The 72,089-nt window shown below is 33.9% G+C and overlaps 3 protein-coding genes and 1 long non-coding RNA gene across 5 annotated transcripts; 2 read left to right on the forward strand and 2 right to left on the reverse strand.

The window, feature by feature from the left end:
• The first annotated feature begins 18,054 nt into the window (after positions 1–18,054).
• Positions 18,055–20,943, forward strand: LOC107858734. Its single transcript, XM_016703511.2, has 5 exons — positions 18,055–18,391; positions 18,634–18,720; positions 19,992–20,141; positions 20,238–20,435; positions 20,645–20,943. Exons 1-5 carry the CDS (start codon positions 18,191–18,193, stop codon positions 20,747–20,749), a joined length of 741 nt encoding a protein of 246 aa, XP_016558997.1. The 5' UTR covers positions 18,055–18,190; the 3' UTR covers positions 20,750–20,943.
• Positions 20,944–22,554: 1,611 nt separating this feature from the next.
• On the reverse strand, positions 22,555–26,553 carry LOC107858733 (protein WVD2-like 4). Of its 2 annotated transcripts, none has more exons than XM_016703510.2 (8): positions 25,471–26,553; positions 25,273–25,321; positions 25,090–25,182; positions 23,844–23,963; positions 23,478–23,576; positions 23,164–23,223; positions 22,981–23,075; positions 22,555–22,895 (listed from the first exon to the last, which is right to left on the reverse strand). In XM_016703510.2, exons 1-8 carry the CDS (start codon positions 26,292–26,294, stop codon positions 22,757–22,759), a joined length of 1,479 nt encoding a protein of 492 aa, XP_016558996.1. In that variant the 5' UTR covers positions 26,295–26,553; the 3' UTR covers positions 22,555–22,756. The 2 variants fall into 2 exon arrangements, with proteins under 2 accessions (XP_016558996.1, XP_016558995.1); XM_016703509.2 differs by having other exon boundaries at positions 25,273–25,327; positions 25,471–26,548.
• A 2,134-nt stretch (positions 26,554–28,687) lies between these two features.
• LOC107858732 (coilin) lies at positions 28,688–43,123 on the reverse strand. The gene is made up of 12 exons (XM_016703508.2): positions 42,738–43,123; positions 41,549–41,613; positions 41,144–41,425; positions 40,855–41,046; positions 38,850–38,919; positions 38,358–38,456; positions 38,135–38,215; positions 37,955–38,053; positions 37,752–37,878; positions 37,538–37,569; positions 29,574–29,730; positions 28,688–29,317 (listed from the first exon to the last, which is right to left on the reverse strand). Exons 1-12 carry the CDS (start codon positions 42,927–42,929, stop codon positions 29,037–29,039), a joined length of 1,677 nt encoding a protein of 558 aa, XP_016558994.1. The 5' UTR covers positions 42,930–43,123; the 3' UTR covers positions 28,688–29,036.
• An 8,672-nt stretch (positions 43,124–51,795) lies between these two features.
• LOC124895910 lies at positions 51,796–52,225 on the forward strand. The gene is made up of 2 exons (XR_007052074.1): positions 51,796–51,883; positions 51,966–52,225. It is a non-coding gene; the product is annotated as an uncharacterized LOC124895910 (long non-coding RNA).
• The last annotated feature ends 19,864 nt before the right edge of the window (positions 52,226–72,089 follow it).

Consider the following 72,089-nt stretch of genomic DNA (forward strand, 5'->3'; position numbering starts at 1 on the left):
TCTATTGCTTTGGTTCTCTGAACTGATTCTTAATAGATTAACTATCTACTGCAAATTATGCAACAGATGGATAATCTAATGCAACATATTGTTAATCTGTTGCGACATACAGATCATCTGTTGTGACATACAGATCATTTGTTGCATAAGTTATCTGTGTTAACATGTAACCCTACTATGAAAATTATTATATTTTATGATTTAAATGCATCTGTATTTTTCTTTTATAGGTTGTGCATCTATGGATCGTGCCTACTGAGCAGGAGTTGGGGATGACTTCTTTTATTACTCTAGGTCATGTTGATACTATAGCATACCTAACGATGGATTTAATATGGAAGGAATTGGCTGGAGCAACTGCCATAAGAAGAGCAGTTAGGCAAGGTCAACCTAGTGTTAAGGCTCTTCGTGACCAAACTACTGCAATAGATCTAGGTGCTTCTTCTGGAGGTGTTGCTGGTGGAGTTGATGTTGGTGACAGGCATGCTAATGCTACACCCAGTCGTGATGTTGATGCTCGAGAAAAAATAAATATGTTTGAAAACACACCTCTGACAGGTCCCTCTCACCCTTACACCAGTCTTTCTCACCTCTTTTCACCCTCATGTTCTTGTTTCCAATGCAAAGAGTGCAAGGACAGCCAGGATAAACTCTTTGAAAAAGTAGAGGCTGTCGCTAAATCTATTGAGGAATTGAAATCCAAGAGGGGTGTCATACCATCCAAGAAGAAGAGGGAGTCATACACTTCTACATCGGAGATTAGGAAGAAGAAAAGAGCAATTAGTTAAGTACTTTCCAATCGAAAATCCAAAACAATTGCAATTCCTCCCTTTCCAAAAGCTGTTAAAGTTTAGGGACCATTCAATAAGGTATACATATACGCGGAACTTGGCGCCAAAGATAAGAGGGATCTGCGACGGGCCAAGCAAGGCGCAAAAGATTCCCCATCCATACCTTTTCCACCGAAAACTTTAGAAGTATGATAGATATGCGTACGCAGTACGTGGACAGGGTAAGATTACTTTTCCTAACCTATCCTTCTAATCTACTTGTCATTTGTTACAATATATGTGTAATATGATGCAACTTGTGGTGGTTCTGTTGCAACATATTATCTATCTCTTGCATAAGTTGGGTTAGATGGGTAATATGTGAATGGATTCAGAGAACCCTCTGCAATAGATGGACCATCCGTTGTTTTTTTCACTATGTTTTTCTTCTTTACAATTACTAACCTATTTAAAAATTGACTTCTTATATCACAGTATGTTGAAGAAATTCTCTGCCTTATGAGGGGCAGGCAATTAGCCTACCCGAAAGCTTATGATATTGTCGATAGGATAATGGACCTCGACTTCTATAGAAATCTCAAGGATAGGTACGATTATCTCAGTAACCTAGCATCAACTCCCTGTGGCGAGGGATTTTATTTGTTACTTTTTGGGTTCCAATGCAATGAAGAAATAATAAAATATGTTAGAGGAGAGAGGCCAAATCCACACGACAAGAGCTGGACCGAGGAAAAGAGAATTCTTGGAGTCATAAACGTGGATGGTGTACATTATCGGGCCATTGAGATACTTCTCGATGAGGGAAAGATCAATGTTTATGACTGCAACTTACTTTCCTTGGATGAGGTCAATTTGTTTTACCTACGTGCAGCCACTGTTGGATTTGTTCCCCATCTTGGTGAGGTAGAGTAAACTGATGGATCATTTGCCAATGGAAGTGTTGATGAAGCAGCCATGGGATTTTGAAAGTTGAAACAAGGGCATGAACCTTCCAAAAAATAAAACTGCTGCCGCGTGCGGGTCGTACGCTCTTGCACACATCGAATGTTTGCTGGCCGGCACAAAAATGGATTAGCCAATGACCGTTTTGTGCAACAACGTTGTGGCAAACATGCAAGAGGTCTGGGCTTATGGGGTACTAACTGGACGCTTGGAGCCTGTGTATAAAGAAGAGCCTGTGAAATAATAATTTTTTTATTTCAAGTCACTTCACTTTACATACTTTACATTACATTACATACATACATACATGTAGGGGAAAAAAAATTTTATCTAACGATAGTTGAATTTTTCATAATGCAACAGATTGTCCATCTGTTGTAAAACATATTCTATCTATCCTGATAGATAGTTTATCTGTTGCAATAGGTTAAAGACCTGTTCGATAATTTCCAATAGATAACTTATATGTTGCAACATATGTCTAAATCTGTTTGATGTTTTTCAACAATTACACTTGAGCATCCATGTGCTCAACAACACGAAACCGGTAGCAAATACAAATACACCACCATGAAAATTTCAGTAATTAGGCTTGAATATTGATAACACTCAACTTACACCTCAAATAAGTGCAAGGTGGTCGTCGTCAATATATTTACCCAACTTCGGAGTCGGGGTCGAATCCACGAGGAACAATGTGACTGGCGATCAAACTAATTTGAAACTACAACTACAAGTTGAATTTAAACAAATGATAGAAAAAGATAAAATTTAGGGGTTTTAAATGGTTAAACAAAAGTTGATAAACACTTCGATTTAACAATGTTATGGGACACTAGAGTTATGGTTACCAAGATGCTTACATAGGTTGGGTTGCAAATCACTTTAGAGTTCCAATTGACACTTCAATTGCAAGAAGAGTTGAATCCTATTATTTACCCATCCGTCTCTCGACCTCAGTAGGTAGTGTATCCGTTAATTCTCTCAAACTTAAAGGATGTGTTTGCTATTCAACTATGTTCTCATGTAGGCAAATCCGATTAAGGCATTGCCATTAAACTAAAGATTAAAATCTTTCGAGTCCATGTAAACTCTTTCTTTTCCCACATACACTTTCCTCTCGGACAAGTGATGTTCTTGGGCTCACCTTTCAAGTTGCAACTAAGAGAGATCGTTACATTGCTCAACAAGCACTTTCCTCTCAGACAAGTAATTATTTCACTGAAGTAACCTAACAAACACTTTCCTCTCAGACAAGTGATGTTTATAGTGCTGACTCTATTAAGTTGCAGCCAACAAAGATCATTAAAATAAAGAAAGGTTTATGCAACATCAATTTCTTATGGACATACATTAGATTCACAACCCAAATTAGTATTCACATCAAGGTTCCCATAACTCAAGTAAAGAAAATTAGTTATTCATGATACAAAGATCAACAATATGTATTGAATTCATAATCAAGAATAAGTAATAAATCAATCTTCAAATGACAGATGTTTACAAGAACATTAGGAACCCTCAATGAGAGGTTTCTCTCCTTTTTCGCCCCCAGTAAAATTGTTCAGATAGATGAATTATGAATGAATCAAAAACCCTAAAAGATGTTATTTATACTAAAGCCTAATTAAGGAAATAAAATAACAAAATTAATAAAATTGTTCGAAATAGGTGACGCCAGGCTGACGCCGCGTCAAGAAGTTGACGCCCTATCACGGATGGCGTCAGAGAGGCTTCAGTTGCCTTCAGGTTCTGTCTTAGGCTAACAATGTGGCTAACGTTGCATCAGGGATCTGGCGGCATATCACCAACGTCTTCAGATATCTTCTTCTCATGCTAACTTTCTACTTAAGGCTGACACCATTCTTGATGCCTTATCACGACTTTGATGCCATGTCACTGGCGTCGTCAGAAATGCTCCTCAAACTGCAACTCCCTAGTTAAGGTTGACGTCAATGCTAATAGGCTATCACGAGGCTGACGACTTATCACGGAGGTCGTCAGCCATTTTTTCTTCTATTTTGCTCAGATTTTCAACTCTTTTGCTCCATTATTGTTTATTCTCATTTCTTCAGCCTTTTTCTGCAATACCGTGAGCAAACATATCAAAACAACAAGAGTTGCTTCAGAATTCACAATTATTTTGAGCTAATAAGCATTAAATGTGTTAGCTTTTGCTCACACATCAACACCCTCAACTTAAAACAATTACTTGTCCTCAAGCAACTACATAACACCATACTGCGATGCTTAACCAAGAGACACATAAGTTACCTATCACAGTTAATTATCAAGTTTAGCTCAAAACTCATGCCACTCTCCACGTTCAATTACTTATAAATCCAATTGTGCATATCCATGAAGATTAACAATGTGACCCAAAGGAATCAAGCTATGGCATCAATTCAGCAACAATAACCATGCATATGTACAAGTTACACTACCCAAACAAGTAAACAGCTAGCAATGCAACCGATGTGCCTTTACAACAAAGAAGTCCCTTCTCACTCATATATGAACTCAAGCATGTCAATGCGGGGACGGTCAAGAGACACTCACTCTAAGAAAGAAATTCCAATGCATATCAAATACCATATGCTTGCCCTTATTTTTATTACCAAGGTGTCCAAACAGATAAGTTAGGATCACTATAGGTCTTTTCTTTGGCTTGTAATGTAGGCTAAGGTCTGTTATGATATTCAATGGAATTTAGAGTGACTAAGCCTCCTTGGCAGTACCTTAACTTTTGGAGTTCACTTATTAACCTTTTTCTTTTTTCTTCCTTTTCTTGATCACACATTATTCAGGATGGATGTGGCTTTTCTTTTTCATCTTTTTTCTTTTCTTATTCTTCTTCCACACTACCCAGCTTTTTATTCTTTTTCACTTATTTTTTCCTTTTATTCTACCTTTCTTCATACCCAGTTTACATCACGCACCCCTATGTAGCCACCTTCAACTTAGGTTGTTTACCTAAGTTTAGGTGCACAGTGTCCAAGGAGGACCAGGGCCAAAATAGGTTTATTATGATCTAAACGGGAAGGTGATAGATGTCATAGAAAGAAATGGTCAATTCAGGCTCAAAATAGGGATCAAGAGATATCATGCATACATGAAAGGTTATTTAGGCAAAAAAATGACTTAAAAATTAAAACGGCCTATAATCCTTTCCTAACCCTTATCTTTCAACCAAAGTAAGACTAACCGGGCAAGTTCTGGATTTAACACTCAAAGGGAACTAAGTAGTATCTCACACACACATGGCACAAAGGTGCATCACAAGTTACTACCTATCCGGTTCATGAGATTGTTTAGCAGTGGATATTATGTCACTAGTACTAATGCCATAACAAGATGCACAGTGGTCACATATAAATGTATATCACACAGTTATAAAACAGACCAACGGAGAGGTGTTTATCAGTCTCAAAAATCAACAAAAATATGTCAAATATCCTAGATACTTATTTTTCTCCCAATTAACCACAACACATCACAAAACAAAATACAATACGCCTAAACATACCGGCTCTACTAGGAACAAGACTCCGGGGAAAAGAGGCACGGCAACAAAAACCCCAGGAGGACATCAACACCCATAAGTAGCCCCACCCTCAACTTAATATCATGCATTGTTCCCAACACGTCAAATCAAAACAAGAGAGTTAGAAACATACCTGTAGCACCATGGGTATGACGATCTGATGTCAATCACATAATACGAATACAAACAACAAATTACCTTGGGTTGCCTCCCAAGAAGTGCCTAGTTTAACGTTGCGGCACGACCCAACTCAATTTTTTCCTCCACCTTGAGGATATGAATTTCACCCCCAACTTAGAGTCCATCTTCTTGGCTCGCTCATAGGGAGGTAGTACAAAGATTAAGAAGCCTAGTAATGAATGATGCATGGTAAACAACTCGACCTTAAAGTAATATGTGTTTTTATGTTATTTATTAAGTGTAAAATAAAGAATATAGGATTCTTGTTCCTCATCTTCACAGTCTTCCACTAGTTAGTTGATTCCACAGACAAGATATTATCTAAACATAATATGGAAAAATACTTCGAGTGTGGCCCAACAAATCCTACGTCAAAATTTACACTATCCTCTATACACTCACTTTTATTCATCTTCTCAACATTTTCACTTTGAATTGGGCTAGAGTCTTCCTAAGAGATTGGGTTGTTTTCTTCTTTTGCCTCTAGCACCATTTCCTCAATCTTGGAATCATCCCTTATGGTTGGTTCGGTTGGTTGGGAAATTTCCAAGGTCTGCTCAACATCAAACACAACATCGATATAGGGTTCTTGCTCCTCATCTTCATACTCATCCATTATGTTAAATGATTCCACAGACAAGATATCATCTAACCACAATGTAGAAAAGTGTTTTGAATGATTGACCTCGATATCCATCTCTTCTATCTTTTCTCTTCCCTCGTTAAATGCCCTAATATCTTGACGTCTGTGACATATGGTATCATTCATTATATCTGTACGATCCAACATTAGTTGAAGCATAACTTCAATGTCACTCTTTCCAGTGCTTCGTTCTTCCTTTTCTTGACCATAAGACTTGTCATACTCATAAGAAGAACTAGAACCTGGGTTAGCGCAATAAGGGGAAGGGGTATTTGGTCAATCACTCCAATGTCCCTCTTGACCACCACATAAAGAACAATTATACTCCCAGTAGGCTGGAGATGGTGCACACATACACACATCTCTCTCCGAGGAGCATACTTACAATCTTGCCAAAAGTGAGGTCCATCACAATATGAACATGGATCATCAAGATACGATTTCCAACCACCAAAGTCATGTTCATTCCAAGATGCCATAGTAATAAGTAAATTAGAATAAAAATCTACCTAACACAAAAAATAAAAGAAAACTAAAAATAAATATTTACAAGTTTGAATTCAAGCTAGTAGGCTAAAATTTCAAACCAACTCAATACGCCAAATTGTTCCCCGACAACGGCACCATTTTTTATAACGCTCAACTTACACCTCAAATAAGTGCAAGGCGGTCGTCGTCAATATATTTATCCAACTTTAGAGTCGGGTTCGAATTCACGAGGAACAATGTGATTGGCGATCAAACGAATTTGAAACTACAGCTACAAGTTGAATTTAAACAAATGATAGAAAAAGATAAAATTTAGGGGTTTTAAATGGTTAAATAAAAGTTGATAAACACTTCGATTTAACAATGTTATGGGACACTAGAGTTATGGTTACCAAGATGCTTACATAGGTTGGGTTGCAAATCACTTTAGAGTTCCAATTGACACTTCAATTGTAAGAAGAGTTGAATCCTATTATTTACCCATTCGTCTCTCGACCTCAGTAGGTAGTGTATCCGTTAATTCTCTCGAACTTAAAGGATGTGTTTGCTATTCAACTATGTTCTTATGTAGGCAAATCCGCTTAAGGCATTTGCCATTAAACTAAAGATTAAAATCTTTCGAGTCCATGTAAACTCTTTCTTTTCCCACATATACTTTCCTCTCGGACAAGTGATATTCATGGGCTCACCTTTTAATTTGCAACTAAGAGAGATCGTTACATTGCTCGACAAGCACTTTTCTCTCAGACAAGTGATTGTTTCATTGAAGTAACCTAACAAACACTTTCCTCTCAGACAAGTGATGTTTGTACTGCTGACTCTATTAAGTTGCAGCCAAGAAAGTCATTAAAATAAATAAAGGTTTATGCAACATCAATTTCTTATGGACATACATTAGATTCACAACCCAAATTAGTATTCACATCAAGGTTCCCATAACTCAAGTAAAGAAAATTAGCTATTCATGATACAAAGATCAACAATATGTATTGAATTCATAATCAAGAATAAGTAATAAATCATACCCACAATCAATCTTCAAATGGAAGATGTTTACAAGAATGTTAGGAACCCTCAATGAGATGTTTCTCTCCTTTTCCGCCCCCAGTAAAATTGTTCAGATAGATGAATTATGAATGAATCAAAAATCCTAAAAGATGTTATTTATACTAAAGCCTAATTAAGGAAATAAAATAACAAAATTAATAAAATTGTTTGGAATAGGTGACGCCCAGGCTGACACCGCGTCAAGAAGTTGACGCCCTATCACGGATGACGTCAGAGAGGCTTCAGTTGCCTTCAGGTTCTTCTTAGGCTGACGATGTGGCTGACGCCATGTTAGGGATCTGACGGCGTATCACCAACGTCGTCAGATATCTTCTTTCCATGCTAACTTTCTGCTTAAGGCTGACGCCATTCTTGACGCCTTATCACGACTTTGATGCCATGTCACCGGCATCGTCAGAACTGCTCCTCAAACTGCAACTCCCTGGTTAAGGCTAACTCCAATGCAGATAGGCTATCATGAGGCTGACAACTTATCACGAAAGTCGTCAGCCATGTTTTCTTCTATTTTGCTCAGATTTTCAACTCTTTTGCTCCATTATTGTTTATTCTCATTTCTTCAGCCTTTTTCTACAATATCATGAGCAAACACATCAAAACAACAAGAGTTGCTTCAAAATTCACAATTATTTGAGCTAAAAATCATTAAATGTGTTAGATTTTGCTCACACATCAAATATCCATGTGGCCAACACCACCAAACTAGTAGCAATAACGCCAAAAATGTAGTATCTTCCTGCTCGATTTTGTTTCTCTTCTAAAGCCTTGACTTTCTTCAACAAACAGATTACACGATTTGCTTGTGAAGGGTGTCGTTCTTTATACTAATCAAAGTAATCACATCTACCCAACTTCTACAAAAATAAGACCACAATTATAATTCAATAAGTAATCAACTAATTAGATAAGAAAAATATTATCTTTGAAATCTTACAAGTAAAAACTCTATGACCTGGATTTTGTTGAGTCCAATAAGTCTTCAATAGAGCTTCATGACCACACTTACAATATCGAAAATCTTTGTCACAAAAAACAGTGGAAGATGAGCTCGACATCGTCACGCTCAATTGGAAAAAATAAAAAAATATGTAGAAAAAATATAAATAATCGAGATGAATTTGGATAGAGAAAAAAAGATGAAGAAGAAAGAGAAGATTTGGGAATTTAGGATTAAATTTTAGGAAGAAGATGAATATATAAGACAATAGGAGAAAAATAGTCGTTAGGGGCCAAATCAGCAAAAATAGGGGTTCAACGAGCCTTGGCTGCGTGACTTACATGTGAGTAGCCAACAGAACAAAAAGTGACAAAGTAAAACATTTGATGCCTATTTTATTTTACGTGTTTAAAATGAACACTATCTACTTGATGTTTATTTTATTTTATGTGTTTAAACTAAACATTGTCGATGGGTTCCACCTTTTTTATTTTAAGAATCTTTTTCACTTTTTGATATATAGTGGCAATTTTTTATGTCTAATGAAAGTTGAATTTTTATATTGCAATAGATTGTCCATCTTTGTAACAGATATTCTACCTGTTCTGACATATAGTTTATCTATTGTAATAGGCTGGTCATCTGTTGCATTATGTCGATGTTTCTATCTAAGTATATCTGTTGCAACAGTGGGAAAACTTGTTTGATAATTTCCAATAGATTACCTACCTATTGCAACATATGTCTGAATCTGTTTAATATTTTTCAACAGATGTGTCGTCTGTTGCAATAGATACATTATCTGTTGCAATATTTGAATCTAGTATTCCATTTCAATTAATAAGTTCAAATCTAAGAAAAAAATAAAATTTATAGACAAAATAAAATAAATCGAAGCCTTCAAAAATTAGCTGAAATAAATCAACAAATAAATAAAATATAAAAAAAATTATTATGGGTACAAATCTCAATAAATACATCAACAATTTAAGTATTGATGGCAAGAGTTCTAAAGGAGGGGTGAGATTATTACTTTGACAGACTCAGGCTATAAAGATCTACTCAATATGGATAAGTGTTCGTCATCCGCTGCTATGAAATTCGGCTTTGGTCATTTTGGATTTGTATTGTCGCTTACGTATGGTTTCTGCGCTTTCTGTTCTCCGTCTTTCCATAAAATGAGTAGCATATTGTCAATGTTGTTCAGCAGTAGCTTCGACATCCACCTGGAAAGCCAAAATTAGTCAATGTTAATCATGGAGATACAACAAAATGGAAAAAGATAACTCATCTGTTCTATAACTTATCTGTTCTAGCAAATCAAACAATTCTTCCTCCTGTTTTAAATTATCCCAAACAGATTATATTTCTGTTGCAATAGATGAATCAACTGTTGGGATAACTTTCTACATGAGGAAGACTTGTGTGATAATTTCCAACGGATGAACCATCTGTTGCAACATATGAATCATCTGTTGCAGCAAATAGGTCATCTGTTGGTACAAATAAAAATGGTACGAAGAGCTATTTGATTTGCTAAAACAGAAGAGACATATGTTGCAATAGATACTTCATCTGATGCAACAAGTTAGACAAATGTTGCAATAGATGTATATATCTATTTGATAATTTTCAGCATATGTGTCATCTGTTGAAATAGATATGTATTTGTTTGTTAGTTGGAATAGACATATATATTCACCTTCTTTAGCTCGTGTTGTTCTTCTTTGGCCATTGTACATTACTCAATGCAACACGTAGACAGAAGAGTTGCAATTTTGCTTTTTTGATGCTTAATAATGCCTTGGAAATTACTTTCCTTCTCCTTTTAGCCTTAATCTCTAATGGAGTAGATGGATATAAAATCCTCACTGATGGAATGACACCCCTCTTAGATGTCAAATCCTTTACAGAAGCAGTTAATGCATTAATAGCATTAATCACTACATCATGTTTTGCCTTGTAGTCTTGACATTTGCATGCAGAACATTCGTTGGGAAAGGCAAAATCTATATAACAGTATGATCATACTCATAATTATTTATTTTAAATACTGTAAGAGGAGCATCATTAGTACCAACAACTCCATCACCACTAAGACCATCAACAACAACAGGCCCACCCTCCAAAATTATTTTTCTTGTAATGGTTGTTGCTCCAAATAATTCTATTTTTATTCTGACAATGACCTTAGGGTTCGATAAAATTTGCACAGACCGTAAAGTAAGAAAAAATGGCATCTTCAACTCTCGATTGGTCGGAACTAGCAACGGATGCACAATCTAACGTAAATCATTACATATATTAGAATGATGATCAGATCATTCAAAAAATCATTAATTAAAACAAAAACTTATTATAATTATACTTACTGTATCCTTCGGGTGGTTGAAGAGATCAAGAAATTTTGTATTTTTATCAGTTTTGGCAGACAACCATCTCAAGATTCTTTGGGTGTGCGAGGTGTTTTTTTTGGGTTAGAATAGGTATATCACTCATCTTTTAAGATAAATGAATGGGCCGTACAATAGATCACACATCTGTTGCAACATATAAGTAATCAATTGGAATAGTTAAATAACCTATTACAATGAATAAGTAATCTGTTGCAATAATATAAAATATACCACTCATCTTTTGAGATAGATGAATGGACTGTGCAACAGATAACACATCTGTTGCAATATAAGAGTGATCTGTTGGAATAATTAAATAACATGTTGCAACGAATGAGTAATCTATTACAATAATATAAAATATATCACTCATCTGTTGAGAAAAATGAATGGTCTGTGCAATAAATCAGACATTTTTTGCAACATATGATTGATCTATTGAAATAGTTAAATAACCTATAGCAACGGCTGAGTAATCTGTTACGATAATACAAAACATATTACTCATCTATTGAGAAAGATGAATGGTCTTTGCAATAGATCACATATCAATTGTAACATAACAGTAATCTGTTGGAATAGTTAACTAACCTGTACCAACAGCTGAGTAATCTATTATGACAATACAAAATATATCACTTAACTGTTGAAAAAGATGAATGGTCTGTGCAACAGGTCACACATCTGTTGCAACATATAAGTGATCTGTTGGAACAGTTATCAACAGTCAATATTGTTTAAATTTCTTCCAATAGAAGGTTCGTCTATCGCGATAGATGAATGATCAGTTGGAAAAATCAAGTCTTGGACGTGTCCTATTGGAAAAGTTGATAGAACTTTATCCAACAGGAGGTTCATCCATTGCATCAGATCTTTAATCCAATGGTTCCTCCATTGCATCAGATGGTTAATCTGTTGTGTTAGATTTTTAATCCGTTGGTTTCTCTGTTGAATCCGATAGTAAATCTGTTTCATCAGATAGTTAATCTATTGCAACATATGAATAATCTATAGCATCAGATTGTTAAACTGATGCATCAGATGGTTAAACTGTTGCATCATATGCTAAATCTGTTGCATTAGATTTTTTATCTGATGGTTCTTCTGTTGCATCAAATAATTAATCTATTGCATTAGACGGTTAATCTGTTATATCAAAATTTTAATATGATGGTTTTTCTGTTGCATCAGATGGTTGATCTGTTGCATCATATACTAAATCTGTTGCATCAGATGGTTAATATGTTACACCAGATGGATAATCTGTTGGAGAAAAAAATAGTAGCACGATTTTGTTCAACAGAACAACAACAATATCACCATTTCTACCAAGAACAAATCAATCCAACAACGGGTGCAATAAATTAAACTTTGAAATCAAACAACAAAAGAGAAGAGAAGAGAAAAAATATCGGAAATTAGGGTTTTATTCAAACCTCATTTTAAATTAAAGCAACAAATATTAAAATTGTTAACCAATACTATAAGAGAAGTTGGCTCAAGTTCTTCATTTTCTTCAAAACTAAAAAGGCCATAATTTTTTACCTATGAAAGAAGAAAAGGAACGATGAAGAATTTGAAGTTGTTGTGACCAGAGATCAAGTCTGTGACGTCGATTGATGGTTGAAGTCGAAAAGGAACTCGAAGCCCAACTATTTTCCATCGAAGGTTGAAGTTGTCGGGGATTGAAAGGAGAAATTTGCAGAACAGTTGGTTGAGAGAAGCTATCGAGAGAGAGGGGAGAGACGGTCGATGATTTGGATTGAAGAGGGGTGTGAGTTGGGTTGATTTGTATTTTTGAAAAGATTAGAAAGTTTTAAAAATATTAATCAAGTCCACAATTAACTTAATCAAGTTTCCTAATTATGTTTGTTGGTCAATGTCACCAATCCTTCATTTAAGACTTAAAAGACACCTTTTCTTCAATTTTCTCTTGTAACTATTCTTTTACTGCCACTATCGTGCAACAGTACATTACTCCTCATTCATTGTTGTCTTTGTGCCCTTTACTAATGACATTTTATGTCAGTTAAGTTGATAGCCTTTTATATTCATTTGGTTAGACTGTTTAAGTTTATTCTGATATAATTTTATACCGTCAATCAAACATAAAATAAATCTTATCCCAAACTCAATCTTGGAGTGAATGTCCCCGTCTAACTTGGTAATATCTTTCATCTCACCTTCTAGGGATAAATTACTTTAAAAATTATAATTCTAGGTTAATTCAGTCCGTAAATCAAACGAGTATTCAATGAAATTGCAGAAGGGTTGTAAATTGCACCAAACAACTTAAATGGACTTATAAGGTATTTAAAATTTTAGAAAACCAATAGTACTTTGTTTGATTTAATGTAATAAAAATACTCTCTGTTTCAATTTAAATTAACTTATTTTTTCGTCAATTTATTTTTTAGAGAAGGCCTTCCTATATTTGGAAATAATATAAGCTAAAATTTTATTTTAAGGTTTAAAGAGAGTTTGTATAGTCACACAAATATTATGAAATATTTAAGATTATTAAATGTAAAAATATTATAAACACACAAATATTATTATATAATCTACAATCTATAATCTATATCTATATCTATAGTATATAATATAATATATTAAAAGTGTGAAGACCTTAGAAAAGTGATTTGCACTTTTTGTCTTTCATTACAAAACTCTGATTTAGATAAAATCGTCTTTTCACCTTTTTTTTCTTAATTTATTATTTAAATATTTTTATTATATTAACTAGACTCCTAAAATATATGGAAAGAAGAATTAATTAATATTCTCTCCCAACTAAAAAGGACTCCTAAAATAGGAAAAGAACAGGACTCAATTAAAAAAGTATTCCTATAAATATTTAGACTCTCGCAATTTTTAGGCGGCGAATTCATTGTCTGCGTTATTCTAAGAATTAGTGCTTGGTTAGGTTTTTCCTTTTCTCTTTTTAGTTTAGAAAAAATTTATTTTCTCTCTTTTTTTATTTTATAAAATTTCAATTGCTTTTAGCGTTGCCTCTTTCAAGTTTTATTAGTACATCATAAAGTATGTTTTGTTTTAAGATGACATTAATGTGTTGATTTTATTGTATGATAATATTTATTATATGGACGAAAAATATTCTTATAATATTGACTTACTTTTTATGTTCTTTAAATGAAAAAATGTCTTTCTAAAGATATTAAGACTTTGTATTGTATTGATATCTCTATTATCATATTATTTTATTATTGTTTGTATTTTTTGCGTAAATTTTAGATTTAGTTGTATTGTTTTGATATCTCTATTATTGTATTATTTTATTGTAATTTATAAGCGGTAGTGAATGTCAGTTAGCTTTGAGAAATTTTTTATAAAGGTTATGTTTAATGATATTGTTTTGATTTCTCTAACATCATGTTATTTTATATGTTCAGTTGGATTTTAAGAAATATGTATGTCAAGATTAGGTAAAGTCGTATTTGACCTAATAGTCCTTTTGTTCTAATATCTTAGCATCGTTGTCTTCTCTACTTAATATAAGTGGTAGATGAATGTCGGTTGACTTTGAATTTTTTTTTGTGTGTAAGTGTTAGGTTTAATCGTATTATTTTCTTTTAGTTTACATGTGGTTGATAAATGTCGGTCAACTTTGAGGAAATATTTGTGTAAAGGTTAGGTTTAATTTTATTATTATGATATCTCTATTATCGTATTACTTTGTTGTATTTTACAGGTGGTAGATGAATGTCGATCGGCTTTGAGGATATAAATAGAAAAATTATCTCAAAATTGAAAGTGTCTAATAATAATACTTTATCATGTGTTTAAGTGCTCAACCGAAACAAATCGTAAGAAGTGGTTAATAAAATTTATGCAAATTTAAGATGTTGTTAATGTACTTCACCTATCTTATTTGTGTATCTTAGATATTTACAAATAATATATAGCTAATTAAATAAATTCTTCATATTTACATGTTTAAAATAAATTTAATTTAATTATTGTATTCATTTTTATTATTTCAACAAATATCAAATATCGTATTTAGTGTAACATCTGAATATATTAAAGTGAGGTACACGCGCGAGGTGCATACACCTAAACTAGTAAAACTATAAATTTCAAATAAAAAAGGATCTAAAATGTTCTTCAACTATATGAAATGATGTAAAAATACCCTCCGTCTACCTATTGGACCTGAAATGCCCTCTCCGTCTACCTATAGGGCCTACTTTGCCCTTTTATTTAAACAGATTAAGTTATACTCAATTCATTAATGACGTGACTTCTTTTAATTGGACAAGTAATAATTAATTAAACTAATTAATAACCCGACCCGCTAAACCTAACCCACCCAAATCTAATAACTCGATCCGCCCCATCCAAACCTAATAACATTAAAAAAAAAAAAAAACAAATCAGTCCGCTCTTTTCTCCAATTTTTCTCTTTTTCTTCTTCATCTAATTAACTCTAATTGATGAAATGACACTGATCATAAGCAACATTAGCTTTGTCAAAATGCTTCCGAGCTTCCTAAAAGAAAGCAAAATTCACATAAAGATTTGGCGTTTCTTATGTCTACGATTTTTCAGCCGGCACAATTGATACACATCAAGTTTACCTAACAATAACAATTGATAACCTTGTGAGTTAAATTTTCTAAATTGTTCAGAAAATATTTCAAGGACATGAAAAAGAACCTAAACTACAAAGAACATAAGCATGAATACAAGCACCAACAACTAGGAAAGTGCAGTCCAAGCTCAGAAACAAGAAAGACAAGTTGATGTGCCTCGGGGAGTGGAAGGACGGAAACTGAAAGAGAAATATAATGACTACTGTAACCATTCCAATGAAGTGATACAATTTCAGTGGTCCATGTGGAAAAAGTTCAGAGTACATGATCTTGAAAGGCAAAACAGAAACAACAAATTGTCGAATAACTTGAAAAAATTTGAACACAACAATAGTTATTAGTGACTATTTCTTATGCGCTCTCATACTATATAAGTTTTAATATTAAGAACCTTGAGGCATACCACAAATTGAATAACTTTTGTATTGCCTCGTGTCTTTTGATAACAAAAATACCCATCAATTTTGTCGGTGAATACCAAAATCACTAAAAGATTTAACAGGTCCAACTCAAAGTATGAAAAATTACAAATAAAAATACAAAGTACCTCCACTCTATCCTAATTACAAGTCCAAGTAGTGCAGATTTTGGGATGCCTTTGCATGTCTGCATGCTTTTATAAACAACCTATTGTACACAACTCTTACTAAAACCAAGCTCACTTTAGATTTTACTATGGTGTCGTTTGGTTGGAAAATAATTTATCCCAGGATTAGTTATCCCACCCTCAAGGAGGAATAAGAAAAACACTATAATTCTGGGATAACTAATCCCGAAATGAGTTATCCCATACATTTTGTCCCAACCAAACATGAATGTTTTTTAGCGTCAACAAAGCAATTACAATAACAGCAACAAGGACATCAATGTTGTTTTGTTCAATAAAGTGCAAAAAAGATCCCCTGTTTCAGGCCCCAATAGGGAAGAGTCAGGACGTAAAATTACCCTAATAGAGGTAAAGATGGTGTCACATTCTAGAGGCAGTAAGGCATCAACCTAGTTGCTTTTCCATAAGCCATAGCGCATCAACATAAAACCGCACCATAGCTGGAAACATCAGCTTTCTCGGTTGCTTTTGGATATTGAAGGTACTAGGGAGCAGGCTACCCATTCTTCCGGTCTCGGTTGTCATGATCCATAAGTCGTGCCAGCCCAAAATTGCCAAGTCTCGCGTTTTAGTTCCCATCAAGCATAATAACGCTGGCTTTAATGTCTCCGTGAATCACCTGCTGCTCACATTATTGTTTCTGTTTTGCCTTTCAAGATCATGTACTCCGAACTTTTTCCACATGGACCACTGAAATTGTATCACTTCTTTGGAATGGTTACAGTAGTAATGATATTTCTCTCTCAATTTCTGTCCTTCCACTCCCTGAGGCACATCAACTTGGCATCCTTGTTTCGGAGCTTGGGCTACACTTTCCTAGTTATTGGTGCTTGTATTCATGCTGGTAAGTTCTTGTGTTCTTTGTAGTTCAGGTTCCTTTTCATGTCCTTGAATATTTTTTGAACCACTTGTTAAGGTTTTTGTCCTGATTTTCTTACTATATTTAAGTTTTATTTTTTTTAGAAGAAAAATAAAAGTTGTCATAATTACTTTTACTTTTTCTAAAAGAAAAAAAAATATAATTTTTTTCCACATTTGGCTAACCTCTTTCTTGGGGAAAGGTTTCGGAACTCTATAAATAGAACACCCCTTCTCATACCATAACATAATAGCATTCATAATATAGTCTTTTAAGATTTTCATTTAGGGGAGATTTTCTCTCTTATTAGTTTTATGTTTTTAATATTAGGTTTTATATGTAGGCCAATTGGCCAAATCATATAATAAAATTATGTTTTTAGTATTGTTTTTCGTTGTCATCTTATTTATCGTCTCATAGTTTGCAACTATGAGTTTCCGCATGACGTCCTTTCGATTTCGAACCCAACACAACTCACAAGGTTATCAATTGTTATTGTTATGTAAACTTGATGTGTATCAATTATGCCGGCTGGAAAATACATAAGAAATGCCAAATCTTTATGTGAATTTTGCTTTCTTTTTTTTTCAGGAAGCTCGGAAGTATTTCGACAAAGTTAATGTTGCTTATGATCAGTGCTCATTCATCAATTAGCATTAATTAGGCGATGAAGATAAAGAGAAAAATTGGAGGAAAGATACGACTAATTTGGATTTTTTAACGTTATTAGGTTTGGATGAGGCGAGTCGGGTTATTAGGTTTTGGGTGGATTAGGTTTAGTGAATTGGGTTATTAATTAGTTTAATTAATTAGTATTTGACCAATTAAAAGAAATCACGTTATTAATAAATTAAATATAAATTAATTTATTAAATAAAAGGATAAAATAGATCGTATAGGTGGAGGAAAAAAGTATTTCAGATCCAATAGATAGATGATGGATCATTTCATATCCCAAGACCACTGACATGTTGCCACATGGGACTAAAAAGAAGTGTAGATATGGTTATCTGTGTGTCCGCATGTTGTTTCTCTTTCCTTTTCCATCACTCTCCACAATGGACTGACTCCCTTGCGTCTAAACCATAATTAGAGGAGCAATCAACATTTATATAAAAAGTATGGTGAAATTTTCAGCAGCTTATATATCATGTTCATGTACATATTCACTCCACAACAATTTTTTGGTGCCCAAATTAAATGGACCACGAATACTTTTATCCCAGGCAAAGCAAAAGCTAGTAAAATCCCAGATGATAGATAATGCTACAACTTACACTTCCAGAATTGCCACTGATATTCCTCTATATGAAATACCCGGGGTATTAATTTTGCATTCTCTACTTGTTAATCACTTAACTAATTTAGCTCTATCTTAAATTTAGTCAGTTTTATTAATCAATCGCAATAATTAATAGTTACGATTACTAGCTACTTTTAATTAGTCCGTCAGCCTTCTGCAATCCTCTTTTTTTTTAAGTGAAGTTATAAATTATATCTCATATATTGCGTTCAGAGAGCCAGAATTTTTTTAACAGTGGAAGTTGAATAATTGAATTGACAGGCTTCGTTTGATAGATATCTGGATAATAAACCTCGAATTTTCAAGGCCATTTTTCCTGACAAAAGAAGGAGCCAGCAACTCAATCAGGTATTCATCACTGGAACCCCAGAATTGGTTGGCGGAATAATATGTTTTCTCTTTATTAAATGGTCGTGGGCAATACTCGACTCATGAGCTAACTTTTAGGTTAAATTAGACCAAAATTCATTTTCTTAACTTGGTAAAAGTAGTCGAGTCCATTTCTATTGTCTGTTTATCCACTGTTGAGCCCCAAATTTGTATTGACCAAGCACTAGATGTCAGTCCTGGATATGGGAGGGACCGAGAGGTGTGTAGTGTCTCACATCGTTTGAGGGATTGGTTCCTTATATGATCTTGGACAAATCCTCACACAACGAGATAGACCAAGGTCCATTTTCATAACATGAATTCCCAATTCATCTTTTAATCCCCTTTGTATTTCATTTGTTTGTGTTCTATGCTGTGCTAATTGAGCACCAACATGTCACTCGTGAAGCGTATATTCATCCTAACATCAGTATTTATAAACCTGCAGTTCAGTTGATGAACACAAAATCTGGTGGGAAAGCAAAGTTAAGAATGTAGTGTAGCAAACAAAGATATAGGGGTAATAAGTAGGTGTGACGTTAGTTCTACTTCCATAGTGACTTGTGCAATTCAGCTGCTGAGGTTATCCTGTTTACTTGCATTTCTAAGGCAATCAAGTTTGTTAGACGCCTTATTCCTCTGAACTTTTACTATTTTAGGTAATGCTCTCGACCATTGCAACCTTCTAATTATGTTGGTTATCTACATGTTATGTCAATACTCTTTTTTTCCCTGCATAAAGTTCTTTTTCAACTCTGTGTGGATTGAATGTTCTTGGATCCTGTAATTGTTATTACTAACAAAAGGAAAAAGCTGGTTACGTTTATATTCCAAATTTGAACTTTTCTACATTCTACGCGTTTAGAAAAAGGCTCATGCCTACTCCTTCGTTGGGCTAACTTTGTCTTCTTTTGTCATGCTGTCTTCTTCTTCCAGAATTGAAAGCTTTCAAATACTTGACACTTCTCCAATTTTTTATGCTGCATTTAAACCTTTCTAATTGACAGTCCTATGAAACAATCACTTCATGCTATCTGGGGCGCTATACTCTAATTAGACAGTGATGAATGTCTCAATAAGAGAATATGTCTTAGTTTGACAGCACTTCCAAGAAAAAGTTCCTTTTTCCCTTTTTCCTCTTTGAAAACGTCAAAGAGATTGAATAGTTGGTGTTCCCTATTCACTCTGTTGCTGCTTTTCAGTATCAAAACATGCCTTGTTATATATGCCTGACTACTAGTTCCATGTAGGAAGAGTGGAGAATTCACATGCTACCCATAGAGTTCCTGTTGATCACCGTCTGGCCAGTTATTGATATGAGATTGAGGTGTAAATCTAAAGGAATAGATTACCCGCCTGGGATCCCACCTGATGTTTCTAAGGTTCTTGAACTCGACATAGTAAGTGTCAAACCAAATCTACACTGTGTTCTTTCAATCGTACGTTCTTTGTATTTTCTAATGGTATAATGTGGAGTCAAAGCAATGGTTATGCAGATAAGATGGGAGCTTCAAGGGCTGGATGATGTGATGAAGCCATCCCAGTTCTCACTTGGAGTAAAAGGGTCTCTTTACCCGGACAGGAATGGACCAAGGAGCAGGCTGAAAGGTCAATTACAGATGAGCATTAGCTTTGTTCTTCCACCCGTGCTAGCGTTGGTCCCTGAAGCTGTTCGTAGAGATGTCACAGAGTCGGTTAGATGCCATACCTGCTCTATTTCCCATGATTTCAACTTCTATACACTGGTTGTAAACATAAGATCACATAAAAGATTTTTTTTAAGAAAAAACACTTCTCGTCACTGTCAGTTTATATAAGTTAGTTCCCTTTTGGAAATATATTTGTACTACAATTGTCGTTATAAATTGGAGTTTGACAAACGATTCTTTGCCTTTTTGAACAGGTGCTAAGGAGACTGTTGCAGAACATGAAGAGTAAAGTAAATGGTAGCTTGCTTTCGGACTATGCTGAATTCAAGAGGGAAATGCAGAACAACTTATTAGTCTGAACAGTACCTAAAACTATAGTGGTGCATGGTGATTGACACTAGTAGTGTTCAATTGTTGTCAATGGTATCCAAGAATGAGGAAATTTTGTTATTTATATTGATGGGATTTGTACAAAGATAGTGACAAGTATTCCCATAATTTGGAAGTTAAATTCTTTCTGAGTTTAGCAAAAATAAAATAATTATTGTGAAGATGATTTGAGATTTATGCTTTCTGTGGTTGTCCTTTGAAATTTTTGTTTAGTAAAGTTAGATGAAATTTTTGTTTAGTAAAGTTAGAGAAAAAGGATGGAGATGCGGGGGATCGAACCCCAACCCCGTGCCTCTCACATGCAAAGCGAGCGCTCTACCATTTGAGCTACATTCCCTTTGGCTATTTTGCATAGAATAACATAGCAATTGCAGAAATTCAATAATGAATCTTTAATATAATTTCTTTCTCTGTGTAATTCACATTTGTGGTACCGTGGTTCCCCGAATACCATGCATATCGGAGCTTAGTGCATAAGGAACGGCTTCCCATCTTTATTTTTTAGTTCTAATGTAAATATTATTACATTGTTATCTCCACAACTCAACCCCATTAATATTCAGGGATGAATAGTGAGTGAATGATAGATTAAAGTTGTAGGCAGGTATTCCTTTTGGATTTATCGTTTTTCTTTCAAAATATTTATTTTATTAAATTGTTCACAAGTCTTGTCGCATTGGCAGAATTTTTTCCTTGTTCATAAGTTCTGTCAGCAAGGCATAATTTTAATACAATTGTTATTCAATCAATCATGTTAAATTGTTCACAAGTCATGTAGGAGTAATAAAAACTCTCATGCATTGTTCATCTAGTTACAAATTCTGCTAGACTAACAAGATTCGGCATTATTCATTCTACTATCTTGTTAAATTAATTGTTTATAAGTTAGTTGAATGGGTGTCCTTCAATTATTCAAAAGTTATGCAGAAGTAATAAGATTTAATGCTATATTCATTTACCTACCTTTTATGCAGAAGTAATAAGATTTAACTTGTTAAATTGTGTACAAATTCTATCTAATTGGCAAAACTTGCATGTTCAATTGTGCACACCTCCAATTAACTTTGTTTCTATTCAACACTAATTATACTTCCTCATGTGCATCATTTGACATTGGAGTGATTGAGAGAAACATTGGTGACTAGAATTTACAACATACAAAAAAGAGTAACTACATTTTCATCCATGTGCGAGTGAATCAAGTAAGATGTGTGTTTTTGGTCTCTGTTTACAAAGAAAATATGAAACCCGCAAACATTAGACTACAAATTTAACATAACACACATGATTAATTAAATATTTTCAGTCAATGATAATAATTCATTAAATTGGTGATGATCCATGCGAAAAAGGATCAAAACCGCACCTTTTAATTAATTGAAAGTTAAATCAAAAGTTGAAAATACTGAGAAGGAATGAAATGAGCAAATTTCCCACACAAAAATACTGGAAACTGGAGCAGCAAAACAAAAGAGAACCAAGGGTGGAGGCAAGAATTTGTTTCTTTATCTAACCAACTAAACAAGCAATTCTTCTTGCCCAATTGCCGATCTTGACCAAGATTAATTGTGTCCATGTAATTCAGTAGCATCTTCAATAAACTAACAAACTCATTGCCTTAAAATTTATTTCTCTTATTTTCTGCACTTTTCTATTAGATATAAGTTGCGATCAGCGCTGATCATAGTTGTTGCTGCCTAGTTACCAATCAAAATGGTGGGCGATAAAATGACAAGCAGCGGGAAGAGTAAGATGATTATTTCAACCGAAAAAATGGACCAATCAAAATGTTCTCATTCAAAAACATAATCACGGAAGTACACAGATTGTGCCAATAGAGATGGCATATTATTGTGCCATATCACTGTTTCTTTTTCCTCTATCAACATAGAGACGATGATTAAGAAAAACTAATGCTTCATATACACCGTTGAATAAAAGAATATGAATTGGTGAAAATGCAGACTGCCTCACCCTCACAGGTCATCGCTGCACCCGCCGCATTCAATCTTGTTGTGTATGTACATATCATTCAAAGACATGCAGGACTTGATCTTCTTGTTTTGAGGTAAGTGGAACTTCGGCTCTCTTGGCATAGTGGGATTTTTGGATGACCTAATGCACACCACCAAATTTCCTATTTAAATAATGCTCATCTGGACCCTTGTGCAATAAAGTAAAGTTGGAAACTTGTGACTACCTTCTAGGGACGAAAGGCCTGTCAAAGTAGGGCATTGGTTGAGCTTTTGGAACAAGTTCCTTTCTCAGCCTCCTAATTTCTTCTTCCTCAGCCATCTGGAGAAGGGAAACAATAAACGATATAAGAATGGAAGTGCAAAACTGCATACAGGTATTTCAACCCAAAAAGATTTGCTTGGCTTACCTTCTGTAGTCTCTCTCTTTCCATTTTGTATTGTTCAATATAGCTCAGTTTTTCTGCTACCTGATACAAATTGCACTCTCTTTGGTTATTTCTCTAAACATGCAAGACTTTACTGGAAGAAATTTGCTTGTGCACTTTCTTTGAGAATCTCCTTACCCAGACATTTACATGTTTCATATAAAATATTCGTAATGAAAACAAAATTGAGATATTTTGTAGCAGCATTTTGCATGAAACTAAAGCGCACCTTCATGAAGAGAAATTAATCTAGGTTAATGAATGGCCAAAGTTGATAAAGAATGAGCAAAGCTTACTTGATGGTCAAACTCAGAACGTTCAACAGCCCTAACGTCACTGTGCAGCACCAGATCAACTGGTATCGTGATCTCTTTTACCAAAGGCTTTGACAAACACTGAACAGTTGAAAACAGATTAATTCCGGTCTGAAGTACAATCCCAAATGCAAAAGATTTGTGCAATAGTAACATGAACTTCCTATAACATTTTACTTTAATGTCTGTTTTATTTTGGTTCGGAAAACTCCAGTCCCCAAAATATTAGATCACCAAGATGCATTCCCTTTTAAGTTCCAGGCATAGTTAAAACAAGGTAATCTTGTAGATCAATGCATTCACTTTTGAAGTACTTATTGGTTAGAAATGGTGGAAAACTTATGCTACCTCTGGCTCGTCCGTTGTCCATGGAAGGCCTTGTGCAATCGGTATCCTCTGTTTCTCCTCTTCCTCCACCATTTGTTGCACTTTCTTAATAAATTCTTCCTCCTTACCTTTTCCCCTTTCCTGCAGCAATAGCCAATATAAGCAACTCCTCAAGTATAATTGGTAAATAATTGGAATTAACGTGACATCCTAAATTGAAAAGGTGTATCTATATGCAGTTCAACAATGAAAGGACACAATCAATTTGTGGATTCAAAGAATAGGAAACTATACAAACAAAGACCACCCTGCAAGTGATCAGGGAACAATGGCCTTTATGAATTGAACAAAGGGAATTTGAGACCAATGTTCTGATTTGCGTGTAGCCATAGAATTCAGTCCATCTTTCAGTGTCCAGTCTAAAACAACAACAACAACAACCCAGTATATTCCCACAAAGTGGGGTCTGGGGAGAGTAGAGTGTATGCAAACCTGACCACTACCTTAGAGGTAGAACGGCTGTTTCCGAACCCGACTCAAGATAAAAACAGTCAAAAGAAGTAATGGAAATAAAAGAATAGTAGCAGAACCATGCTACAACAAAATAATACTACAATCAACCTACACAAAACAACATATAATAACAGAAATCGACGAACAAGTAACAAGAGTAATACTACGACTACTAGAATGGACAGCAAGTCAATCAGAGGTGAATCCAGAAATTTAAACTTGTGGGTTCCCAAGGGCTCCTTTCCTGCCACTAAGCTATCCCTTGGTTTAGTTATGGGTTCCCATCTATTAATATTTATAACTTTTGACGATTTTTCTATGTAATTTTAAGCCTTACGGTAGCGGGAACCCACACCTTCTACTCGACATCCGCCACTGAAGTCAATACACTCCGGGAACCCACACCTTCTACTCTACATGCGCCACTGAAGTCAATACACTCCTACCTACCTATGTTGCTCGGACTCTTCAAAAATGTCAGCAGGTACGTGTGGGGTTCTCCAAAAGTAGGGTAATATTTGGAGAATCCAACACGAGTGCATGAGGCATTGAAATTGAAGAGTCCATACAACTAAGCTACCTACTAAGTATGGACTCCTAACTCCTACCCTTCTATCCTAATCAGTGTCTGTCTGCATATATCACTATTTGTGGCAGCAGCACATATCAACAGGATATACTGCAACTGCATATTTGATCATATTTGGTAACCAATTAGGCAATGCTAGAGCAACCAAACACACAACTCACAAACCTCGGTTCTAAGTTTGAAGGGCTTTTGGGATGTTGCTTTGAGCTGCCTTCTCTTCCAGCTTCTTCTAGTAAATGTGCCTGAGGATTCAGCACTCTGCAGCATTAAAAATGAAAATAAATGAATAAAGATCAACACAAATTCCTCGCCATTTCTAACGGTAATGGATAAGAAGAAAATTCTTACATCACGTCTGCTCCTCCGACCACCACCTGAAGAAGTCCTGCTTGAAATACTAAAGCTTGGAATAGCCAAAAGAACAGATCTAATATCAGCACTCAAATGAGGAATAAAAGGACAACATTAAGCAAATGTTACATCTCAATCATAAAATTAATACGACTCAGATAAAGAAAAAAAATCAATGGCGTTTCGAGTACCAACCATCCATCATGGCTGCCATCCAATGAGGAGGCACGACGCGAATCCAAGCCTAAACTCTCGGAGGTGATGAAAAAATCGGGTGGACAAAACGAAGAAGAAGATACGTGTGTCTCAGGAATCTTGTGAGACTGTAAGCCAGGCAATGCCCCTTCTTTTTCCTTTTCATCAGTTTCACCTTCCTCCTCACACTCATTTGTTTTGGGTATCGAAAGAAGATTCTCAAAAGCCTTTACCAAATTCAGCACTTTTCCAGAACCAAGGTCAGGTACACTTTGCCTTACTTCTTCCAACAATCTCTCCCTTCCCCTCTTTACATTCCCCACAACACTCATTCCACCCAAACCCATGCCTTCCTTTAACTTCTCCCCCTCGGAAATTGATACAGGAATTGTTACCTCCTGGTCATCGCGATCCAACTTCTCTAATTCATTATCATCATGATCATTTCCACCGCGATTCTTGAAAAACTCTTCTTGAGAAGCCCGAAGAGTCTCATAAGCAACACAAAGGCACTTCTTCTTCTCAACGCCATCCTTATTACACTTACAAACCATGGACACATTCACATCATCTCCATTCGACTTCTTCTTCTTCTTCGCGATCACAAACTTCCTCTGACGAATCTTATTTTTCGGCGAAGGTGAAGCCAATTGAATCGCATTAGAGTTTCTTGAAACTGACTTTTGCGTCTTCGTCGCCGATTTCGTAAGTGATTTACAAGATTTTGACAAAACTGGACTGTTTTCGACATTGGGATTCAAGTTTTCGGAATTCTTGGAGCATTTCTTCGGCGTAAGCCTAGTGGATTTGCAGTTGGAATCCATCAAAGTGGCCGGAAATAGTATAATTGTCGCCGAAAAGTTGATCGGAACTGGGGTTATTGGTGATTGGTTAGGGTTTTCTTGTTATTGAATTCATGAATGGAAGAGGGAAAGAGGGGGAAAAGAAGTACACGTTGAGCTTTAGACGCTCCTGGTTTTTGTAACGGCTAGTTTCTTTTTGGATTTTATTTTTAAAAAACATTGGATTCGCTTTTTCAGATCATACAATAATCAGTTTTGCAAATTGGACCGTTAAATTTAACTTATTGAGAAACATAAATGACCAGTTGGTAGTTTGTCCCAAACAAAAATAATTTAATTTTAAGAGATAGTACAAAATATGATAAACTTATATATTAACAATTAATCATTGTTAAAGTAATTAAAGTTTACTTAGAGACTACATGTCATGCATTTATAGTTTTATGTGGGTCGGCTCAACTATATAGTGATTAAAACAATGGCTTGGGACCAACTTTATGGGGGGTCCATTTTTTTATATATATTTTTACTAATTGACAACCGAATGTATGTATTGTGTACGACATACACATAAGATGCACGTAAATCACATGAGATGCCGTATGCTACGCGAGATACACGTGTGATGCACACAAAAGATAATTTTATTAAATATATTTGAAACCTTTTTTAAAATTTGGTTTTAGGCCATCAAAATCGTTTAGCTACCCTTGATGGAAACACTAACAACAACATATCCCATGTAATTCCACTAGTAGTATTTGAGGAGGGCGGTGCTAACACAATTTTATTCCTCCTACCTTGAGTAAAAAGGTAAAAAAATATTTTAATAGACCCTCAGCTCAAGTAAAACATGTCAAAAATCAAGTATGTGAAGAAAATACATTAGTGAAGAAGTCGTATTGAAAATAATGGACAAGAGAATCGTAGCAACAACAAATAATATGACAACTAAATCCAAGGAGACAATATGCAATACTGAAATCGAAAAATAAAGATAGTAGGAAACAATAATGGCAATATTAATAAAGAAATTAGACAACAATCGACTATCTATTGATCTTCTATCATAATCCCCGACCGTCAAATTTTTCTATCTTAGAATTATGTCTTCGGTAAATTTAAGATGTCATATCTTATCACTTCGATATTTACAACCCATGAAGTACTCTTTTGTTTAATCACCTTAGGTCCATACCACGAGGCACAAATGTTATGTGACCAACCTCTACTTGGGTTAATCATCCTCACCTTTACCACAAGAGAGAGCTTTTGCTCTTGATTTTATCCATTCTTGAAGTAGTACCACACTTCTTTAAATTGGAGTTTTCTTCATATTGCTTTCCATAATCTTCAATGAGTTTAAGTACTTGACAAAAACCGTCTTTGGGCTCCCTTTTAAGCTCACTCCAGCCCTTTAACGTGTCCTTCACTATATACTATATAGTACTATGATTTCTCTCTTGAAATATTCTTCAATTTTCGGACTACCAACTTTATTGGAACGTCTTTGGAATGAGTGACTTGATGCAAATTCTTTCCTCATGAATTTCTTCACTGCATACCAGGTCTCAAGTTTGTAGCTGTCCAACCACATTAAGACATCACTCTGGAACATCTTAAGGGTCAATTTTCAATCAAGAAAATGAAAATCAGCTCTCGAGTAGCCATTGAAATCAAAGATAACTCTCAGTAAGACCTTTCCAATCAAAGTAGTCATGATTATAATCACCTCGAAAGGTGGATAAAATTTCGTTGGCTCTTTTAGAATTTCCATGATCATCTCTTCCTGTGCACATATGTACCTCTCCATTCTGCATCTAAGAAGACTATATGAACCTATAATTGATAGGTCAAGTAAGTCAATCAACACTTGAACACCACCACGAGTCTTCTGAACTCCCATATGGCAAGGTCAAAAACAAGAGGAGCTCCACGGTCTTGAAGTGAAAATAGATGTCCTTTAATGGGCAGTAAAAAGACTTGCAACATATTTAAAATTCAACTGTCAAGTTAGAAGAGAGGAAGAAAAGAAACAACAGTTATAAAGCTCAAGAAAATCGCTTTACTAGTTGTTCGACCAGCCTAGTTCACGACTAATTTTGCTTCATTGAGACTAGTTCACAGCCTAGTTTTTGACTTAGTTCTATTAGTTAGAACTTAAAGTTAAACAATTGACAATCTAATTGTGCTCTACTAGTTCCCATCATGTTTTTTACCTCTGGTTTTGGTGATTCCTTCTTCTCGAGTCCTATAATTCTGGTACAATCTTTCTTGTGTTTTGTGTCTATGATTTATTTGTTCTTTTCTGGTCTATTCCTTGTTCTTGAATTCCCTACTGTTTGCTTCCAACTCTTGGCCATCACATCTCCTTTTCTTTTACTTGGAGGAAGTACATAACAATAACAACAAAATAACAGGAAACCATGCTTAAAGCATATTATATAGGCTAGAATTTCTTACACCAAAAGCTCAAACCAGTTTTGGGTACACTTTGCAGAGTTGCAGTACAGTACAACAAAGGTAAACAAGTTTTGGGAAGCTACATATGGAACATTTTTAAAAGCTAGCTTTGAGACAGCCAGATAGATTTTAAGTAGCACTAGCAAAACTCACCCACGAATGCATTAAGACCACTAATTAGCTGCCACTGTAAGCAACAAACTTTCCCCTTGATATGTACCAAATGTTGTTCATCCTCTTCGTTCAGCTAAAACTTGGGAGCAAAAAACAATATATACAAGTTTTGCTTCATCTCATACTTCATTTTCTAAATCTTCGAAAGGCCATTCTAGGACCACGACCACAGCCTCTCAAGGCCATTCTAGGACCACGAGCACCGCCTCTCAAGGCCATTGTAGGACCACGAGCTCCGTCTCTCAGGGCCATTGTAGGACCACAAGCACCCTCTCTCAAGGCTCTCTCTGACCATGAGCTCTGCTTCCCAGAGCTCCATGTACCCCAGCTATTTTCTTTCTGTAACTCTTCGTTCTCCACCTTCATGGTCTCACAGTGTTGTTCCCAGAGGTCTACACCTCCATTTTCTGCAAACAGCATTAATATCTAGTTATGAAATCCAACACTCAATGAACTCGTAATTCAGTAATGATAAATCATCAAGGTGTTAACAGAAAACATCGTCTCACACCTCCATGAACAGAATGTGTTCGTTTTCCATGGTTTTTTCCACAAAACAGTCGACTTATAATGACTCAAATGGAAAGGAAACTAACTTGGATCTAATGAAATCACCTCCAACTAACTCCACTATATAGCCAGTGAAATAACAATGATAGTTACCTTTAGCTGGGCCATGAGTTTTCTTCTCACCAGCATTAGGCACTGGGTTTGATTTGTTTGTAGCATCATCATCACTGTGCTGACCAGATAGTCCTGTTACAGAGTCTGAATTACCATTTTTGACAAGGTGAACTTCAGGAACTGGCGGAAAATCTATCTGCAAGAAGATGCAGTTTAGCATTCCAAGTTGTTGAAAGAAGGCCTTTGCAATTAGCATTAAGATCAGAAGTTGCATATCTAACTATTAGTAATAACTAAAGTTCAAAACACAAAGACACATGGAAATCCACTGTAGCAATTCCTAATGATGAAATGCCATAAACTAGAATAAAGAGGAATTAAAGAGAAAAATAAGAATCAAAATAACTTTTTTCATTTTATTCGATATCTCCATCTGAGCCGACACCGATACACTTTTTAGAACCAGGATATACAACAATATTCTATGACCCCACTTGCTAACAAACCATCTCAAGAGATGACACATGTCCTATACTAAAGAGAAACTTCTGGACTTAATTGAACATAAAAATAGGACTGAAATGTAATTAACTAGCCTTTCTACTTCTTTAGAGGTAGAGATATGGACTGCGTACATCTTACCCTCCCCAGACCTCACTATGTGGGAATACACTGGGTTTGTTGTTGTTTATTCCTCAAAGTTGGGTTCAATTCCCAATTCGTGGCATCCACTCTCACAGATGTATATTCAATTTCACTCAGCTTAAGCACCTTCAGTGATCCATCTTCCTTACAAATGGAGGTATCTCGATGTGTCTTACAAGAAACAACTGGAGGTAACAATTATAGTTGATTTCCTAATTTAATAACCTTTTTAGATCATGTAGCTTAAAATTCTATATACAGGAGCCATCTTACACATCATTTATGACCAACTTCAATGAGGATACTTCTCCACACACAGATTGTTTTATTTTATTTTTTTTGATAAGGTAACATTTGTATTGATTCCATAAAGTCATATAGGATATAGTTACAAGCTACATCTAGGCTTGGTAAGCAAAAAGAAAATAAAATTCTATAGGGACTCTAAGAACTGTCCAAGCGTCCCTGTATTTGTAATGAACATTCCGAAACACCAAAAATGTAAAAGTTGAATCCAATTATGCTTTATCGTCTGGATGGAGTTGCTTTTGTTTTCAAAACCTCTTGAGTTCCTCTCTTTCCAGACAGTCCACCAAATGCATCCTGGAATCATTTTCCAGATCCTTTTTTGGGCTTTAGATCCTCCTCTCCTGTTCCAGCTATTTAGCACATCCAGTGTATTGGTGGGCATTGCCCAACTCAATCCAATCTTAGCTAGAAAGATGTCCCACAACTGAGAGGTCACCTTACAATGCAAAAAAAGATGGCTATTTGTTTCTGCATAATCTCCACATAGAAGGCAAATAGAGCATAGGTGTATTCCCCTTCTTTGCAGCTTGTCTTGTGTTAAACAAGCTTTCTTTACCACCAACCATGCAAAGCACGCTACTTTGTATGCTATGTTTGTCTTTCATAATTGTCTCCATGGCCATTGTATTTGTGTGTTGCTGCAATTTCTCCAATGATATGCTGACCTTACTGAATAAACTCCTGTTTTGTCTCCCGACCAACCTAATCTATCGTGATCCAATGACACTCCATTGAATTGGTTGAGACTATTGAAAAATGCAATGAATCTGTTCAACTCCCAATCATTCAAGTATCTTCTAAAAGTGAGGTTCCATCCTTCATTATTCCATACCTCACTAAGTTTTGCCCTTTGTACTGGTTCAGCGTGTAAACTTCGGGATACAACTGCTTTAAAGGGCCATTGCCTAACCAATTATCTTCCCAAATGGAGATTCTTTGCCCATTCTTTCTCTTATAGTTGATGTTGATGCTGAAAATGTTCCACAAGTTTCTGATGGTTTTCCACACACTAACCCCATACACAGTGCTTACAACTTTGGTTTTCCAGGCATCTTCTTCTCCATATTTTTCCCTAATCACTTTCTTCCACAATGCTTGATCTTCATTCGTGTATCTCCAGAGCCATTTCATAAAGAGGCTTTGGTTTTGCTTTCTTAAGTTCCTTATGCCCAACCCTCCTTGTTTCTTGCTGATTGTTAATATTTTCCATTTGACTGGATGTATACCCTTCTTCTCTTTGTTTCCTTGCCATAAAAAGTTGTTTCTCAATGTGTCCAACCTTTTTTCAACCTGTGGTGGTATAGGAAAGAGCGACTCATGTAAGTGGGGAGTGCATCTAGAACACTATTAATGAGTATAAGTCTGCCGCCTAAAGATAGGTACTGACTCTTCCATCTAGTGAGTTTTTTCTCACATTTTTCAAGCACTCCATTCCAGATGTCAATGGATCTACAATGTGCCCCCAGGGTCATACCAAGGTATGTTGTGGGTAGTGTGCCTACTTCTCCTCCTAGGATATCCACACAAAGCTGAAAGTTTTGAGGTTCTTTAACTGGAAACATGAGACTCTTCCTCCAGTTTACATGTAACCCAGAGACCCCTTAAAAAATAGTCAAAATAACTTTCAAAATCTTCATCTGCTCAGCCTCCGCATCGCAAAGGATAATTGCATCATCTGCATATTACAAATGAGTGATTTCAAGATTGTCCCCTAGTTTGTTACCAACTTTAAAACCTCTGAGCCAATTGTTCCGGTGAGCAGTGAGCAACATGTTGTTTAGACCCTCCATGACAATTAGGAAAAGGAAAGGTGAGAGGGGATCATCTTGACGTAACCCCCTACTTGAAGTGAAAAAGCCTTCAGGTGCATCATTGATCAGAACTGAAAATTTAACGGTGCTAATACAAAATCGAATCCATTTCACCCATTTATTGCCAAAACCCATTCTCTTCAGCATGTTAAGCAGAAAGTTCCAATTCACATGATCAAAAGCTTTTTCTATCTCCAACTTACATAGAATAGTAGCTTTACCATGTTTCATTCTAGAGTCCAAACATTCATTAGCAATCAGTGCAGCATCCATGATTTGCCTACCCTTGATAAAAGTCATCTGATGTGTTCCACCAATTTGTGCATTACTGTTTTCAACTTTTCTGTGAGAAGTTTGGATATGATTTTATATACACTACCTATCAAACTGATAGGTCTGTAATCTCTCAACTCCTTCGCATCACCTCTTTTGGGGATCAATGCTATGTATGTGGCATTGAAGCTTTCTTCAAAGTACTTCTGATTGTGGAAATTGTGTATTGCCAGCATGATATCTCCTTTGACTATGTCCCAACAGTGGATGTAGAAACCCATATTAAAACCATCTGGCCCGGGAGCTTTGTCCACAGAACAAAGCTTTATATATTCAAATATCTCTTGTTCTTCAAAGCGTCACTGTATCCAGTCCTTTTCTTGATCAGATATCATAGGGCCTGCAATCTGATTGAATTCTGGTCTCCAATTTTCTGATTCTGAGTAAAGTTGCTCATAAAACTTGATTATTTTTTGCTCATAAAACTTGATTATTTCTGCTTTGATAACCCTTGGATCTTTTGTTTCAACTCCCCCTACTACAAGATGATCAATGTTGTTGTACCTTTTATGGGCATTTGCTGATCTCTGAAAAAACTGTGTTTTTGTCCCCTTGTTTCAACCTTTGTACTCTTGACCTTTGTCTCCAGTGTATTTCCTCCCTTGTGGCTAGCTCTTCAAACTTAGTGTTCAAGTCCGCTTTTAATGCAGTTTCAACACTATCTAGACTCCTTATCTGTTGTATCTTGTCTAGGGCTGAAATCTGGTTAAAAATGTTAAGTTTTTCTACTTAGATTGCCATTAGTAACCAAATTCCATTCCCTGAGCTTAGACTTCAAAGCCTTCAGTTTCATTGCTAGTATAAAGTCAGGTCTGCCTGCCATTGTGAAAGAGTCCCACCATATCTTCACCTGATCTTTGAAGCCATCTACTCTCAACCACCAATTTTCGAACTTGGAGTAGGATTTTGAGCTGCTCTAATTCCCACATTTCAAGGATAGAGGCAAGTGATCCGAGATAACTTTGGGGAGAATTGACTGGTTTATGCTTGAAAATTCCTCATCCCAGTAAGAGGTGAAGAGAAATCTATCTATTCTTGAAAAAGAATCTTGAGTGCCACCTCTAGCCCAAGTGAAGGTTCCACCATTTAGAGGAGGATCCACCAATTCTGAATTTTCAATGAACTTTGAGAAATCTTCCATACTTCTCGACAAGGTGGTTGCGTTCTTTTTTTCAGAAATGAACCTGGCTGTGTTGAAGTCTCTGCAAGTCACCCATAAATCTTCGCAAAGACCCTTGGCTCCACCAATCTCTTCCCACAATTCTAATCTTTCTCTTCTGGAATTTGGCCCTAAGACACCGATCAGACACCACTTGAAATTCTGCTTTACTGCCTTGAAACTACAAGACAGTGAGTATACCCCAGCACAAATAAGTTCCCCCTCCCATATTCTACTATCCCACATAATTAAAATTCCACCTCTAGTACCATTTGATTGTAGATTCTCATATTTGACCCACCTATTAGCCCAGATTTCTTTAACGTATGTAGCTATATCCCCTCCGACTTTTGTTTCTTGCAGACAGTAGATGTCGGCTCCCTATTCATGCATCAAACTCTTTAAGACAGTTCTCTTCCCCCCATCATTAATACCCCTCACATTCCATGAGATGATATTCAACTTCATGATCCACCTTCAATCGTCAATCTCCCTTTGGGTCTGCTTCCATTGCTCTTGAATTTCATGTCAAAAACCAAACCTTTAAGTTCCTGAATACCTTTCCACCTGGTAGTTCTGCAGTTTTTTTGGAACTGTAAGGGAATTTTTATTCGATCTCAGCATGTCAATTTTTTAGAGCAATTCTTGAGTCTCTCTTTCACAATCTTTGTAGTTTACCCCAAATTGTTTACAAATTCTATTGATGTTTTTGAACATTACCAGAGATACATCCATTCCATACACGGGGGAATGTGCATCTTCTATCAATAAAGGAGCTTCTTCACATATCTCAGGTGGCATGTCAAAAATTGGTAAAGAGATGAATTGTTGGGCTAAATCTTCATCTGCGCTATTAATCTCTCCCCAAATCCTGTGTTTCCATTTCAAAAGTGTCGCTGCTTCTCCTTCTCCTTTTATCCTGGTTTCCATTGTTTTTTACTGTCACTGCTTGCGTGGAATTCTCCAGAATTTGACAGATCTGAGCCTCAGTTAACAGTGGGTCATATTGTGGTGGATTGGGCCCAATACCAATATTTTTTGTCATCTGAATGGGGTCAAGGCCCAATTTTTCCTTTAGGCCCATAGTAAGGTTGGATTCTCAGGTAGTGTGTAAGAGGGATAGTTTCAAGTACTTAGGGGCCATGATTCAGAGGAATGGTGAGATTGACGAGGATGTCTCTCACCGGATCGGGGCAGGATGGATGAAGTGGAAGCTCGCCTCGAGGGTGTTGTGTGATAAGAAGGTCACCCAAGCTTAAAGGCAAATTTTATAGGGTGGCAGTCCGTCCGGCCATGTTGTATGGAGCGGAGTGTTGGCCTGTCAAGAACTCACATTCAAAAACTAAAGGTGGCGGAAATGCGGATGTTGCGCTGAATGTGTGGGCTTACTAAGGGGATAGGGTTCGGAATGAGACTATTCGAGATAAGGTTGGTGTGGCTTCGATAGAGGACAAAATGCGGGAGGTCCGTTTGAGATGGTTCGGACATGTGATGAGGAGGGACACGGATGCTCCGGTTCGTAGGTGTGAGAGGCTTGCTTTGGATGGTTTCAGGCGGCGCAGGGGTAGGCCGAAGAAATACTGGAGAGAGGTGATTAGGCGAGACATGGAGCAGTTACAGCTTACTGAGGACATGGCCCTAGATAGGAAGATCTGGAGGAAGCATATTAGGATAGAAGGCTAGTGACTTTTTCGGTAGGTAGGATAGGGCTTTACTTGGCCAGTGCAGTATTCTTGTTATGCTGCATTACGATTGCTTACTATTTTTTGTTTACTACTCCTTATAGGTGGCGTATTTATGTCATGTCATATTGTTCCATGCTTTGTGTACGTTTTTTATGACTTATCTTATCTTGAGCTGGGGGTGTATCGGAAACAGCCTTGCTACTTCTCCGGAGGTAGTGGTATTGACTGCATACATCTTACCCTCCCCAGGCCTCACTATGTGGGAATACACTGGATTTGTTGTTGTTGTTGCCCATATTTCCTCTTTCACAGGGAGTGGAGGGTTTAATAGCTGCACAAACCTCACGTCCCTATCACATGCAGGTTTTTTAAAATTGCTGGCTTCAACCGAGGGGCCCACGTGCCCGTATAACTCTTTTACAGAAAGGTCAGTGGATAAAAGAGTTTGACCCTGGTTATTATCCAAAGGGGGTAAGGATTGTTTTCCGTCCATTTTCCTCTTCTTCACAGTTGTCGGGATCTCACACCAAATGGGCATATTAAAGATGTAGCCATCACTTTCCATCTCAATATCTCTGGGTACTGCTTTCCCGTCACCCTTGACTTTGATTCGTGCCCAGCACAGATGATTTTTTAGTATTGTTTCTTCCTCTGTTTCAATCCATCCACCGCATGCATCTCCTATCTTCCGGAAAATGGATTGTGTCCAGAGGCTCAGAGGTAATCCATATAGGCGAATCCATACCCAGGTTCATGATTCCTCTTCCGGCCAACATCCTACGGTTGGAGTCCACCAGTCCAGACTCAGAATGGACCTCTTCCACCTCCACTCTCCTTTCAAGACATGTTCTGCTTCCTTCCTAGTTGGAAGTTCGAAGAGGAATTGAGAGTCATTCATTACATACACGTTAGTTCCATGTGTTGTGTTCCATACACTGCTCACCCACCTTCTTACATCGTTAAGAGTTGGGATTTCATGGCTTGCTGACATGAATTTTCCCACGATGCATCTGCCAAGTACATCGTCTTCTGAAAACTCTGACACTCCGGCAACTTTGATTCTTGAGTTGGATATTTGAGGTGTCGCTCCTTTTATTGCTGCCGATGACCATTTAATGCTTCTGATAGACTCTGCAAAGGAGGACTTTTGATGCTGATGCTGTTGATTGAATGTAGATGGACCCTTTCTGGTTGGGGTCGCAATAAATTTTTCCATCTTCTGAGCTATTGCTGCCCAACCAGCATTTAACGCAATTTCTGGAGATATAATTACTGATCTATTCCCCCCTTGTACTGCAATAAAGCTTATGTATCTACCGTGTTCATTGTATTTAAGGTTACAATAGAACTCAGCAAAAAGATCTCTTGTTTTCCATCTCTTCGTTGACATTTTTTGCTCCTTTGATGCATCATTAAATACATGAACTAACCATTTCATAACTTTACGGCTTAAAGATACTTTTCTCATCAAATTTCTGCTGCGCTCAGTCCATTCAAACCAAGTCTCAGATTTCGATGAGGTTTTAGAAATTTCAAACGATTTAAAACCAGCATGGTAGTAAATCCTATCTTCCCCCATGAGAACTAAAAGCAATAAAAGAAAGAAAAAGGGTTATTTCCGGCATAGAAGACTACCGGAAAGGGGCTGCTCTCTCCCCTAGAAAGTAGGAGAGAGAGGATTCTCGTGAAACGTGCCTGGGAGGAAAAAGTTTTGTAAGTTGGTTATTCTTCACACAGATTGTTTTATGGTGCAACTTAAAGCTAACGATCTGTCTTTCGTGTAAGTTGCCACTTCTTTCTTTCAAAACATCTTTTATTTATTTCTAACCAAATAGCAACATATAATGCATAAAGATACTGTATTCCACATCTATTTTCTCCTTCTATTAGCATCTCTATTGTTAAGCTTGAATGCAAATCTCAAAATGACATTCTAGACAAATTTTACACTTGACAACTCACTCTACTTTCGGTATCTCAAACTCTTCCTTTGAACTTTATATAGAAATTCAAGAGAAATTAATCGGAAGAACATCATAAACAAACTATAGCCGAATCTACCTCTTGCACTTGATCCTGCTGCAAAGCTTGACCTGCATTAAACAAAAGATTTTCAGACAATGGAGTTCTTCCATAATAAAGAATGCAAAACTGAACCATGGTGAAAGAAGTGGTTAACCCAAATTAATATTTTAGGAACTGGCAGGAAGCAGAATAGCATCCAAAACTCTTCTCCCTGAAAGGTGAAGGATAACTGAATCATAGAAAAAGGAACCTGGAACAATTTCATCCTCCATATCACCATGTTCTGGTTTTTCACACAAGGTGCTTTTTTCATTTGCCTGCCCTTGTCTGTTTGTATCTCTAACCTTAGCTTCTTCGCGGGATTGCTTCCAGTGCAGCTACATTTGAGACACCACTTTGTCAATAGAAATGAGACTGCAGAATTAAAACATTTGTTCAAGTCTGATTACTCACAAGTCCTTTTGGTTGGCCAATCTGATTACTCTCAAGTCCTTTTGGTTGGCCAATCACCTCTTGATATTTATCTTTGCTTTGTTGCTGCTTCCTATTCCACTGCAAAATCTACCATATAAGTTTCCGATGCATGAAGCAAAAGCAAAAGCAAGAAGTACTACTAGGTATCTCACTACTCACACGTCCCTTTGGTCTGCCTTCAGTCTCACTATTAACAAGCCACTTTGGGTGCAAGTTGCCGGCTCTTTTTCCAGCATTAGTCTGCAATTCATTCCAGTTCCGCAGAAAAAAAAATTCGAGCAAATGTAACATATCATGGAAACAAGAGTTGGAATATCTACATCTTATAAATTTTTTGAGATTCAAAAAAAGAGGCAAGTATCTACATCTTATAATTACTTACAAGTCCCTCTGTTTCAGAAGCTACATTCTTATAAAGTTTGATCATTTCTCTCAACCATTGCCTTTTCGCATATTGTTTCCGGGCACTTCTACTTGGGCCCTGAGAGAGAATCAACACGTGAGCACTACAATATCTTTAGGCAAAGAAAATTGGAAAAAATGATTAATAGTGATATTTAATGGAAACTATTATTAACACAGACTAACTGGTCATATGAGTAGAATATTACCCGTGAAATGCCTACAAAATTCTCAAGAGGCTAAATTCAACTATACTAGCCAACAGATCTGATAAAGCACTATAGCATCTGACCATGTCAGGTGACTTTGTGACAAGAACAAATGTTACTTTCAAGTGACAGTTCTAATACAGTGCAGTTGCAGCATTAATCTACACAGTTCCATGCAATTTTCTGAAATGGCTCCACCAACTGTAGGATTAATTGTTGCCAATTTCTCACAGAAATGTATGAGAAAAGTTGTAGAAATGGACCTTTTTAACTCTCTCAGGCTTGGTGGTTGCCTCTACATTCTCCAAACCTTTCTCTTGAAACTCGTCATTTCTGAAGAAAACAGAAAAAATGTTCAGCAACTTACCAAGATATTGGACATCTCTGCATGGATAAAAACAAAACAGGATGCACTTGGAAATGCCTAAGTCATCAGAAAAGAAGTCACTTCAAATATAAATTTTCCTGGATCTTGCACATTTCATCAATAAGATTGAACTTGTCAAGCCACCACAAACAAATACTTATCAGATAAGGGAAAAATTTCTTGGAATTATTAGGAAAAAATAAATTCAAGATTTTCACCAGCAGGGGATGGATAAAGATAAACTTGGGGAACTTACAAGATGCTCAACAAGGAAAGATGGGGTACTTAGGCTCTCATTCAACATGGCTCTAATGTTGCATTAGTTCCTATTAATTTGGACTTTATGTTGAAACCCCAAAATCCGTACTCCGTACAAGGGCTGAACAACACTTAAATGATACACAAAACAAGCAAAGAAAATACATGGGCAAAGAAACACTTGTCGAAATGGAGACAAGAAACACCTTCAACTTTGTTATTGATGCTAAAACGGTAGCAGTGTAAAGGTTTAAAACCTCAACTTAGTGGTATTGCAGGAAGGAATGTACCCTCTAAGGTAATGACCACAGTATGTCTTTGTTATGGTCCCTAGTTCTGGATCGAGTCCAACTTTACGGTCTAAGCCCTTGTGTTTGTTTCGTGACTTGCCTATGCTTGCTGAATTTTGCAGTTCATTCAGGAACAATTCTCTTAAATAGAGGTTTACAGTAGCAACTATGATTGTTGAATTTTGCAGTTCATTAGGGAACAACTCTCTTAAATAGAGGTTTACAGTAGCAAAGATTCCTAACAAACTAGAAATAGAAAAAGTCCTATAAAACTGAATTAACAAGAGTCCTGATCACTAAGGGAAGTTCTATTCTACTAACAAGATAATTTAGACAATATTAATCAGTATATGTCCTGTCCTATTGGGGCAGGATGGTTGAAATGGAGGCTCGCCTCGGGAATTTTATGCGATAAGAAGGTGCCTCTGAAGCTTAAAGGTAAATTCTATAGAGTTGCAGTCCGGCCGGCCATGTTATATGGGGCGGAGTGTTGGCCTGTTAAGAATTCTCACGTCCAAAAGTTGAAGGCGGCGGAATTGAGAATGTTGCGTTAGATGTGTGGATTTACGAGGGCTGACAGGGTTAGGAATGAGACTATTCGGGAGAAGGTGGGAGTGGCTTCGGTGGAGGATAAGTTGCGGGAAATGCGGTTGGGATGGTTTGGCCACGTGATGAGGAGGGGCACGGATGCCCCAGTTCGTAGGTGCGAGAGGCTAGCCTTGGAGAGTTTCAAGAGAGGTAGGGGTAGGCCAAAGATGTACTGGAGAGGAGTCATTAGACGTGACATGGAACAGTTACAGCTTACTGAAGACATGACCCTTGATAGGAAGGTTTGGAGGAAAAGTATTAAGCTTGAGGGCTAAGGTGTGTGGTCGAGTGGTAGTCTGTAGATAGGAGGGTTAAGAATAGCTTGGTGGGTAGTTCTAGTTTTGGGGGAGGGGGATCCTTGGTTTGTTGATTATACTTCATTTTTATGGATGTTGCTTCTTTGTTACTTTATCATGTTGCTCTTCTTTTGGTCTACGATCCTTTGTCTTGAGCCGGGGGTCTATCGGAAACAGCCTCTCTACTCCTTCGGGGGTAGTGGTATGGACTGCGTACATTCTACCCTCCCCAGACCCCACTGTGTGGGAATATACTGGGTTTGTTGTTGTTGTTGTTGTATCTGCCCTGTCCTACTAATCCGATTAATTCTTGCGTCTGGAATATTGTTTCCAGACAAAAAGGATCAAAAACAGGCTTTCAAAGCAATATACCAAGAAAATTGACAGAAATTGACCAAATAAAGTAATAATAACCTAAAATAAACTGTAATAATGCAAAGAATGAGATTGCAGTTTCCAATAGCCGTACTTCTTCATGCCCGAAGTACTGTCATTAACCTTGCTACTTTCTGCATTTCCTTTGATCTTATCCACATCGTTGCTATCCGGATCAGCTACCTTCTTTTGCTTGCAAAGACTCTTATTGCTTGTGAGATCTTGTTGAGATTTCTTGGTCTGCTCATCAACCTTCTCAGACACTTCAGAACAATGTTTCTTCTTCCTGTGAAGAAGAAAGATTCAAGAAGTCAATCATGAGCCTTACAAAACCAATGTGTCTGTGCAAGTCAGAATCATCAAACAAGTGATCAAGAAATTACTCCAGGCTAGGAAGTGTTTCTGAAGCCTTCCTTTTCTCGGAGATCACATTACAACCCAAAGAATTTTCAAGATGTGGACTTGTGAGTTTTACTAGATCTGCCACTTCCTCATCTTCAGACTCATCTTCACTGTCATAACCTCCAGATTCATTGTCAAACTCCTTATTCTCCAACGGTAAGTGTCCTGTCTTTACAGGTTGCTTCTCAACAATTCTGATGTTCTCAGCTAATTTTGGCCCATCATTTCCTTCAATGGCTAAAACACCTCCTTTCTTCTTCACACTAGCACATGAATTTTGAGAACATAATCTTTATTAATAGAAATAATAGTAATAACAATAATAATAAAAGCAACTGTTTTTTTAAAAAAAAAATAGCAGAAGACAAAGCCGCAGTTTAGCAAACCTGACTATACATCTATTCTTCAAGATACAAGTTGATTCAAAAGGAGGCAAGAGAAAACCATCCATCTGCATGTATATTCAACAGGAAAATGAACCACTTAATAATGTAGTATCATTGAAATGTTAATATGTGGCAACAGAGCAGCCAGAGGAAGTTTCTATCTCCAAGTTCAATCAACAACGTAACAAGCCAAGAACCAAAGATTGTGGCTAGCGGTCAATGAAATAATATGGGAAACCAAAATTTCATCCCAATCAGAAATCAAAAAGGGTAGGTAATTTCTCCATCCGCTTAATAGCATGTTTGGCCAAGCTTCCTAAATCAGCTTATTTTGAAGACTACTTTCAACTAAATACTTTCGGTGAGAACCAATTTGTGCTTGGCCAATAAATTCTAAAAGCACTTTTGAGCTGCAATTAGTGTTTAGTGTTTTTAAGTAATTTTTTCTCAGAAGTGTGTATAGTAAAAAAAAAAAAAAAACTACTCTTTTTAGCATATAAATGATTATAAACAAATAGATATATCCTGGACAAACCTAAAAGCCAAATCATACAAATATGCTTCACGTTAGGGATAAAATGAGTTTTGAATCCATAAATAATTGCTATTAGAAGAGTAATCATGGTAGTATTGTAATTCGATTCTATCGCGTAATTTTATTTAGCCATACCCTCACAATGGAGCATTGTTGTTAGAGGCTTGATATCTATGAAGTTGTTTTCGGCTTGATAGCTATGAAGTTGTTTTCGGCTTGATACCATGAAGTTGTCTTCTACTTGATAGCTATGAAGTTGTTTTATGCATCTATCTCTAACAAAAAAGTCTAGTTGTCACATGCTATTATTTCCCTATATAACATCAAAAGCACTTATTTTCTGCCAAGAGCTTGGTCAAACAGTTTCACTTTTTTAAATAAGCACTTTTGCTCCCAAAAGCGTGTCCAAACTAGCTATAAGCATCAGTGTAAAAAACTAGCAACTAATTGACGTGCAAACAAGCTCAGCGAACCTCTTTTTTACCACCCCACCCCAACGAGGATCAATTGTGTTCCTGCTTACCCTCCAGCAACCACTTGAACAAGCCTCACTTGCAAGCGAACATTTCTATTTCAACTAATACAAAAACAATACTGAACCCAAAAATCATAAACAGCAATCAACTAAAAAAAAATAGAAGTTAGAAAACATACATATAGGAGAATTCCATGAGGACAAGAGTGATTGATTTGAAAAGTGGTGAGAATATGAGAAGAGAGTTGAGAGATAGTTGTGTGTATTTGGGGTTTGAGAAGAAACCAACTACGCCTCAAACCCTCTGATTTTTGTAAGTCACTCAGAATGTGGGGGTCCTCAAACGTCAATCGAAGCCTTATTCTCTCCATTTTCTCCGATTACACACACACACACTTGCAGCTTTTGGGTTTCCGGCATAAACCTCCTCCCTCACTGTGGCCCAAATAAAGTGGCGCTTACTGTCACTCCCTCCCCCATGTCTCTGAAATACTCAACTCCCTTTGCATTTATTTTTCCTATTTTTTATTTTTATTTTTATTTATTTTTTTGACAAATCAAAAAAATATTTTTAAAAAAATCATATTTACTCTTATTATTAATTATTTATTTTATAAATTATTTTTCAATATTAAACCTCAATTAATAAGAATAATATAATAACGTCATTATATCAAGGGAAAAGAGTCAAAAATATCCCTCTACTTTCATAAATTGATTATATTTGCCCTTAGTTAAACTATAGGATTAAATATACCCTGCCGTTACTAAATTATACAAATATACCCCTCTATTTAACGAAAATTCACACGGGCTAACATTTAGCTGAGATGGACTCCACGCGGCATGCCACGTCAGCGTCACATTTTTATTCTTTTTTCCTTTCTTCTTTTTCTTATCTTTCGTTGATAAGAATCATATTACTTTCATCTTCCAAATTGAATTGTGAAGAAGAAAAGAAAAAGAAGAAAGGTGAAAAGAATAAAAATGTGGTGCTGATGCGGCATGCCACGTGGAGTCCATATCAGTTAAATATTAGTCCGTGTGGATTTCCGTTAAATAGAGGGGTATATTGGTATACTTTAGTAATGGCGGGGTATTTTTAACCCTATAGTTTAACTAAGGACAAATATAACCAATTTATGAAAGTAGAGGGATATTTTTGACCCTTTTCCTTTATATCAATCATTATTTTTTTAAGAAAAAAGGGGTAAAAATACCCTTCTACTTTCATAAATTAGTTAAATTTACCTCTTGTTATACTATGGGATTAGATATACCCCTGCTGTTAATAAAGTTTGTAAATATGCCCATCTTTTTAACGGTTTTCCACATAGAATGACACTTGGGTGAGATTGACGCCACATGGCATGCCACCTCAGTGCCAAATATTAATTTTCTTTTTCATTCCCAAATAATAATACTTTCCAGCAATTGTAACAAGACAACGATGCTCTCAGTAAATTATGGTCTACGGATGAGTTAACTTACGGTTCACAAATGAACTCGATAATCCTCAATGTCAACAAATAAAAGACTACAAAAAGAAAAATTCTAAGATACATTCCATAGAGTTGAAAAAATTTGTCAATAAAGAAAACTATAATAACAAACACCTGAACATAGGATGAAGCGTAAATTAACAGTTCAACCTGGAAACTCTCGAGTTATTAATCAGAACAAAAATAAGATCATGTCTCAATAAAAGAGCGTGAAATACAAAATCACAGGGGAAATAAATTTAATGGAGAGGGGAAAAACAAGTTATCAACTCTTAAGCAAAGTCTCGACAGCTTCAAAGAAGAGAGGAGCCATTTCAGGGCTTGGAGTCTTCATGGTACACTTGACACCAGGGATTCCAATAACTATTATTAGTTCGATCAAGAAAGGAATTCCTCGAGGAATCTTGGCAGAAAGATACAACACCTCCTGGTTAGCATGTTTGTGCTTAGCAATAAAGAACATGTTTGATGCAGCTAGCCGATCAAGGGTTGTTTCAACACTAGTGATAACAGATGGTGGGAAGTCCCTTGATACCTCATTTGAATCAGGTAGTGACTTTCAAGTCTCTAGAAAAGTAATGCGCTCCATCCTCCGTGGAAAGTACGTGAAAATAGATTTTATCATTGAAATACTACACTGGTTGTTGATTATTTTAACTGCAACCTGTAAAAGGGTATTTGGAGGGCCAGGAGAAATGTTCTGGAACAAAACCATCGGTAAGAGAGTGCTTGCAGATGTCCCAGGTAGCGATTTATGTTTGAATCTCAGTAAAAAGTTATACTAAATGTCGACTTTTCTTTTTTCGATCTTGAAGAAACACAATTTTATTTTACATCTTTGTTTTTAGTGATTGAAATGCTATTGAAGATTCATCAACTTAAGCATAAGAAGAGAGACCACTAAAATGAAATTGTAAAAAATGCCATTAAAGCCACCTTTTGTTGTGAAAAGAAAAAGTAAGAAAAGTTAAATGAAAAAGAAAATTAATATTTGGCGCTGAGGTGGGGGCCACGTGGCGTCAATCTCACCCAAGTGTCATCCTATGTGGAAAAACGTTAAAAAGAAGGGCATATTTACAAACTTTATTAACAACGGGGGTATATCTAACCCCATTGTATAACGAAGGACAAACTTAGCTAATTTATGTAAGTAGAGGAATATTTTTGACCCTTTTCCTTTTTTTTAATAAATATGTCAAGTCAAAATATGATAAATAAATTCGAACAAAGAAAACAGATATAGAACAATAATTGTCTTCCTAGATAACTGTCATTTTATTTTAAAACTAAGCCAAAAGATGAATATTATGAACAATAAAGTAGATAAAAAATATTGAAAGAAGATAAGAGATGAGAACTTTTCATTCTTCCAAATATCAAATGTACAAGTGTATACGATATGAACTCTTATGTCTCTATTTATAGTGTCATATAGAGGTATGCAAAAGGTTGTCATAAATATGACATTAACCATTAACATAATGGAGGAGGTTATGTATGTGTAAGGTCACAAGAATAATGGTCATGAATGATGGAGATTTTCTTCATAATTGAGGGGATAATGGAGACAGGTAGTGAAAGTAATTTCTAGAGTAGTGGACATCCACACTTATTAATTTTATAACACTCTCCCTTAGATGTCTATAGATGATGTGCCTCTTTAAAATCTTATCAGGAAAAAAATTTGTGGGGAAAAAATCCTTAGTGAAGAAAAAAGAGTACACATATCTTACAGTAATACGCGTTTGTTTGTTGCCTCGTTAAAAACCTTGCCAGAAAAATTCATTGGGACAAAATCTAGGCTAAAGAAAAAAGAGTACATCACATATTTTACTCTCCTGATGCAAACATCATTTCACTTCTCAAAGATGACGTCTGTAATCTTATATGTCTGCTTTCAAATGTTGATATTGATTGTCTCGTTGTGATAAAATCACATTCACGAAGATATTGTATTCTTGAAATCGTCCTGATGTCTTGTTTTCTTGTTTCTTGGATCTATTAAGCCCATAAACTCAGTCAAATAAATTCTTAAAAATTACTTCATATGTGACCTCATCATCGCAAGTCATTTGCAGATTGAACTTGTTCGTAGCAACAACCAGTTAGTTGTAAAAAAATCATTTGCATAATATTAAAACGGACCGTAGATGAATATTCTTTCTGCATTTACATAACCAACAAGCCTTTGACAATATTTGTTAGAAATAATAAATTCATATCAATAATATTTGATTTCACTCACATTCACATAAAAGTGAATATCTTTTTTGCACATTAATAAAAATTATTATCTCATGTATAGAATAGCAGGATACATAAGTGCAATAATTGCATTAGTACATGATATTTTCTAATCATTTTCATGAGATGAAAATTGATCTTTTTTTTATGGTAAGTGATCTCACAATCATTGGGATATTTAATGGATCGAATCTCTTTTAAATTCTTTAAAGATTTTTCTCTAACATTTGTTGTCTAGCTAGACATGACAGTCATGCGTAATACACATTTAAGATTTTCATACATTACCAGATTGAAAAAAGCCTTGTTGCATCCACCATAGGAGAACACATCTCTTAAAAATAATGCCAGGAGTTTGCGAATAACCTTTATGCCTCAAGGCACAAGTCGTATTTTATATTTTATGATTTTACTTTTCGCACAATCACCAATTTGTATCTCATTGACATTATTCCTTAATCTATGGACTAATTTCAAAACATCACTTTTCAAGTGAAACACAATGTACTTGAATTGTGTATTTTATCTGTCCATACTACTTGACAGATTTAAATTTAAGATTCCCGTTATCATTTATAATGGTGACTGCTATATTATATCAATGATACCATCGACAGTTATTTGATATCGATTTCAATAAGACATAACTTATCGAGATCTCTTCATTTCATCATTTTTAGGTACTTGAACCTTTTATCAAGGTTTTATGGAATATTATGTCATGGTACTCTTTTAAAGCAGTTGCCTCATTATCAAAATCATCTTGATCAGTCGCTCCTTTCTTTCTTTAAAGAGTTTTATATTTGGAACCAATTGGTCTATCACATTTCAGGCGTGCCATAGACTCTGCCCTCCAAGGACCTTTTATTGGAGCATTTACAACTGAGTTACAACATAGGGTCTGTTTAACAATAAACTTGCAACATTTCGCAAATCATGACTTATCAATTGAACTTCAAGTTCACTATATATATTTTTTTACTAGGATCTAGATCATTCGTTCCATACATTTCAGCCATAATCATATCTCTCCCTAATTGTTAGAAAATCTAACATTTATCCCAACCTTATTTAGGGATCCATCATTGTACGTGGTGGATATTGCAGATTCAAATTTTTAGATGAATTTTAATTGATTTTTGACCCTAAATCAATAATATAGGGAAACCTTGTTTGCTCGATACACATAAATATTGCTATATTTAAATAAACTCATGTCATACCAATTTTTTTTTGATAGATTTGTTCTCATAACCAATGATTAAGCTATAATTGGAGGCACACAATTTTCTGTTAATTCAATCAGCATTATCAACTTTTATAGTTTGAAACCATGCTCTCAATTTAACAATTTGAGCAAACAACCTTGCAAAAATTAAATTGAAAGTTGATAGCAGCGCATGTGACCAACTATAGATGCATCTCATTTCATAATAAACAGTCAGCATGGCAGGGGAATGGGGCCATATTCACCTTGTTGTACGTTTTAAAATTTTGGGGGATACAATCATAACCTTAGTTGTTATAATATTTCATCATGAGAACAAGCAACATAAGAGAATTCTTGAAGAATCTTTTATCTCTTCAATGTAAAACCACATGAATTCTTAATTATTTTTGCATCACATTTGAATTGGGATGGTCAACCGATCATGCCAACTTATATATTTTCTTTAAACTTTTTGTTTACTACAACATGTGATTCCATCACCATGCCCATATATTTGTATCAATAAACATGAGAAAAAAGGAAAATCTTTTTCATAAATATTTATAATCCGTTTCGATTGTCGTAATATAAAGATACAAAATCTTTGCATAATTTACAGTTTCAATATAATAATAATTTTTTTTTCAATTTCCTTGAAACTTAAAAAGTTTCTTTTGGAAACTTACTACAATTTCAATGACCAGAATAATTTTATTCCTCCGAGTAGTAACACATTAGCTTTTCGAGGCTATTAATATGCTACCTCATATTTCAAAACACCATTTGTATGATGGTCATCTCCTTTTAGGGAGAAAATAATTGACTATAATTATTGTCATTATAGTCAATTATTTTATGCTAGACCTCTTTCTTGCTTTACTTTTGCCTTTAATAATTTATTTTTATAACATTTGGCAAAGTCATTTTTGACTTATCATATTTACGCGATCAATGACAACTCATTCGATCACATCATAACCATTTTGGTCATTGCCAAAATCTTTATAGGCAAGAATCACTTCTTGATTTTACCCTTTGGTAGATCATGATAAAACATACTATAGTATCAATGACCCTTTTATATCAAATTGAAATATTCTTTATATTCTCAAACCTTTCGTAGATCGAGGTGAGTTTTGGTGTTTATCCAACCATATATAAGCACGTCTTTGTCCGTGAATTTCATCGCATCTTGACACATTTGAATTGGGATGGTCAACCGATCATGCCAACTTATATATTTTCCTTAAACTTTTTGTTTACTACAACATGTGATTCCATTACCATGCCCATATATTTGTATCAATAAACATGAGAAAAAAGGATAATCTTTTTCACAAATATTTATAACCCGTTTCGATATTCGGAATATAAAGATACAAAATCTTTGCATAATTTATAGTCTCAATATAATAATAATTTATTTATTTTCAATTTCCTTGAAACTTAAAAAGTTTCTTTTGAAAACTTACTACAATTTCAATGATCAGAATAATTTCATTCCTTCGAGAAGTAACATATTAGCTTTTCGAGGTTATTAATATGCTTTCTCATATTTCAAAACACCATTTGTATGGTGATCATCTCCTTTTAGGGAGAAAATTATTGTCATTATAGTCAAAATTATTTTATGCTAGATCTCTTTCTTGCTTTACTTTTGCCTTTAATAATTTATTTTTATAACATTTGGCAAAGTCATTTTTGACTGATCATATTTACACGATGAATGACAATTCATTCGATCACACCATAATCATTTTGGTCATTGTCAAAACTTTTATAGGCAAGAATCACTTCTTGATTTTACCCTTTGGTAGATCATGATAAAACATACTATAGCATCAATGATCCTTTTATATCAAATTAAAATATTCTTTATTCTCTCAAACCTTTCGTAGATCGAGGTGAGTTTTGGTGTTTATCCAACCATATATAAGCACGTCTTTGTCCGTGAATTTCATCGCATCTTGAAACATTCACTTTCATGAATGGTCAGCCATCCACGAGTTTATTACAAGTCACATTTTCTTCAAGGAATGGACTAATTCATTATTTGTGCTTCATAATCTTATTATAAGCTCATTGTCATTCATTGTTCATTTGTCATATTTATATGACCCATCTCAATATCATCTTAAAAGGTTAAGTGTACCACCACCATATATTCCTTTATTTGATGGAGATTGTATAAAATTTATCAAATTTGATCACACTATGATCGAGTGTCCAATACCTTGCTTATCAAATTAATGATAAACATAACCTTGATCTTTTGAAAGATCATTTTAAGAACTCATAACGTTCTTTTTTTTTTTATAATTACCACAATGATGACTATGATCACTTTGTCATGTGCTACATCCATATTCATTTGTACAACCACAATTATTTGTATTTTTTAGATTTATCATTTTTACAATCATAGTTAATTTTTTGTCATCTTTTAGACTTATATGCACAAGTACCACATTCACATCAAGGAATGAAGCAAATCAATGTGGTGAGCTTCATGATTTTTCTTAAAAACTTAGCATTTTGCTTTAGTCGTCAGTATATCATGTTGGAACTTGAACCTAACGTCTTACCCATATAAAGACATTTTAAATCATAATTCGATGGATCTCAAATCAAATATCTTATTATCATGATACCATCGGGACTTTAACCCGAGGTCTTATTCTTTTGATGCGACAAGATTTAAATCCATCATCTTACCATCAGCCAATAACATAATATGTCAAAGTGACAATATTAATTGTCCAAATAAAAATGTCTCTCCAGTAAAAAAATTTCAAAAATTTTGTATAAAAGATGTCAAGAACAAAAACAATATAAAGAAAATTCAAAAGAAAACAAACTTTAAATCTTGATGGATTCTGCTCAAACATCATTTGACTACTAAATTGTATGTCGTAGTCTTTTGTAGTTAAAAGTATAGAAAAAGTAAGCATGTACAAAATACTAACAACTCGATACTTATTATTCCCAAATAACATACATAATAGTTTCTATTATATGAAGTAGTAGAATATATACAACTTAGTCCGAATTTTTGTGTTTCGATTAAGTCCCTTATTTAGTAACACATTATGGTTTGTAAGAAAATGAACAACTTTGACTCATTTTTTTTACCTTTAAGTAGAGATGGAAAAATTCAAACTTTTAATACTGATATCATATACTAATGAAATATTAAACAACAATGAAAAATCACTATTTGCTATGTGAAAATAAATTAGTTTTATGAACTTACAATCTTATACTATACTAACAAGTAATGTTGAATCAGTAGACATCTAGAGGTTTAATATATATTTAACACATAGATATGAAAATTACATATCTTCAGTCTTCTTTGAGAAGAAAAATTAAGCTTTATGTACACATGATGGTGAAATTGAGAAGAGACTTACTTTGTCCATGACTAACTTAACTGGACATACTCAATTTTCTTATGAAATAGAATAGTCCTTACTAAAAGCAAGTAATCTCAATTGGTTAGAGATTCATGCTGATAACGTATTTTAAAACTAAGTTAAAAGATGAATATTATGAACAATAAAATAGATAAAAATATTGAGAGAAGATAAGAGATGGGAATTTTTCATACTTCCAAATATCAAAGATACAAGTGTATACATTATGAACTCTTATGCCTCTATTTATAGTGTCATATAGAGGTATGCAAAATGTTGTCATAAACATGACATTAACTATTAACATGATGGAGGAGTTTATGGATTCGTAAGGTCACAAGAATAATGGTCATGAATGATAGAGGTTATCTTCATACTGAAGAGGAATAATGGAGACAAGTAGTGGAAGTAATTTCTAGAGTAGTACACTTATTAGTTTTATAACACATTCTGGTTAATTTTTTCAAAAAATTACACAAATATACAATTTATGTTTGCAATATTACAAAAAATCCCAACTCTCTAAATATATTACAAAAATCCCAACATATACACAGAATGGTATGTATATGTCAGCTATGTTATGTATATTAATAGGGAGAGAGAGTAAAGTAATTTAAAAAGTGGGAGAGAGTGCAATTACTTCCAAAAAGGTTGGTATTTACGTTATTTATACTAATATTTTTACAATTAAATTCTAGATCCATTGTTGGACCATTTTATTTATAAATATAAATTCAAAAACAATTAAGGCCCAATTATGTATACTAATCCAGGTCCAAAAACCGACCCGATCCATCGAAGGAGAGGTGAAGAATTTCCAAAAAAATAAATAACAGGCACTGATGGCCAAGAGTATTCAGTACTCTTCACTTGTTTCGATTTTCGTTGCCTCAGCTCAATGTTCCTCTCCGATTGAAATCGATAATTCATGTTCCTCTTCTCTTTGCGTTGTAAGCATCCACTTCCTCCTTCTTTTTTCATTGTTTGTATTTCTGTACTCCCTCTACTGATGTCGTTGCTTATGCTCTGCAGATGATGTTGTCTCCTAGTCCCTGAGAAAGTTGAGCTGCTGGTAAGGAAAGCTCCATCTGTCCCTATTTTTGGTGAAGATTTTTGGGAGCTGGGGAATCTAGCTAGTATCAACACGATAGAGTAGTTGTCTTTATGACAAAAACAATTATTTCTGTGTCCTTGTTTACTTCTTATATACTTGTAATATTTCGGGACCACCTGCTTTTCGTTGAACTCTGTGAATGTCTTTTATTTGTATGCATGTTGTTGTTATGTTTGAATGTTAATCTTCTTTGTCTGGATCATCAGATTGGGGATTTGAGTTCTGTCCATGTTGATATATTTCCTGACTGCTACTGGTAACTCATAGAAATCATGATAGTCTGTAGAGATTTGTGAGTAGATTATTTCATTAGCTAATGCATCTGCTACTGTGTTTTCTTCCTGGAAAGTATGTTGAATCTGTGCTTGAGTTCTATGAAGCTTTTCTCTTATGTCCTCAATCTGCTCAACTAGCTCCCCAGACACTTTTTAGTGTTAGGGAGTTCCTTTCTATGGTAACTTTCTTAAATTTCTTCCCCTTTAGCTTTCATTTCTGCATAAGTTTCATCCCGTGAATGTATTCAAAAATTGGTTGCTTTTTAACTCTTGACATATAAATTAATTAAAAGAAGTCAATCCCAACACCTCTTAAAATTAAATATTCTTTAAAGTTTTATCATTTAAAAAAATTGTAATTAATTGTTTGATTCAACTTTTTAAATACGTATCCTTTTAATTTCGTTTTACTTGATCCTTTTATTAAAAAACATTTGTTTAATTTAGTTGTTCAAATTATGAAATCAAGAACAATTTATCATGTTCTTTCAGTACTATCTCTATCATTAAATGACTATATAAAGTCTATAATGCTCAAATTTATATTTTCAAAATATAATTAATAAGATTAATATAGTAAAATAGACTCCTAATTTTTTATTTTTTTAATAAAGAGTGTCAAGTCAAATCAACAAGGGACAACTAAATGAAATAGGAGGAGTAATAAGTTATTCATTACTTTTTTTAAACTGAATAAATATTATTAGATTTTTGTTAATATAGTGGACAGGTGAAAAGGAAATGAGGGAGTATTGTGAATGCAAATTTCTTCTACTCTGCCTGTTCATATTATTATTCCTTATAAAAATAAATTAATTAGAGATTCACTTTATAAATCTAATTTTATTAATAATGTTTTAAAATTTTAATTTAATTTTTACTATTGTATATAGTTATTTCATACTAAAAGAAATCTAAAAAAAAAGTAATAAAAGTTTTTAAATTTACTAAAATAAATAAATAAAATAAAATATTTATTTATAATATAGAGACAAATAAAATGTAACAGGGAATACTTCCTCCAATTCTTTGATTAGAAGCTTGTTTTCCCCCTAATTGAAATCATTATTTAAACGATCTATAGTCATATCAAGTTAAGAACTAATCCCATACAATTGTCAAAAATTAATCAGGATTTAAAAATTATAAATTTTTAAATTCTAAGTGATTGCTTAATTGATGAGATAAGAAATAAGTCTAGGGTGGCATTTTCAGTTTATATTTGTGAAAAGAGTCCATTTAATCCATATTTAGTGAATTGGTTCACTCATATTTCAAATAGGTAAATATGGATTTCAGCTCATTTTAAAAGCTCATACAAATATAAACAAAATGGGTAAAATATGGGTACCCATTTAAACACGGAGATCACTCACCTATGCTTAAAGTTTCAATTTTTTTTTCTTCTTCTTTTTTTCTTTCTTTTTTCCTTTAATTTACTTTTTTTCTTTTTCATTTTCGTTTTCATTTTTTTACTCATTTTTTTATAATTTTTTTTCTTTCTCATTTTTTCATCTATTTTTTATTTTTTTATTTTTATTTCTTTTTTCTTTGTATTCTTTTTTTTTTTTCGCTTTCCCCTTTCTCATTCTTATTTCATCATTCGTATTCGCTTGAGACCTACATGGGTTAATAAATATAAGCTTCTAATTATCCCATTTTACCTATCTAATTCATAACATCTCTTATTAATTAAATATAATTCATAGTCTCACTTCTTTATTATTATTTTTTTCTATTTTTTTTTCTTTTTTTTTCTTTTTCTTTCTTTTTTCCTTTAATTTACTTTTTTTTTCTTTTTCATTTTTTCCACTTATTTTTTACTCGTTTCTTACACTTTTTTTCTTTCTTCTTTTTCATCATTTTTTTCTTTTTCAATTTTATTTCCTTGCATTTTTTTTTGTATTTCCGTTTCCCCCTTTTTCATTCTAGGTTCGTAATTTTTGTCATTTTTCTTATTTTTTTATTTTCTTTTCCTCATCTTTTTTTTTGGTCATTGCATTTTATATATTTTTTACTTTAACTTTATTTGTATCATACTATATATTTCAAATAATTTATTATTTGTATTTGAATAGCTTAGTTGTCAGTATATGCAATTTATCATTTGTATTTATATACAAATACTATGAATTAAAATCAACATGAGTTGTGGTGCAGTGGATGAAGCTACTCCACCCTTAACCAGAGGTCGAGAGTATGACCCTGGTTATGGAAAAAACTCTATTGGGAGCGCTGCCACCTTAATGGGCCCTGCAACGCCCGAATGAAAAATAAAAAAAAGTATATGAATTAATTGTATTTTCTTGAGACTAAAATATATATGGTTGAGGATCCACATAGCCCTCGAATTATAAATGTTGAGCGAATATAAATCAATATACGCTTATGGAATTTTTTTTATCATTAAAAAAAAAACCAAAAATAGAAAAAAAAAAGTAGAAAGAGAGGTAGAAGTTAGAGATAGAAGAGAGAAAAAAGCGTAAAGAAAGAATTGAAGAAAAAAAATACAAAAAAAATCAAAAAGAAAAAATAATGAAAAAGGAGAAAAGGAAAAAGAAAAAAATGATGGTGAAAACAAATATACTGAGTGGTTACGATATTTTAGTCATCATCCATAATTTGTACTCGACTTAAATATATTTTTCAAAAATAAAAAAATATAAAACATAAAATACAACAAAAAAAATGAGAAAGAAGTAAAAACAAAAAAAACAAAAAATAGAAAATATAGGAGACTAAAAAGAAAAAGAAAAAAGAAAGAGAAACAAAGGGCAGAGGGTAGAGATAGAAGAGAGGGAAAAAAAAGAAATAACAAAAAAATGAAAAAAGAAAACTAAAGACTACATCTAGAAGAGAGACAAAAAAAATTAAAAAGAAAAAACTAAAAAAAAAAAGAAATGAAAAAAAAGTCAAGTTGATATGATATAAAAGTTTTAAGTTTTTGACTTAGGAGTTAAAGTGGGTTGAAACCATTTTTACCTAATCCATATTTGACCAAATCTATATTTACCCATATTTATATGTATGGATTGCAATCTAAACCATTTTTACTCAATTCATATTTAACCCGTCCAAATCCAATCTAATCCGCCCGTTTGCCACTCTGGAAATAACACTCTTGAGTCAAAGTACGTGATTACTTTCTCTTATTTGGTTATGAATATTAATTATTCTTGAAAAATCATTTTCTACTAAAATGGTGAATTAGTTAGGAGTAATTTAAACTTTTGATATTTAACTTGTATTGATCTTTAATAAATGCCTCTCAGAACAAATGATTTTTTCCTCAGACATAAGCTTATATTTGTGTTATCATAATAATCCACAAGTTATGTCCGAATAGGTCTTTAATGTCTAAAAAACTTATGACTCACTAGGACCTGTTTGGCCAAAATTTTTTATTTTTTTTTAAAGTATTTCACTTTAGTGAAAATTTTGGTGTCTGATCATGCGAATTTCAAATTCAATTTTAAATTATTTTTGGAAAAATGAAAACAAGTAAACTTGTTTTCACCTTTTCCAACTTTAATTTCAATTTTATTTATTATTACAAATGACTCCCTTTTTTATTTTTACAAAAACACCCTATTAGTTTCATCCAACAACCGTAGTTAACTACCACATTACCCACTTCTTCCTACTTTCATCGATAAAAGACCTCAAAATTGAAGGCAACTTCAATTTTTTTCTTCTTCATCAAAATCTTCTCATGTTACAACAAAACATTAATCCGTCCATTCTTGCGACTCTTTATGCAATACCAACAACAAAGGCAACATTATTGTCTTCTCTCACATTTGATTGCATCTTGTAGGTAATTAGTTAAATTGAGTGATTTTGATAGTTTTTAAAAGTTGGGTTATAAAATTATATTTAAAAAAGTCTTTTCAAAAGTCTAAAAAAAAATCTAAAAAAACATGGTTAAACACAACTTCAACTCCAACTCCAGCTCCAAAACTTTTTAGTTTTCACGATCAAACGCCTACTAAGTATAAATTCGATTTTCAAAGACAAAACTTCAAGATTAGACAACTTGAAAAGCATATTTTAAAGACTAACTTATTTGAAGGAAAAAACACAGTTTAATGTTATTTATTCCATATATAAGTTGAGATTAGCAAATTTTATAGACGATCTTTTTCTATCTCATTATGGTATAAAAAATCTAAAGTTATTGGATTCTAAATTAATAATTCATAAATATTCATTAATTTTTTAAGATTAATTTAAAATTAAAATCAAAATCATTGAATCCGATTGATCCAGTAATCGACATTCTAACTTCGTACCTTCTTTTAGCTCAAAAAATATATATTGGTAACCATCTTGCTTTAAAATAAATATGTTAAAAATATATTTGTACTTGTTATCGAAAAATAATAGAACTTGTAGAATATTCTAAAGCCACATCAAAATATATAATTTCAACAATCTCACTAAACGTTCGACTCACTGGCCTTTGAAAAACTATCAAATAACTTATTGTATGATGAGCAGAATATAAATTATAAACTACTGTTTAGCTAAGGAGAGAGCATCAGATTAAGGATGAAGGAGGAATCAATATTGATTGTGTTAAAACAATAATGATAATTGTATAAGAAATTTAAAATAAAATTTGTTTGACTTAGAAACACGATAATACGCTTCTTGAAGATTGTTAGAGTCTCTCCCACGAGCAAACGAAAGAATTAGTAACAACTCTATCTTCGGGATTCAACTAAACCACAAAACAAGTAACATTCAAGAATATTGCTCTTCTATTCTTGAATTGGTGATCTCACCATTTGATCAATGTTCTCAAATATTTTTTCAAGAGGAAAGTATTTTTTGAGTACTTGTCTTTTCAAACAAAAGATACACTATCTATGGGATAGAAGTTTCATGTAAGAGAAGAATATTAATTAAGTAACAATTCATAGGTTCATGAATATTTTAACACAAAAGATAACTTTCTTTCAAGAACCTAAAACGTAAAACTTAAAGAAGAATGAATTTGTCGAATTCATGTTCTTTGTAACTCAAAACTTTTAACTGATGCACTTATTTCAAAATTAATTGAAATATAACTCTAAAAATCTTTAACCGATATATTTGTTTCAAAATTTATTAAAACATAAACTTAACAATAACAATCTCCCACTTGTTTCAAGAAATTTTATCTTTAAAAAATAAAATTCATTTGAGATATTAATCTAACAACATGCATCAATAATGGCGTCTTTTGGACTTGAACCATTTACTAGTGAATACTTTCTAAATCATTGATTACTTAGTGAACAAATCTTGAACTAAGTAGTTCATTGAATGACGTAGAAAAATACTTCATGCATATTACTATTTTTTGGTGAAAATCAAAATCTTTTGACACTTTACGACTATGTGTCCTGAATCCTTTTAGCTAAGTGATTTAAGATTTTCCTGTTAAAATCTTATTGAAGCGGCCTGCAGTAAATTCATCAAAAGTAACTTTATATACTCCGACTAAATAGTCTATGAATTTCATTAAGAGAAATAACTCTCATCCTCCTTTACAACAAAGTATCAGTAAATCTATCAATAGTGTTTCTACACACTCCAACTGAAATAGGTATATAGACTTATTAAGAGAATATAATCTCATTCTTCTCTTTTGTTAGGAATACTGTTAAATCTATCAAGAGTGTTATTATTTACTCCAATAGAGATTGATCTTATAGATTTATCAAGAGAAAAAATCTCAACTTATGCACATCTACTCACTCTCTAGGGAAAAAGAAAATTTTATTGATGTGCTTCACATTTGTAACTTTACTTATTTTTCCCTTTAAACCCAAGATTACATCATTATGTGGGGTTACGTAAAGTACAATCAATCTACAACAGGCTTTATTCCCATCCCATTGCAAGTTTGTACCACCAATTCATTGCCTAGCCCTTTAGACAAAGAATCTGCTAAACTGAGTTTGGACTTCACATATTGAAGCGATATTATGCCATCCTCCAATAATCTTTGTTAGGGTTTTTGCCCTGATTTTCTTATTAAATTTAAGTTTTACTTTTCTTAGAAGGAAAATAAAAGTAATACCATAATTACTTTTATTTTTCCTTAAAGAAAAATATAAATTTTTTCCATATTTGACAAACTTCTTTGTTGGAGGAAAGATTTTGGACATCTATAAATAGAAGACCTCCTTCTCATTTAATAACACGAGCATCTACAATGTAGTCATTAAAAGAGTCTGGTTTAGGGAGAGATTTCTCCCATAGATTTATTTTTTTCAAATATTATTTTTAATATGTAGGTCGTTCGATCAAATCATATCAATAATATGTCATTTTGGTTTGTTTTTCTTTGTCATCTGGATTATCATTCAATGGTTTACAATTAATAGCTTTTGCATGATGCCCTCTCGATTTCGAACCCAACAAATGGTATCAGAGCTTACGGTTCAAAGGTTCAGCGGTTTGGTGAAACGAGGTTGAAGACAAGTTCATGACGGTTCAAACCAATTTGCAACCAATTTAATGATAATGAGGATTTTTATCGAACTACATGTTGAGAACAAGTTTCAACCATATTTTCAATATTCTTGTTGCTGCATCTTTAAAAATAAAAATAAAATATTACGTTTAAACTATTTTTTAACTATGATATTTTAAACCTTATTTTTAACCACGGCAAGCAGTAGTGATGAAGATTTTGTGAAAATGAAGTTCATGCATGTGAAGAAGGGGGATCGAGTGGAGAAAATCAAGCCAAAAGGGGAAGATTTGTTAGGTTTTTTTTTCTGATTTTCTTACTAAATTTAAGTTTTCCTTTTCTTAAAGGAAAATATACATCTTTTTCATATTTGGCAAACCTCTTTGTTGGGGGAAAGGTTTTGGACATCTATAAATAGAAGACCCTTCTCATACAATAACACAAGAGCATCCACAATGTAGTCATTAAAAGAGTCTGGTTCTCCCATAGATTTATATTTTTTCAAATATTAGTTTTTAATATGTAGGTTGTTCGACCAAATCGTATCAATAATATGTTGTTTTATTATTTTTTTTCTTTGTCATCTGGATTATCGTTCAATGGTTTGTAATTAATAGCTTTTGCATGACGCCCTTTCGATTTCAAACCCAACAATCTTCTCACTTGATTGTGTTTGAGACGAACTTGCCTTGACTTGCCATTGTAACAATCACTTGAAGCCCAAAATATAGCAACTTTTGCTATCATAATAAATAGTCAAAGGTGGTATTGGCTTACCCCATAATGGAATATCTATCGGCATACTCCACAGCCAATCAACTTCTTTTCCAGCAAAAGACATAGCGATAAATTTTGACTCCATGATTGAGTGATTAATACATGTATGCTTCTTTGATCTCCAAGATATTGCTGCTCCAATCAAAGTGAAAATCTAAGCAGTAATAGATTTAGAGTCATTCAGATCAGAATTTCAAGTACCATCACTATAGCCTTCAAGAACTATTGAATAAGTAGAATAATGTAGGCCAACATTAATTGTACCCTTCAGATATCTTAAAACACGAATTAAAGCATTTAATGCTCAACTCTACGGCTACTAGTAAACTTGCTTAAAGTTTCTACTGCATAACCATTATCTAGCCTGGTATAATACATGGCATACATAAGACTCCCAACAATTTGAGAATATGTCAATTGATCAAGAATATCACCAGAGTTCGCACTAGTTTGATGCTAGGATTAAATAGTGTAGCAGTTGTCGTCAAAATGACCAAATCTCTTCAGAACCTTCTCAATATAATTTGATTAAGTAAGAGTCAAAACATTTGTTGATCTTACAATTTTGATGCCTAAAATTACATCAGCTTCTCCAAGATCTTTCATTTCAAACTGAGAAGCTAGAACAGATTTTGTTTCTTTGACTCTTTCAATATCAGTTCCCAAGATCAATATGTCATCTACATAAGGACATATCATAACACAAGGATTTTTTTGATATTTACTAAATATGCAGATATCTCCACCATTGATTAAGTAGCTATTAGAAATTATACCTTTTCTAAATTTCTCGTGCCATCGCTTTGGATTTTGTTTTAATCCATAAAGAGATTTAAGAAGCTTAGAAATTTTACGTTCTTGACCAGGAATGACAAATTCTTCTGGTTGTTTCATGTAAACTTCTTTATGTAGATCTCCATTTAGGAATATAGTCTTCACATCCATCTGATGAATCACAAGACCATGAATTGTTGCTAAAGCAATCAAGAGACGAATAGAGGTCATCCGAGCTACAGGTGAAAAAGTATCAAAATAATCAATATCTTTTAATTGAGTAAAATCTTTAGCTACTAAGCGAGCTTTGTACTTATCCAAAATACCATTAGATTTTATTTTCTTTCTAAAAATCCATCGGCAACCAATTGATTTACATCCAGGAGGAAGATCTGATAAAATCCATGTATTATTTGATAGGATAGAATGCATTTCATCATCAGTAGATTCACGTTAAAAAGGAGCATCATGTAAATACATAGCTTCATCAGAACTTTTTTTTTTAACCAAATAAGCTTGAAAATCGGGTCCAAAGTCCTTTGATTTGGTTGATCTTGAACTACATCTTGGTTGTCTTTCTTTTAAGGGCTCAACTATTTTTTCTTTGAAGAGGAGAAATTGAAGAACTTGTATCTTGTTCAAAAGAATCTTTTCTTGAGAAATATATGCTCAAAAAAAATTAGCATGCAAAGATTCAGTATTGTGTGAGGGCTTGGGGTCTCAAGATTTAAAAATCTATAAGCTTTACTGATCTGTGAATAACCACTAAACACACAATCTACTCCTTTATAGCCAATCTTAGTCAAATGTTGATCTGGTAATCGAACATGAGCCAAGCAACCCCATACTTTAAAATAATTTAAATTTGACTTTCAAAAATTCCAAAGTTCATATAGAGATGCATCATGATTTCTGAAAGTAATTCTATTCAAAATATGACCTGCTGAAAGTAAGGCTTCAGTCCACATATTTTCAGACATACCAGATCCATAAAGCATAGAATTAATCATTTTTATGAAAGTCCTATTTTTTTTTGGTACACCATTTTGTTGTGGTGTATAGAACATGGTCAATTATTTTTCAATGCCTTATTTTTTACAAAAATTAATAAAATCTGACATTAAGTACTCTTCACCTATATCAGACCCAATTGATTTAATTTTCAAAGTCCATTTATTTTCAACCTTAGTTTTATATGTTTTAAAAGTCTCAAATATCTCATATTTTATTTCAATGGAAAGACATACGTATATCTTGAGTAGTCACTAATGAAAGTGCTAAAATACCTGTAAGACCCCTGAAGGTCTTAGCTCAATCCAACTTACTATTGTATGTAAAAGGGGTCCAAGAGTTAGAAAATTTCACTTAGTGTTAGGACTTAGTCATTTCTAAAGCTCCTAAACTTTGATGATTTTATTTTCAATCTTTTCGAGATTAGAAAGTTAATGTTTAAGTTGATTCGTGATCGGGGATGTCAAAGGTACATCTCGGGTGAGTTTTAAAATTTTTGGAAGAGCGTAAGAGCATGTTTAGAAGTCCAAAACAGTAGCAGAACCGGGATAAGCTCGCGGCACGCCCTCCAGTGCACTGCTAGGGGTGCCCGCGGTAGAGCCCACGGTGCGGGGCTTAGATCGTCGGTCTAGAGCATGCGACGCCTGACTCATCGCCCGCCCCTTATTTTTCCAGCTTCTGTTTCCATTTTTGCAAGGGCAATTGGGTCTTTTTCCTTTACCCATTTGGTCCATAACTCAAGATTTAGGGTCCCAGAAGTATAATTTGCTATCCTATTTCACAAAATCCTTTCACAATAAGGCATCTCTCTCAAGAACAAGCCCTTGCCTCCTCCCCAAAAGAATCAAGGAAATTCAAACTTAATTTTCAAGAAAACCATTAGGAATCTTCACGAATTCTTCAATTAAGGTATTGCGATGTTCATTCATAGGTCCTTTTCACCCATGGAGTCCAAGAATCTATTTTCAATTTTAAAGCCATGATTTTTACATGTTAATATGAGTTCTCTTCAAGAAGCTATTATGAACTTTGATTTCAATTATGTTTACCATGTGTTTTCGTTGGAATTTGCCCTTGGTACGTTTGGATGGTGATTTACGCATGTTACACCCTAAAACCATTATTTTAGTATTGGAATTATGTTATTATCACATAATTTAACTATTCCCATTCTTCAACTTATGACCCTCATGTGTTTGATGAAATGCCTAAGTGTTGAATGTTGAACAAGGATTCCCCTCTATGGTTTCAAAGTTTTCATGTAGTCTTATTGTTATTTCTATCGAGTCTTGGGGGTTATGAATACCCAAAATTTAGCTTTTTACTTAGTCTCACTATTTTCAGAATGGTTTCAGACACTTATGAGCATTGTCAGGTCAGCCAGTTATCATGCCAGTAAACTTAGATCAGTTCAGTAATCAGTGCCAGTTCAGTTGAGAGTATGATTTAGCATCGAGCGAACCTAGGGACGAGGGCTCACCCACTAGGTAGGACTGGATCCTTAGTAGCAGTCCCTATATTTCAGAACTGCGTAGCAGCATAGGATTAAGGGATGTCACCCGCCAGTTTAGGACTGACATTCTCTCAGGGATGACACGCCAGCTTAGGACTGATCTCAGGGGTCACCCGTCAGTTTAGGATTGACTCCACAATTATTGTTTTGTACCCGTGGCACGGTACTAGCACCCTTCCAACTGGGGTCACAGGTTGGACCCTTATCAGCTCAGATTTAGGGTATGTCGGTTAGATGATACCTCCCACAATTTTAGTTTTAGTACTCAGTACAGAATTTAGTTCATTTTATTTTACCATAGCATACAATTTATCAGTATTCAGTTACCAGATTTTGGTATTTTAGTTTTACAGATTATTTCAAATATATGATAGGCTTGGTCTTGTATTCTTAGTATTTTAGTTTCTTATGTACTCATATTCAGTTACCTCATGTCATTCAATTAGTTACTATCTCATGCAGATAAACCCATACATTTCAACCTAACCTCATCTTATGTACCAGTACATTCAAAGTGCTAACCGCATACTCATTTCTTGCGCTATGATGTCTAATATCATAGGTTCAGACGCATACTTTCCTAAACGCGCCTAGACTGTTCATCTTATCACAACAACAACAGTGGTGAGTCCTTGTGTTTCGAGGACCTATTATGTTTCTTTCAGTATTTTCTTTTAGTTAGTCAGTTAGAGTTAGTTGGGTGCTTATCCCATCACTCCTCAGTCAGTTTAGAGGCTTTCAGACACTTCAGACAGTCAGTTAGTATGTCAGTTCTATCAGTCAGATTTTAATATTTCTGCATATGTTTCAATTTTGTGGATTTAGTTGTATCATTTTCAGAACTTAAAACCTTATGGCATTTTTCAATTAATTTTCGCACGTGTCATTGTTATCAATTTTATTCAGTGCTCACAGCAGGTACCAACTCATTAACTTGTGGTCATTTGTGATCGTAAGCACCGTGTGGCGTCCAGGGTATACTCCCGGGGTATTACAATACCTCTTTTCATGAGGTGACAAATAATTCATCTCACAAACATCAGTATAGATTAATTGCAAAAGTGTGGAAGTCCTTTCAACTGTCTTAAATGGCTTCTTTGTAATCTTGTATTTACTAGAAGTAAGATATTTAGTAGTATGATTCTTTTCACAGTCTTTGATTAATCCATTATTCACCATAAGTTGGATGAATCTAACATTCAAATAACCAAGATGTTCATGCCATAAGTCCAAAGAATCCACAAGATAAGCAGAAATATTTTTATTTTCAATATTGAGTTTAAATATTCTATTTACAACATAACCTTTTCCAACAAACATGTCATTTTTAGATAAAATAAACTTGTCTGGCTAAAAAATCATTTTAAAATCATGCTTCGAGAAAAAATATCCGGCACCAAGTTCTTTCGAATATCAGGAACATGCAATGCGTCCATCAATGTAACTATCTTTTCAAAAGTAAATTTTAGTTCAACAGTTCCTTTTCCCACAACTTTAGCAGAGGAGGAGTTTTCCATATATAAAATTTTACTGTCCTCCACTAATTCATAGGTTTTGAAAGAATTTCGGTTACCTGATATGTGAAGAGTTGCACCGGTATCTATCCACCATTTCATTTGATCTTTCACTACAAATGCTTCTGTGACCATTGCCATAAGATTATTTTTTTTATTTTTATTTACCTTTTCTTTCTTCTTTTCGGCTTTGAGAATTCTACAATCACGCGCATAGTGATCAATTTTGTGACAATGATAGCATTCACCAGATTTAAAATTGGCATCATTATGCTTGAAATTTTTAGTCTTCTTTGCTATTAAGAGATTCTTGCTTTCAGCTTCCTTCTTGATTGAATTTTCTTCAACCATATGAGCTTTCATGATAGGTTCCTTCAAAATATTACTGTCACGATATCGTGTCTCTTGTTCAATTTGCAAGTGTTGCAACAATTGTTCAAGAGTCAAATCTTTCTTTTTGTGTAAGAGTTTGCTTCTATTCTCTTTTCAAGATGGAGGAAGTTTTGATACAATAGCACCAACATGGATGTTTTCATTAAGAGCAATTTCAGATATAGCAATTTTATTAGCTATGAGTTAAAATTCTTGTACTTGTTCAGTGGTTGACTTGTCATCAATCATTTTGAACTCCATATAATTTGAAACAATTTCTTTTAGAACTCGCCTCTTGAAGAGTGTCCCAAATCTCCTTAGCAAATTTTCATTTTACATAATATTGATCATAATATTTTTTGGACATTCCTCCAAGAATATAATTCTTGCACAAATAATTATCATATTGCCACTTGACAATTTGTTCTTTAATAAAAGTAGCCTCGTCAGATGCTACCTCAGAACCAGGAGCATTAGAATATGAATCTTCAAGAACATACGCCAACTTTAATCGTTTTAAAAAAATTTTCATCTTTTTGCGCTATCTACGAAAGTCTTGCCATCAAATATTTTGAAATTAGGATTAGGAAAAGATGAAATACTATTCGATATTGATGTAGAAGTCATAGAGACAAACAACTATCTTCAAATTGTTAGAAAACAATGCTAATTATACAAGAAATTTAAAATCAAACTTGCTTGGCTTAGAAGCATGATAATACGCTTCTTGAAGATAGTTGGAGTCTCTCCCACGAGCAAATGGAAGAATTAGTAACAACTCTATCTTTGGGATCCAACTAAGCCACAAAACAAGTAGCATTCAAGAATGTTGCTCCTCGATTCTTGAATTAGTGATCTCACCATTTGATCAATGTCTCTCAAATATTTTTTCAAGGGAAAAGTATTTTTTGAGTACTTATCTTTTCAAAAAAAAAAAAAAAACACTGTTTATAGGATAGAAGTTTCATGTAAGAGAAGAATATTAATTAAGTAATAGTTAATAGGTTCATGAATATTTTAAAATAAAAGATAACTTTCTTTCAAGAACCTAAAATGTAAAACTTAAAGAAGAATGAATTTATCAAATTCATGTTCTTTGTCACTCAAAACTTTTAACTAATGCATTTTGTTTTCAACATAATTTAATTCATGAAAAATAAACTTCAACCACAAATAAAAATACGAAGAAATAATAATTTTATTGATCAAGAATATGGGCACAAATCTGTTCCTCTCTTGATTCTTCTCTCTTGATTTTCTCTGTAATTCGAGCACCGCCAGTAGCATATTTTTCGAATGTATAAAGATTTGGATATGAATTTCTCTGTAATTCGAGGGTCATTAGTGACATATTTCTCGAACTTAGGAACATTTAGATTTGATCTCCATGAAATGAGGGTTTGTCTTCTTAAGGTATTTGATTATCAAGAAGAGAGAGTTTTGATCTTTATGAATATCCCATGAATTTATTGAGACTTTTCAGATCTTTGATCTCTTTGTGAATATCCCGTGAATTTTTGGGATACTGAAGATGCCTCTTTAAAGGGATATTTGCCCCCTTTATATATGCATAATTTAGGGTTTAGGTTGAGTAGCAATCAAGCTAGATTTAGGGTAAAGTAGCCTCGAGAACTCTAACCAAAATTGAACTATTTTTGTAGAGTCCACAAAATTTCAATGTCTACAAATAGTCCCTGCTTGAAGGCTTGTCGGAGTGTAGACTTGATGAAATTCAAAGACGAGTCTTAAAGTACCGCTTCCATCTTTACAATCTTGCGGCTATAGATTTGCATATTTAAATCAAGAGAGAAGAATCAAGGGAGGAACAGATTTGTAACCACCTCGTTTATTAATAAAAAATTCTTGTTTCTTCATATTTTTGTTTGTGGTTAAAATTTATTTTTCATGAATTTAAATTATGTTGCAAACAAATTGGTCCGCCTAGTGGGATCAAATCTGCCCTTTATCTCTTCTCTCATAAATCAGATCTGCAAATCTGTAGCCACCGCATAAAGATGGAAGCTCTATTGGTACTTCAAGACTCGTCATCAAATCTACACTTCGACAAGTCTTGAAGTAGGGGGCATTCGTAGAAATCTAAAATTTGTGGACTCTTCAATAAGAATTCAAATTCTGTTAGAGTTCTAGAAGGCTAATTTATCCTAAATCTCGCCTATTTAAAGGGTAACATGTTCTCTGAAACATGCATTTTGAATATCCCATAAGCTGATGGGTATTCGTAAAAAGATCAGGATCTTCAATATCCCACAAAATCATGGGATATTCATAAAGAGATCATCCTATGTTCGAGAATAAGCCACTAACGGCCCTCGAATTACGGAGAAAATCAAGAGAGAAGAATCAATGGAGGAACAGATTTGTAACCACAATCATTTATCAATAAAAAAAAATTCTTGTTTTTTCATATTTTTGTTTGTGGTTAAAATTTATTTTCCATGAATTTAAAATTTGTTGCGAACAAACACATTTGTTTCAAAATTAATTGAAACATAACTCTAAAAATCTTTAACCAATGTATTTGTTTCAAAATTTATTGAAACATAAACTTAAGAATAACAAATTGAAGTGCCCTTCATTTTTAATTAGAGATTTTGGTTTTAAATTTTGGAAAATGATAAAATTCTGTTGCAAATACAATCTCTTAAAATAAATTCTATAATGTGTTAATTCAAATTCAATCGTGTTACTGTACAATTTTCAGACATTGAACGATAAAAAAAAATAGTATGAATTGAAACAAGACTCCTTCCAATTTATCTTTATTTCTAAACTTTATACTCTCACCGTTCGCTTTTACTTGTCCTTGATTTCTTAATTGAATTTCTATTTTTACTTTTCATTTTTACAACTTGTTTTTTCTATTTTACATTTAACATTGATCGTTTTTTCTCTAAATTCATTTCAAAATATAATGTAAACATTATTTGATAAGGGTACTATAATAAAATAATTATATTATTAATTATATTTTAAATAAATATATGAAGTTAAAGTATGATAAATAAAAATGAATGTAAGGAGTTCTACCAAACTAACAACCAGTCAACAATCAAGCAACTTGAAATCAAAGTTAGATGAGGCTGTGATACAGTGACCATAAATTAGTTATAGTTATTAGAGCATGTGGGTTCTTAAAGAAAGTTTAAGTTCGAGTGTTTAATTAAGTAGTTATTCTCTATCTTTTAAAATAATTTACTAAAAGTATTTGTTTCAATTTAGTTGTTTCTTTTATGAAATCAAGAAAATATTATTTTATTTTTTAATATTATTCTTATCATTAAATGATTAAATAAAGTGAAAATGCTTAAATTTATATTTTCAAAACATAATTAATAAAACTAATTTAATAAAATAAATCTCTAATAAATTTTTTCTTAAAGGAAGTACCAACTCAATAGAGCCCACCTATCAACACACTAGTTAAGAAAACGTACATAAAATGTTTTAATCATGAGAGATTTCTTTAATTTCATCGATTTTGTTTGAATGTCACTTTGTACCGAAAGAAAAGGATCTTCTTCGGATATAAACTTTTTGTTAATTTTTAAATATTTAAAATTTAATTATAAAATGTGGAGTAAAAGTTAATTTAGAAAACAGATTAATTTAGGATAAGCAACTTAAAAATGAATAGTCGAATGTCCTATTCCAATACGAACTTGTGGCCCTCTCCCAACCTCCTGCACTAAATTAGGCATGCTATATTTCCATACGAAAATGCAAAACAACAAAATAGTACGTTACACTATAATATAATTAATCAACGACTCTCAATAAAAATTTAGGAATCAAAATAAGTCAAGATATAGATAAAATGATTAAAATAAGTCATTTCTTTAATTAGTTATCAAAATAAGTTAAATACAATAATTTATCACGTATTATGTTATTGTTTTAACGATGCTTTAATGGCAGTGAACAATATAATATTTTTTTCAAAAATATAATAAAATCTTATATTTTATAACTATCTTATAAAAATATAAAAAATTCTTACGTTTTTACCAAAAAAAAAAAAAGACAAAAGACAAAAGCAACGTTTTGTCATATCAATGTGCAAGTTAGCTTTCTGTCAAATCAATTCTAAAGTATTAATAATTTGTGAATTGTAATAAATTATTATCATAATTCTAATAAATTATTATGTTTTTAACTATTTTTTTTTTAAATAATGTTTCATTTTGTCAAATCAAGTACCACCTGATTCATTTTTTTTGACTTTTTCTTTCATAAATCGTATTAAAAAGTTATTCTTTAACAAAAAAAATAAAAAATGTGTAATAAATAGTTAACTTTTTATTAAAATTAAATAAAAATTATATTTTTTTCTAGATTTGTGTTACATAAGTCGTATTAAGAAACTCTAACTTTCGATTCCGAAGATATCCTTCGTGATTGAAATTAAGAAAGATAAAGGGATGATGAAAATATATGTTAAAGACAAAGTAACTTTTAGTACTATTTACGAAAGAAAAAGTCAAAAAATGTAGGCTAGCTGGTACTTGATTTGATAAAATGAAGTATTTTTTTTTTTTGGATTAAAAACGTAATAATTTATTATAATTTATAATTGTAATAATTTTACAATTTACAATTAATTTGACATAAAGCTATCTTGCACTTTGATTTGAAAAAGATTGCTTTTTTCTTTTATTTTTTTTTGTAAAATGTAAGAATTTCTTATGTTTTAAAAGATATTTATAAAACATAAGATTTTATTATATTTTATAAAAAATATTACGTTGTTCACTACCATTAAAACATCATTAAAATAATAACACAAAACGTAATAAATTATTACATGCATTTAACTTATTTTGGTGACTAATTAAATGAATGAGTTATTTTGGTCACTTTATTCATATCTTGGTTCATTTTGATTCCGAGATACTCAATAGACCGAAGGAGTAAATAATATTTCTCCATTCACTTTTACATATTTCCTTCAACGAAAGGTAATTTATCTAGCTTTCAGGAGTCATTTCGTAGAAGGAATACGGAAAGTAATTTTGAGATAAAATTTAAAATTACCTTTATTTCATATTTGGTGTAAGGTATGATAGTGTATTTGAGCATTTTAATATTATTATTGTATTAATTTAGCTCATAAGAATTAAAAGTGAGCATTAAATGTGCTGCCTAGAGCACTTTACTCATGTTAGGACGTTAGTTCTCCAGTGACATTATTGCCTATGTTTACTATTGTAGTATTAATATTGTTGTAACCTATGACATTACTATTCTCCATTTACTTTGGAGTTATTTCTTTGGAGTTAATATGTGACCAATTACTCAATTGAGTTAGTGGAAACCTTCAGGTAGAATAAACGTGCATGCATTATGTTAGGAATCGGGCAGAAATAAACAAACCATAAGTAAAAGAGAACAAGAACAACACATAGATTTACGTGAAAATCCTTACGGAAAAAACCACGGGCAGAGGCAGAGGAGGTTTCACTATAATGAAGAAAAAGTACAATGTGGAGAATGACAAAATTTCTGAATACCCAAAACAAACCCTCTAAATGCACTTATATAATATGTGCATACAAATAAGTCCTAAGCCCAAAAATATAATGGGTCGCACTGCAAAACTTTTAGGGCCCAATCAACAAAATTTGGGTCACAACTCTAACAATCTCCACCTTGACACGAATTCTAATTTAGAATCCAAATCCATTTCAAGACAAACTATCCACCTCTTCCATAAAAGCCCCTAAGGGCACATCTTAACAGCTAATACTAACCAAGTCCAAGCAATGCTCAAACTTGGCACTTGGCAGTGTCTTGGTCATCAGATCAACAGAATTATCATGAGTACTAATCTTTCTCACCACAATATCACCACGAGCAATAATTTTATGTACAAAATGATACTGAACATCAATGTGCTTTGTCCTCTTGTGAAGCATCTGATCTTTCGTAAGGAAGATAACACTCTGACTATCGCAAAAAATTATAGTAATCTATAAGTCTTTGCTAAGTTCACCGAACAAACCCTTTAACCAAATAGCTTTCTTGAAAGCCTCTGTAATAGACATATACTCTACCTCAGTAGTTGACAAGGCAACCTTAGTCTGTAAGGTAGCTTTTCAACTAATAGCACAACCATCAATGGTGAAAACATAGCCTGTAAGGGACCTCCTTTTATTATGATCTCCTGCAAAATCAGAATCAACATACCCGATTACTCCATTCCTCTTTCGCCCAAACTGCAAACAAACATCAGCAGATCCATGCAAGTATATGAAAATCCACTGAACTGCTTTCCAATGTTCTTTGCCAGGATTTGCCATGTATCTTCTAACTGTACTGACAACATAAGATAAATCTGGTCGGGAACACACCATCGCATACATAAAAGACCCAACGGTACTAGAGTATGGAACTCGAGACATATAGTCACGCTCATCATCTGTCTTTGGAGATAAATTGGCTGAGAGTTTGAAATGAGCTGCCAATGGAGTACTGACAGGCTTGGCATTTTTCATATTGAACCTGTAAAGCACTTTTTCAATATGTCTTTTTTGACTTAAGTATAACTTACACTTCTCTCTATCCCTCATAATTTTCATGCTAAGAATCTTCTTTGCTGCTCCTAGATCCTTTATCTCAAACTCCTTGCTGAGATGGGCTTTGACTTTTATTATCTCTCTTATATCCTTTGCTGCAATCAACATATCATCAACATACAAAAGAAGGTATATGAATGGAGCATCACTTACCTTTGTGAAGTAGACACAACAATCATAACTACTCCTCCGAAATATATGAGAGGTCATAAAAGAGTCAAACATCTTATACCACTGCCTGGGCTACTGCTTTAAGCCATAAAGAGACTTTTTCTGCAAGCATACATAGTCCTCCTTTCCTGAGACAACAAAACCCTCTGGTTGCTACGTATAGATATCCTCCTCAAGTTCTTCATGTAAGAATGCAGTTTTGACATCCAACTGCTCAAGCTCAAGATCATGCATGTCTACAATACCAAGCAAGGCTCGAATCAAACTATGCTTTACAACTGGAGAAAACACATCTGTGAAGTCAACACCTAGAACCTGACTGTAACCTTTAGCAACTAGTTTTGCTTTGTACCTAGCATCTTCAACTCCCGATGTTCCTTCTTTCTTTTGGAATACCCACTTGCAACGGACAACTTTCTTATCTTTAGGAAATCTCACCAAATCTCATATGCCATTCTTATAAAGTGATTCCATTTTCTCCTGCATAGCAATCATCCATCGGTCGAAATCATCACAACTAACTACCTCTGAGTTAGAAGAAGGTTCTTCACCAAAATTAATAATTTTTGCTATATT

This window comes from Capsicum annuum, chromosome 2 (genome assembly GCF_002878395.1).
Source record: "Capsicum annuum cultivar UCD-10X-F1 chromosome 2, UCD10Xv1.1, whole genome shotgun sequence".
NCBI lineage: Eukaryota > Viridiplantae > Streptophyta > Magnoliopsida > Solanales > Solanaceae > Capsicum > Capsicum annuum.

What these genes read in the sequence shown, in the direction of transcription:
- LOC107858734 (XM_016703511.2), top strand. Translation starts at nt 18,191, where the DNA reads ATGGTGAAATTTTCAGCAGCTTATATATCATGTTCATGTACATATTCA. An exon ending in CTCTATATGAAATACCCGGG is followed by an intron (nt 18,392 to 18,633) that starts GTATTAATTTTG and finishes TTGAATTGACAG; the next exon opens with GCTTCGTTTGATAGATATCT. An exon ending in GTAGAGATGTCACAGAGTCG is followed by an intron (nt 20,436 to 20,644) that starts GTTAGATGCCAT and finishes CTTTTTGAACAG; the next exon opens with GTGCTAAGGAGACTGTTGCA.
- LOC107858733 (XM_016703509.2), bottom strand. Translation starts at nt 26,294, where the DNA reads ATGGATTCCAACTGCAAATCCACTAGGCTTACGCCGAAGAAATGCTCC. An exon ending in AAAGAGAGAGACTACAGAAG is followed by an intron (nt 23,076 to 23,163) that starts GTAAGCCAAGCA and finishes TCCCTTCTCCAG; the next exon opens with ATGGCTGAGGAAGAAGAAAT. An exon ending in AGGCCTTTCGTCCCTAGAAG is followed by an intron (nt 22,896 to 22,980) that starts GTAGTCACAAGT and finishes GGTGTGCATTAG; the next exon opens with GTCATCCAAAAATCCCACTA.
- LOC107858732 (XM_016703508.2), bottom strand. Translation starts at nt 42,929, where the DNA reads ATGGAGAGAATAAGGCTTCGATTGACGTTTGAGGACCCCCACATTCTG. An exon ending in AAGGCAGACCAAAGGGACGT is followed by an intron (nt 38,054 to 38,134) that starts GTGAGTAGTGAG and finishes TAGATTTTGCAG; the next exon opens with TGGAATAGGAAGCAGCAACA. An exon ending in TTGGCCAACCAAAAGGACTT is followed by an intron (nt 37,879 to 37,954) that starts GTGAGTAATCAG and finishes TCTCAAATGTAG; the next exon opens with CTGCACTGGAAGCAATCCCG.